Source organism: Gigantopelta aegis, chromosome 14 (assembly GCF_016097555.1).
Source record: "Gigantopelta aegis isolate Gae_Host chromosome 14, Gae_host_genome, whole genome shotgun sequence".
NCBI classification, from domain to species: Eukaryota; Metazoa; Mollusca; class Gastropoda; order Neomphalida; family Peltospiridae; genus Gigantopelta; species Gigantopelta aegis.
The window spans coordinates 15,463,685-15,525,119 of record NC_054712.1 but is presented as its reverse complement, the minus strand read 5'-3'; the positions used below and the strand labels follow the sequence as shown (position 1 = coordinate 15,525,119).

Genomic DNA, 61,435 nt, shown 5'->3' with positions numbered 1-61,435 from the left:
CAAACAAGCAGACTAATTACAATGACGCCTACATCAAACATAAGCACCATAAATAAACGAGACGGGGTGGGGTTGACGGGAGGTATCTCTGCATTCTTATGACTTATGCATAAGCAGGGATTGAATCTAAACCTGCTGGACCGAACATGGTCATAGAGTATAAACGCAAAATAATGGACAGTCCCGACCCGTGGTGATGTTAACCGGCAAAAACTGGTCGGGACGGCAGTAAAAAAGCAAAGAAAGAAATGTTTTATTTAACGACGCACTCAACACATTTTATTTACGGTTATATGGCGTCAGACATATGGTTAAGGACCACACAGATTTTTAAGAGGAAACCCGCTGTCGCCACTAAATGGGCTACTCTTTCCGATTAGCAGCAAGGGATCTTTTATTTGCGCTTCCCACAGGCAGGATAGCACAAACCATGGCCTTTGTTGAACCAGTTATGGATCACTGGTCGGTGCAAGTGGTTTACACCTACCCATTGAGCCTTGCGGAGCACTCTCATGGTTTGGGATCCGAACCCAGTACCTGCCAGCCTGTAGACTGATGGCCTAACCACTACGCCACCGAGGCCGGTGGGACGGCAGTACTACTGACGTGTATATGTGTATATACAGAATTCGCCAACACTGCAAAATAGCATTTTTATAGAAAAGGGTTGGTATTCAAAACCACTGTCAGAATTGTGTTTAAATGTAAATGGAAGGAAGGAAGGAAATATTTTATTTAAAGACGCACTCAACACATTTTAATTACGGTTATATGGCGTCGGACCACACAGATATTGAGAGAAAGAAAGAAAGAAATATTTTATTTAACGACGCACTCAACACATTTTATTTACGGTTATATGGCGTCGGACATATGATTACGGGCACACAGATACTGAGAGAGGAAACCCGCTATTTTCAGTTAGCAGCAAGGGATATTTTATATGCACCATCCCACAGACAGGATAGTACATACCACGGCCTTTGTTACACCAGTTGTAGAGCACTGGCTGGAACGAGAAATAGCACAATTGGTCCACCGACGAGGGTCGATCCCAGACCGAATGCGCATCAAAATGTAAAAGGAAAACAACACGCTTTTCTTTTTTCAAACGTATATAACGCAACTAGACATAAAATAGTCTATGTTTATGTTTTCCATCACATCAAGCCCAATATTATGTGCATTCTTATACCTGGCCGTTGTGACAACCATAAGTGTACGGGACGGAGTGGGTGGGGTGGGTGGGGGCACGATGGAGAACGATGACTGGTCTGAAACTTTTTTTATTATGTATTTCGATCATTCTACTCGCAATATTGTTTGAAACCCATATAAAAATGCGTAGTGATTTGTTTGGAACCCTGTATAGCTTTTTGGTAGTAATGTAAAAATAAATAAAAATTGTTATCCAGATTCGGACATTTTCGTCTAATTCGGGAAAAAAATATCAGCCTCCCCACCCCCATCGACAAAAACGGGAGCCTATTGTGATAAAAACTGCGATGTGTAAGAATGACATGTAATATAGTCCCGCTTCCAATGACCTGTGTGTGCATATTATTGTCAGTATGGTCATTTGTCAGAGGTCGGTGTAGTGGCCTTAACGTGCTTGAACCTCTCTTGGATATAGGCACGTTAATAAAGTAAGAGTAACAGTGGCCTAATGAGCTGTTAATATCCACTCTTTGTCACTGACATTTCATTTCATTGATAAACTTTAATGAAAACCTTTCAGCATAATATTTATCATATGGACATAGTGTTATTCGATCGATGATATGGTGGGTTCAGACTAAGATATCATAGTCTGACATGTCATATGTTAGACTAAATTAGTTAGGGTTTTTTTTAAATGGGTAACATGGACAACAGAGGCAAGTATTCAAAAAAAATATACAGGGGGTGTCCAAACTGGAAATTGAAAATTTGCTGGGGGTGGGGTGGGGGGGGGGGGGGGGTGGCTTTCGACCATATACCCTTCTTCAAACGTGCCTGCAACGTTATTGGCAAAATAGTACTAACGCCAGAGAAATATGAAATCTTAAAAATACTTAATACTTTATATAACACAAATATCACATTAGTTGAGTTTTTTATTATTTTCAAATACTAATGCATTATATCTAACGGATAATTTTGTTAGTATATGATATGAACAAGTTATAATTATTTGTGAGTACTGATACATGTAACATGCTTCAAAATAATGGGAAATGTTATCAAAGGTTTAAGGTTCAAAGGTTTAAGCTTTTATGAACTGGAACAACAGGCAATGAATAAACACATTAGTTAAGTTCATGTAACACGCTCAACAAAATATAATACATGTAAATGGAAAACAAATGGAATGGAAAATATTTAAATAAAGTGAGGCGCTACTGGTAAAAATACTCGAAGTTAATTAAATAACGACTTGTATTGCTAGATATGCTAAACCTAGGACTTATATATTCCTAGGAGATAGAGTCCGGGGTACCATCAACCATGAATTGGTCAAACACTGCGAAATAGGTCATCGACGGTTCAAGGTTCTCACTATTTCCTGTTCCGTGTTGAAAAGAGCAATGCACTCGAGTTAGTGGGGGTGACGCAACTCCAATTGTTACGACAGTCCACCACTAATTATTCCACTAGGAACTGCGCTGAGCCGTCGATGCCGCACAGTTGGTCTGACGAGAAGGTCGCATCGATTTCACGTCGTCCATGACGTCTCGGGTTGAGCACGAACACAAATTCGACCGTCTCGTCCGGATGAATGGGCTTCCTGGGGCGAAAAGAAAATGACTCAAATAAAAGAAATCATCATCAGACTCATAAAATCAGAGATAGTTTCATGACAACTGCTACAAACAGCTGGAAACAAATGAAATCTTATCAATTATTTTCTTAAGTATTGTGATTCATTTCAGAGCTGCGTATTTTTAGGATGTATCCAGAGTGGCCCCTGTGGTGAATTATTTAAAATTAGTCGTGTCATTTTAAGAAGCAATACGTCTTTACGTGTAGTTAGTACTTGCTTTAGGCATGTTTATGGTACATACCGGCCTCGGTGGCGTCGTGGTTAAGTTATCGGACATAAGGCTGGTAGGTACAGGGTTCGTAGCCCGGTACCAGCTCTCACCCAGATCAAGTTTTAACGACTCATTGGGTAGGTGTAAGACCACTACACCCTCTTCTCTCTGACTAACCACAAACAATTAACAACTAACCCACTATGCTAGATAGCTGAGGTGTGTGCCCAGGAAAGTGTGCTTGAACCTTAATTGGATATAAGCACGAAAATAAGTTGAAATGAAATATGGTAGACACTGATGGAAAATTAGTCTATAGTCCGTCCTACAGAGAACGCCTTTTTTATACTATGAAATTTACCACAAGTTATTTATCTGCATGTGCAAAAATAGTTTGTTTTCTTTCTTTTTTTCAAAAACGCCTTTACTTTTCTCCTTAGGTCAAATCATACTGGAATTATTTACAAAATAAAACAGTTTTGTAGGATGGAACGGACTATAGATATTCAGCTAGTTTGATGTATGAACGTACCATTCACATTAGAACGACCATCAAAATTGCGCCAAATTTCCTTTAATAAAATGCGCACCAATTCTCTTTGGCTTCATCCTACGGGACAATCCAAATTATATAGCACCATATCACCTCCCGCCTGTTACCAACTACGTTTGGACTGATGGTGCTCCCTTGCACCTGCCAGTGTAGGCGGTCCCTCCTTCACCCCACCCCCCACCCCCCATCCTTCCCTGTGCTGGACAGAGGAACCGGCCGAGGCCAGTTCTTGTGCCCAAGACAGGCGTGCGCTACAACAGCTTGCTCTGAATGTGCACGTTAACTCCGTTGGTATTGGTATTGTATGAACGTCATACAAAGGAACTAATACTAGGCAATGGGAAAGTGAATATAAGAGATCCGTTGCTGCTAATGAATGTAACAGATTTCCTCTAACACAGCATGTCAAAAACTACCAAATGTATGACGTCCAATAGCCGATGATTCATGAACCAACGAGCTCTAGTGGTGTCGTTAAACAAAGAAAACGTTAACTTTATACTAGACAGGCCTGGCCTGGCGCTTATAAAACCTTTAGAGTCTTAACTCAAAGACTCTATTCTGAGACTTGACCATCATGGCAACGCCATACACATTGAATGCGTATGACATCATTTGAGATTGAGTCTAGACTCTAAAAGTTCTATAAGCACGGGTCGTAGTAGTTAACGCATCAGATTTAAAGGTGCAGTCTCAATGGCTGCTTCCTGACAAATTATTTATTTTATGTTGCTTTAAAATGCTTTGAAATCGAATCATTACATCATCATAGACCTGGATTGCGTCTTCAAATAATTTCGTACGTACGAAAAAAATACATTTTAGGAAATAAAACGAAATTTAACACAGTACAAATATTAGAACGATCAGAAACATGTTTAATATACAGCCACTAATATTTTATGCAGAAAAATATATTTCATATTTAATTACAATCGTTTAAAAGTCTCTGTTAGTTGATAACATCGTAAACATTGCAGCAAACTCAGGAAGGTCCCTTTAACTCGGACATGCATTTAAAGCTGAGTATACCAAAAATACCGCTCGATATCGGTATTGGTATTGTATCGATACCGAATACCATACCGATACCGAGGTAAATCACCTCTAAAATACTGATACCGATACCGAACCTTAAATTTCAATACCGCCCAGCTCTATATCTACAACTTGAATAAAAATCATAACTTTAAAAAAAAACATCACCGATACCGAACCTTAAATTTCAATACCGCCCAGCTCTATATCTACAACTTGAATAAAAATCATAACTTTAAAAAAAAACATCTTTAGAGGACAACCATTGGAGTTGTGCTTGTTCATTTGAGGCAAACACTTCGTAACGTTATACCAGGTGGATATTGCCGACAAGTTTGCTGTCTTTGTGTAACTCATCCGTCTCCAGCTGCCAATAGTCAACGTGCCAGAATCTGTGGGTTCGCCAATTTCACAAGATTTGCCGAGACGTGATAAAACGGTAATGAACGTCACTCTGTTTACACGGGGTGTAAGCACATTACAATTTCGATATCCCCGAGAAAATAACACAGATTATGTAAAACGATTATGTGTGTGGTCAATTACTATGTAGTTATGTCTCACGGATAAATGTACAAAAAATAACGCAATACCTATGACCTGTAACAATGACAAGGTACCTTTAATCCTTCGCGGACTGGGTTCGCGTCCCGGTACCGGATCCAACCTAAAAAGCTTTCATTGCTCATTGGGTCAACCATAAGGTGTAAACCCATTATATTGATTTCTGTCTCATCAACCACTAACAGCTAACCATTAAACCCTGTGCTGTACAGACATACCATATAAGCGAGATGTGTGCCTTCAGCAGTGAACGTGGCCGGCCTCGGTGGCGTCGTGGTTAGGCCATCGGTCTACAGGCTGGTAGGTACTGGGTTCGGATCCCAGTCGAGGCATGGGATTTTTAATCCAGATACCGACTCCAAACCCTGAGTGAGTTCCCCGCAAGGCTTAGTGGGTAGGTGTAAACCACTTGCACCGACCAGTGATCCATAACTGGTTCAACAAAGGCCATGGTTTGTGCTATCCTGCCTGTGGGAAGCGCAAATAAAAGATCCCTTGCTGCTAATCGGAAGACTAGCCCATGTAGTGGCGACAGCGGGTTTCCTCAAAATCTGTGTGGTCCTTAACCATATGTCTGACGCCATATAACCGTAAAATAATGTGTTGAGTGCGTCGTTAAATAAAACATTTCTTTCTTCAGCAGTGAACGTGTTTCAACATTAAGTTAAATTTTGTTTTGTATAACTGCACCTCTAGAGCACATTGACTTATTAATAAATGTTTTTTGGATGTCAAACATTTGGTTATTTAGACATATAGTCTTAGAGGAAACCCGCTACATTTTTCCATTACTAGCAAGGGATCTTTTATATGGATCATACCACAGACAGGATAGCACATACCACAGCCTTTGATATACCAGTCGTGGTTCACTGGCTGGGACGAGAAATAGCAAAATGGGTCGATCCCAGACCGACTGCACATCAAGCGAGCGCTTTACCATTGGGCTACGTCCCGCTCCGTTTTGAATAAAATTTAAACATTAAGTGAATTGAATGTAAGCAAAAAAATAAATTAAATAATTTCACACTCCTTTCTTGTACAAGCAAATGGGGTTTTGCTATATGGTTACATCCGTAATAAATAAGTACTGGTTGTGAATTAGGGGATAACCCTACTGTGTTTTCCGTTTTGCGGACGTATATCGGTGGTTTTACTGTCGCAAATTTAGTTTTATTGGCGACGCGTTAGCGGAGGCAGCCCATTAACAGACGATGGGTGGTCGGACAGTTAGCGGCTCGAACATAGATGTGTAATTTGACATATTTAATCTGCTCTCATGATTAGATAACGACTAATAAAGAATAATATGTTCATTTCTGACATAAAAACCTCTCAGTATTTAACGACTTCTGTACGTAATATGAACCTACAGAAATTGTCTTTATGACGTCATTACAAAACAACCCTGTTCTTCGCTTAACTTATGACGTATTTCTGCCAGAAAATTTGCGACCGGTATATCGGTGAGTTTACTACCTGAAATTTTTAGCAGAGATCCAATTAGATTCGTTCTTACAAATGTGTTGAATTAGAATGTCTATTTGATGCCCGCAAATGTTTCATTTGCGGGATAAAATAAACAATAACACCCGCAAATCTAAAACCTCCATATGATTATCTCCTAATTGGTATTTCATGACGTCATTAGCTTTCCGGGAGTTATTGTCTATTTGATCCCGGAAAAAGAATGTAATTAACCAATCACAATACAGAACATACTCCAGTCAGTTTACAATAACCAATCACAATACAGAACATACTCGCAGTCAGTTTACAATACTTACTTGTGCTCATAGATATCAGATCCTACAATAGTGGACCCTTCGATGTGTATGACCCCATTTGTCAGGTCCACTTGTAATGGGTTCTTAAAAATAACTTTAGCTTCTGTTTCCTCTTTGACAGGCACCTTTTCCGGAATCTGAAATCACAAAGTTGCATTTCAACGTTTAATATCGAGATATCTCAGATGGTTAAAGTTTGTAAAAGTTGGTTTTGTTTAACGACACCACTAGAGCACATTGATTTATATCACTTACTCTAGTAACAAGTGAGAAATGAAAAAGGAAGAAAATAACTCCATACCAATTACTAATCATGAGTAGTGATTTAAAAACACCGTTGTAAAAAAGAAACAGAAGAAAGAAATGTTTTATTTAACGACGCACTCAACACATTTATTTATGGATATATGGCATCAGACATATGGTTAAAGACCACACATATATTAAGAGAAGAAACCCGCTGTCGCCACGTCATGGTCTACTCTTTTCGATTAGCAGCAAGGGTTCTTTTATATGCACCATCCCACAGACAGGGTAGTACATACGACGGCCTTTGATATACCAGTCGTGGTGCACAGGCTGGAACGAAAAATAGCCCAATGGAAAAAGAAACAGTTGTAAGGCTAAAAAAAATATACGTGTGTTTCAGGTTTCATCCTTGAAAAAAAATAGGATAGGTAGGTAGGAACTTTTCTTTTTAAACATTTTAAAATCAAATCAAACCGAGAAACCACAATTGGCTGAGGTGTTCCGAATCTAGTTTGCTGATTGCAAAAAATAGGTTTCATGTGGGGGGGGGGGGGGGGTTTGCTTCAAAAAATTTAAGGGTCACCACATAAAATTAGGCTAGGTCGGAAAACCGGAAACACATTTTATTTAGGCCTAACTACAAATGATAACCGTAGAACACAAAAGCGTATGGAACGTCTCACAAAAACAAGAAGTAGTTTTATAAGCGATAATTATTGGAAAACAATTATATGCCACTTACAATGATAACCAGGGGCGGCCTAACGAGCGAGAATGCTTCCTGTTTGGCAAAATGCTGCCCTGTCTCCTTGACCTTGTAACAGGCATATGTCTGGAACGCTGCCTCTGGATTCAGTTTACTCTGGAATTCCTGGGTAGTCAATGTCAGCACGACTTTCTTTTCTGTAAACGAAGTTTCAAATTAACCCTATAGAACATAGACATACATTTGAGTACATTCAAAATACAAGGTTTTCAAAACCGCTTACTTCGATTACAATTAGCAAACATTAACTATTAACTGTCAAATTATAGTATGTGACAAATATATCACATTGAACTGTCGAGGATAAACAAAATGGCGAAAGAAAACTGAAATCATTGAATAAATGCAAAAGTTCACAGCATGGGCGTCGATCGGTGGGGGACAGGGGGGACGCGTCCCCCTCACTTTTCAACGCCGGGGGACAATCTATATAAATGTCTCCCCCCCCCCCCCCCCACTCCCAACACACACACACCACTTTTTTGTTTAGCAAAAGCAACACCACCACCACCACCAACAGCAGCAACAACTAAACTTTGTTTAAAGTTTAACCACTAATGTACACACACACACACACACACACACACACACACACATACAGACACCCAGACACATACACACACAAACACTAACACGCCTCCCCACCCCCACCCCCACCCCCCACTTTTAAAGCCGGATTGACGCCCATGGTTAACAGTATAAATGCAAAACATCATTGGATAAATGCATCAGTTCATTGAAGAAAACACAAACAGTTCACATAATTCATATAATTCATTGGATAAGGAAAGAAGGAAATGTTTTATTTAACGACGCACTCGACACATTTTATTTACGGTTATATGACGTCAGATATATGGTTGAGGACCACACAGATATTGAGAGAGGAAACCCGCTGTCGCCACTTCATGAGCTACTCTTTTCGATTACCAGCAAGGGATCTTTTATATGCACCATTCCACAGACAGGATAGCATATACCACGGACTTTGACTATACCAGTCGTGGTGCACTGGCTGGAAATTCATTAGTTCAATGCAACAGTTCACTGACTAAATTTAACAGTAGATTTTCGACGCCCCAATACTGTGCATGATTGATCTTGAAATGTTTTAATCTGTTGTAAAGCACAGTCGTACATCGCATTTCTCGCACCTTGATTGTGTCTGTGCAACTCGCAGAGCAACATTCTTGTTCTTAATTTTTTCAAGATTCGATATTTATTTTGTGGTGTGGGAAGCAATCTTTGCTTTTTAAATTTTAATTTTGAAGCAAACGTTATATGGAGAAGCTAGAGTAATTACAGAATTAGCATCCTTTCCAAGAAAGGTACCGCCAGGCGCTGCATTCTACAATTCAGCAACCAGGAACGTCAGAACCATGGTCACTTGAGTGGCGGCATTGCAGAAGCTATTGTTATCCTGTGTCCAGATGAACTTTTCATTCAACTAATTGAAACTTCGGATGCATAAATCTGCTGGCAGTTTAACGCACGCACTAGTTCGCCATATCACTGCATCCGCACAGGCACGCACGGTTCCCAGACATAAGACATTGGGATATATGACGAGATACAAATTGTGTTCGCTTCTGCGGACCGTGAAATTCGTGTTCAGAAGAAAAACAGAACAAAACACATTCATTTATTTCACTTCCGTAAACCATGCGTGTCTCTGTGTATGCAGTTGTGACCTTAAGCTAGTGTAGATTCACACTTCACCGCCGACCTTTTGTTGGCAAGTAGCTGACTCGTCCAGTCCTGCTTTTGTTCAAACTAATCCTCATTTTTCAGTGAAGTCAGTGTGGTTTTAACACAGTTCATATTAAATTTTGGTGCGCGTTCGTTCTACGATTTTTAGTTTACCTAACCAAAATATTCTTTAAAATCAGTTTCAAATGAGATCGATAATCAAAGTATAAATTGACCTTTAGAGATAACTGATGGCGATGAAAGATCACCTACGTATGGCATGGAGATGGATTGGATCATATTTAATAACGAAGCCCTCAAATGGTGGAGATACCAGTAAAATAGATCTGTGCACGTGCTTATAACAAAGAATATACTAAAATCTCTAATGACGTCACATGCCTGAAATTTGTATGGTACTGCCATGGCGTTAAATTCTCACAATTAGACTGTAAAGGTTTTATTAGCACGGGTCTGCTTTCAGTCTATCTATTTTAGTATATATATATATATATATATATATATATATATATATATATATATATATATATATATATATATATATATATATATATATATATCCAATTAAGGTTCAAGCATATCGTCATGGGCAAATACCTCAGCTATCTGTGTTGTCTGTCCAGGACAGGGGTTAACAGCTATAAGTTGTTAGTAAGTCAGTGTAGTGACTTTAAGCCTACCCATTGAGTCGTTAACACACACTGAGTGGTTAAAGTTAAAGTTAAAGTTTGTTATGTTTAACGACACCACTAGAGCACGTTGGTTTTATCAATCATCGGCAATTGGATATCAAACATATGATCATTTTGGTAGTATCATGGAAACTTTTATATGTACTATTCCACAGACAGGATAGCACACACCACGGCCTTTGATATAACCGTCGTGGTGCACTGGCTGGAGTGAGAAATAGCCCAATGGGACCACCGCTGGGGGTCGATTCCACATCGACCCCGCATCAGTCGGACGCTTTACCACTGGGCTACGTCTCGCCCCTCACTGGGTGGTAATCTTTCGGTGATACCGTTCGTCATACGTACGTTGTTTAGACTGTATTTCAAACTCATCCAGTTCTCCTTTCAGTCTCTTGGCGGGAATCCCCGTGTAGAAGCTGCTCAGCACGGACACCCTCCCGCGCACGTGGCGGGTGTCATCGGCGGTGTTTCTCATCGTCACGGTGATGACGAGGTCGTCGGTGACACTGGCGGAGTCGGGCACGTCCAGGACGAACGTGACGTCTTCACTGACCCTCCGTCTGTAGATGTCTTCATCCGCGCGTGAACTGAACCGGTTCACAAACGCGGCCACTCGTCGTTCCTCGTGACAACCTGTGTAAGTAGGAAACAGCTGTCTTAAAGCGACAGACCCTAGTTTTTAAACACCACGGCGAATTTTTCACCATTAATTTTTTCACTATTAATAATCTATAATTTTTATGCAATCGGATCTACGAATATCTATCATTTTTATGCACTAGGGCCTATGAATATCTATCATTTTTATGCACTCGGGCCTACGAATATCTATCATTTTTATGTATTTAGGCCTACGAATTTCTGTTATAAAATATGCAGTAGGAAATATGAATATCTATCATATTAGTGCGGTAAGAAGTATGAATATCTATAATTTTTATGCACTCGGGTCTACGAATATCTATAATTTGTATGCACTCGGGCCTACGAATATCTATAATGGTTATGCAATCGGGCCTACGGATATCTATGTTTATGCACTCGGGCCTACGAATATCTATGTTTATGCACTCGGGCCTACGAATATCTCTGTTTATGCACTCGGGCCTACGAATATCTATGTTTATGCACTCGGGCCTACGAATATCTATGTTTATGCACTCGGGCCTACGAATATTTATGTTCATGCACTCGGGCCTACGAATATCTATGTTTATGCACTCGGGCCTACGAATATCTATAATTTTTATGTACTTGTGCCTATGAATATCTATCATTTTAGTGCAGTAGGAATTATGACTATCTATCAGTTTACTGCAATAGAGACTAAACGAATGCAAAATAACACATACTGATGGAAAGAAATAAAGGAACACGCGAGTAAGTAACATCAAATGTTGACTACAACCAAAATCCTCGTCCACAAGTATCAAGAAATTAACCGTGTTACTGGACGTCAACCTCACAGTACTGACATGCAGTGCCACAATACATCTCTGTATTTTACACTCTAGTAGTTAATTAACTTTTTGGTCTCAAATACCATCCGTTCCCTTATTTCTTTCCATCAGTTAAGTGCATTAGGGAATTTATCGATTAATTTAGTTAATTTAATTAATTAAGAATATCTACCATTTTGATGCACCATGGCCCTATGAATTTTAGGGTACTAAGACTAAAACTAATCCGGCATTGTCCGCCAGGCAGTTTACTGCAAAACGGCATTTTAATGGAAATGCAGTATATCTGGAAATTTCACAAGTCCATTGATCAACAAATTTATGAAATGATATCCCAAATTTTATTTCGGGGTATTGAATTGAGCCCAAAGATCATGTTAGAGTAGGTTGGAATTGGAAATAAAAAATAAAAAATGCTTTATTGCAACGCAGCCATTCTCGTTCGTTAACGTAACAAAATGAGCAGAATCGGCCGAATATACTACTTACTTAAAGTTAGGAGACCCATGGATATGTCTTACATTTAAGTATCAATTTATGTGTGATGCATTAGGTTAAGTCGTATTTAAGGAAACTGTCCTGAATTGCTGCTAATGCAACATGTACCTGACTAATACATCATGTTTAAGTTACAATTAAAATTACATATTAAAGACACTTTCTTAGTTTCTTGTTTAGAATACGAGTGCCAATACAATGAATGTTTCTACCGAGTCATATTGCTTCAAGTGGCTTAAACTTCACTTTACAAACTAATGGTGTTTCTTTTAGGATTTTTTGGTGGGTGATTATTTTTTTGGGGGGTTGGGGTTGTTTGTTTTTGTGGAGGCTTTTTGTGGGGGGATTTTTTTTTTGGGGGGGGGGGCGGGTAGTGTGTTTTGGTTGTTGTTTCATTGGGGTTTTGGTGGTGTTGGGTTTGTTTGGGGTTTTTTTGTTGGGTTTTTTTTTGGGGGGAGGGGGGTGTTTTTATGTGGGGATGTTGTTTCCATACGTACCAAATTATTATGAGGTAAAATCTAGTTTGGGCAACAAACTAACAAAAATACACATAATATATTGAGTCTGATACTGATATTCTAAACAACAAAATGTGTTTGCTGTGAACGTTTGCTCGTTATCTAGGTTATTTTCTTATGTATAACATGATAACAACGGCACCACACTTGGGGTACTTACTTGACGTGCGTCATCAAACGACCATTTCAATGTCTGGTCCAACGAACCGCAGTAACATTAGTTATGTAAGATAATAATGATCTGAGTTTTAAGATATCATCTTCTTTTATCTAACTGGTAAAAATCGTAAACTAATGTCAGCTAGACATGCATCTGACATTAAAAGTGCAGCGAAGATCATTCATTTACGAAGTGAAATACCATCGTAAAAAAAACCAGCGGTCGCGTGGCTGGTTATTAAGTTAACATCATTTAGAAAAATAGGCTTCCTGGTTGGATGGTGATTTGTTTTGTTAAACGACACCACTAGAGCGCATTGATCAATTAATCATCGGCTATTGGATGTCAAACATTTGGTCATTCTGACATGCGGTTTTCAGCAAAAGTTAAAAGTTTGTCTTGTTTAACGAGACCATTAGAGTATATTGTTTTATTAATAATTGGCTATTGGATGTCAAACATTTGATAAATTTCGACATATTATAGTCTTTAGCGAGGAAACCCGCTACATTTTTCCATTAGTAGCAAGGCATCTTTTATATACACCATCCCACAGACAGGATATCACATACCACGGCCTTTGATATACCAATCGTGGTGCATTGCCTGGAACGAGAAATAACCCAATGGGCCTACCGATGGGGATTGATCCCAGACCGACTGCGCAGACAGGACAGCACATACCACGGTCTTTGATATACCAGTTGGGATGGCAAAACACCCAGTGGGCCCGCCGAGGAGACTCGATCCTACCACCCAAGCACTTCAGACGATTACTCTACCTGTTTGGAAGGATGCCGGGGCTGCTCCTGACGCGATGGCACGCGGGGGATGGGGGGGGGGGGGGGTTAGCTTAGGTGCCATGTTAGGAAAACAAATGGAAGGGATATTTGCTTAATGACACCTCGTCCCAGTTTAAATAACGGTTATTTGGTGATTAACAGATGGTTAGTTTGATACTTGGTTTAGGTACAGGGGTCGAAATTACATTTGTTTACCACCATAGTGCATTTCAAAAAGTACTGTACCGACAGCTGAAGACCCTACATTACTATGCTTTCATTATTTTTACTGCAACCCCCACACCCCCACACACACACCCACACACACACCCCTCCACACACACACAAACAGTTGTCTAAGATAAGGTACAAGCGCTAAACCTACCGTCAGGGTACTTGTAGTGGTTAGTGACGTTGTCTCGTGCACAACTCCCCCTGGACTTGGTGCTGATACACCTCCCCACGTGACGGGTGTCAATACCGATCACCTCCATCGTCCCGTCCTCCGCCACCTGCAACATCAACACCACAGTCACTGTCTATTGTCTGTCATCAACGCCACAGACTGTCTTGTCTGTCATCAACGCAGCAGTGACTGTATTGTCTGTCATATTCACCATAGTGACTGTATATTGTCAGTCATCAACACCACAGTGACTGTATATTGTCTGTCATCAACACCACAGTGACTGTATATTGTCTGTCATCAACACCACAGTGACTGTCTATTGTCTTGTCATTTTCACCACAGTGGTTGTCTATTGTATGACAACAACACCACAGTGATTGTCTATTGCCTGCCATCAACAGCATAGTGACTATTGTCTATCATCTTCACCACAGTGACTGTCTATTGTCTGTCATCGATACCACAGTGAATGTCTATTGTCTGTATATTGTCTGTCATCAACACCAAACACCACAGTTACTGTCTATTGTCTGACATCAACACCACAGTGACTGTCTATTGTCTGTCATCTTCACCACAGTGACTGTCTATTGTCTGTCATCAACACCACAGTAACTATCTATTGTCTGTCATCAAAACTACAGTAACTATCTATTGTCTGTCATCTTCACCACAGTAACTATCTATTGTCTGTCATAAACACCACAGTGACTGTCTATTGTCTGTCATCAACACCACAGTGGCTATCTATTGTCTGCATATGCGTCACAGAGCAATCAGTTCCAAATTAACTTAACAATTCATTTCGATTGTGCTTCTTTCATTGGATTGCATGGTTGTGGCAACCAAGTCATCACCTAGGAGTAGCCAATCGTATACATGTCTTTAATTCGACATAACACATATTATACGTTTTATGGTGTATTATCATAAATAACAAATGACATTCTTACCTCCGGTTGTGTTAAAAATTAAAATAATGGATATAAGTACCAAACTGAAATGAACTAGGAGTTCAATGTGTAACCGTTTTTAAGGTCAAGGTCAGGTTATATCTGAATGTACGTCTGTGTGTTGGTGATGGATTTACCTCCCACGTGACCTTGTCGCCGTTGACCTCGCCGAAGATGAAGCCGGTATCGTACTTAAGATACACGTGACCTTCCTTGATCGCTTTCACAGATGCAGGGCCACACTGCATCACTCCTGGAACAAACAAAAAACGTTTGTTTTGTTTAACGACACCACTAGAGCACATTGATTTGTTAATCATCGGCTATTGGATGTCAAACAGATGGTCATTTTGACAGTCATAGAGAGGAAACCTGCTACATTTATCCATTAGTAGCAATGGGTCTTTTATATGCACCATTCCACAGACAGGATAGCACATACCACGGCCTTTGATATACCAGTCGTGGTGCATTGGCTGGAACGAGAAATAACCAATGGGCCCACCAACGTGGATCGATTCCAAACCGACCGCGCACCAAGCGAGCACTTTACGACTGGACTACGTCCTGCCCCAACACCTGGAACAGGTAATACAACTTCTCATAATTAATAAATTCAACATGCAAACACAGATATCGAAAATATAATTTCTTTTTGCTTATTTAAATTTTTTTAGATTAAAAGGTCAAATCTCCCTGTTAAAAACTTCGCCCTCTCTAATGTTTCAGAGAGAAATGACTTCGCTCTATGATTTTAACCTCGCGTGAGGCCTGACAAGGTAGCTGAGCATGCACAAAATGGGGTAGTGAGAGAGGTAAGTATGGTTTGTACATACATGTTTTATAAAAAGTAGTTGAGACAGGTAGTATATTTAACGTATATTGTATTACAGGGGTTTCAGGGAGAGGTTGATATATTTCATATACACACTATAATGAAGGGGTTCATAAAACCAATAAAACCAGGGTTGAGAGTGAGGTTAGTAAATATTTATATATACAATGTATAATGCAGGTCATATTATTGTATATAACAGAGAGAGAGAGAGAGAGAGAGAGAGAGAGAGAGAGAGAGAGAGAGAGAGAGAGAGAGAGAGAGAGGGGGTGGTGGGGGGGGGGGGGGGGCGGGACGTAGCCCAGTGGTACAGCGCTCGCTCGATGCGCGGTCGTTCTGGGATCAATCCCCATCGGTGGGCCCATTGGTCTATTTATCGTTCCAGCCAGTGCACCACGACTGGTATATCAAAGGCCGTGGTATATGTACTACCCTGTCTGTGGGATGGTGCATATAAAAGATCCCTTGCTGCTAATGGAAAAGAGTAGCCCATGAAGTGGCGACAGCTGGTTTCCTCTCTCCTTATCTGTGTGGACCTTTACCATATGTCCGACGCCATATAACCGTAAATGAAATGTGTTGAGTGCGTCGTTAAGTGTTACACTTGCCTTCACTGACTTCCTGTGGTGTTGCATCAACAGCTTGCCAACCGCCGTAACCTTCCGGTAGATCGGGTCGCTTAAACCAACACTCGTTCCAAACGTGGAAATTCCTTTGAAAAAAAAAACAATAATAAAAGTTATTATTATTATTATAACAAATGAAAATAATAATAAAATAAAATAATAATGAATAAAGTCGTGTCTTGTCAGTGTTATAATGAGAGTGACTTGCATTTTACGTCTCGCATACTGTAAAAAAGAAGGGGATGTGGGGGTGGGAAGGGTGCGTGCGTATAAATGTCGCGTCGTTAGAATGTGCTTGAGACACCACAGCATCGTAGAGGTCTAAAATTAACGAGCTACTCTCGATTCACTAATATCAAAACCTATATTAGCTCGGCCATTTACCTTTCGACCGACCGTTCAAAATTGCGCCAATTCCCTCAATCAAAATTGCGCACCCTTTTCTCTTTGGCATTTAACTGCTCCATTCAAATTCCATAGCACCACCACCCCCCCCCCCCCCCCCCCCCCCCCACCCGCCTGCTACCGATTTGATCGGGCTGCTGGTGCTCCCTTGCACCTGCCAGTGCAGGCGGTCCCTCCTCTCCCCTCCCCCACCTTTCCTGTCATGGACGGAGGAGCCGGCCAAGACCGGCTCTTGTGCCCATGACAGGCGTGCGCTACAACAGCTTGTTCTGAATGTGCACGTAAAACCCTATGACATGACATGACATAATGTGCTTAGGTGATATCGGTCGATCGCGAAATTTACACGTCGCGAATATGCGTAAAGCTATTTAAAGTGCATATTCACGAGAAAAAAACAACAAAAAAACAAAACAACAACAACAACAACATCCATGTCGCAATATTAATCCAGTTTACAGTATTGAATTAAAAACTCCGACGCCTATGTGTATGTGTATTTATAAACGCGCGAACAATTTTTAAAAAACAACTTTATAACAGATTTAAGCTAGCTTACTATTGCATTTCTAAATAATATTTAATTGCACGTGATTGTCAAGGTATGATGAAGCGTTGTCATTAAAATATACCTTTCAGTATTTTCATGTTACCATTTAATTATGTTTTAATTAATGAAATAAATAGATGTTGTGGTCTGCATGTGTAATACCTAAAGTATTATAAGCTGTATATCAACAAATCAAATTACATAAGCATAAGCATAAACGTACAAGACGGGGTGGAGGAGGGGCGGGAAAGGGGAACTGCCCCCTAGTGTTGGAGCAAATATTCAAATCAAGCAAAAACGATAGATCTATTCGGGCAAAATAAACTGGCCTGAATACTTGTTCGTCTTGTATTTCCACCCTTCTACCCCCCCCCCCCCCCCCCCCAATATTAAAATTGAGTAGCGTTTCGAAATAAATTGGGTAGCGATTTGTTTGCAATTGTTTGATAGTAATGCTAATATGAATAAATGTTGTTATTCCAGATTCGGAAATTTTTGTTTAATTAGAGCTCTCCAGCCCCACCTGCTCCGCTATACCTGTTAGTTGTTCCAAATCATATTCTCAAGACCTTCAACATACGGACTAAACGTTTGTTTGGATGTAGACTTTTGGTATATGGCCTATCAGCTAATTATCATTAATCAATGAAGTTCTGTCCTTGGGAAAGTGCATATAAAAGATCCCTTGCTGCATTGGGAAAAATGTAGCGAGTATCCTCTGATGACTACGAGTCAGAATTACCACATGTTTGACATCCAATAGCCGATGATTAAGCTATATCCTAACCGGCCGCGAGCGACGCGAGCGATTATTTTAGAAACATTGATTTCAATTGCCGTATCCTAACCGCACGCGTGCGACGCGATATATATGTCCGGCGCGTGCAGTTAGGATGCGGCAATGGAAATCAATGATTTCTAAAATCAATGTGGTGTCGTTAAACAAAACAAACAAATAATCAATGAAGCGAATCATTGGCTCATCAAATAAGACAATATAATTACTTTTATGATTGTGTTAAAATCATCTCAAGGAATGTCCCAGTACTTGTAAAAACATCGATCCACTATTGTGAATTAGTTGTGAGGATGTGGTGAAGGGCAGACTCGCACATGTACTAAAATAAATAGATGTGTTTGAACATATCAAGGCATTTCAGGACTATGTTTTAAAACAATCATAGGGGCGGGACCCAGTGGTAAAGCTTGATGCGCGGTCGGTCTAGGGTCGATCCCCGTCGGTGGGCCCATTTGGGCTGTTTCTCTTCCCAGCTAGTGCACCACGTCTGGTATATCAAAGGCCGTGGTATGTGCTATCCTGTCTGTCGGATGGTGCATATAAAAGATTCCTTGCTACTAATGAGAAATATGTAGCGGGTTTACTCTCTAAGCCTATATATCAAAATTACCAAATGTTTGACATCCAATAGTCGATGATTAATAAAAATCAATGTGCTCTAGAGGTGTCGTTAAGCAAAACAAACTTCTAATACAATCATAAATCAAATCATACTGTGCCTTGATGGGTTTTTTATTTTATTTTAATAACAACGAAATAGATAAATATTCAGTACAAAGATATATGTTGGTGTAAACCTTTATTCCGTATATTAGACTAACCTCTATAACGTATGTTGAAGGACTTGAACTTGTAACTATTCTGAAAAATCCAGCTTTGTACTGTTTACTTCTGGGTTTGAAACTTAATGCTCCTGGATTACTTGGTTGACATTTTTCTTATTAAAAGCACCCCTTGACAAATCCTCACTCTCACACACACACACACACACACACACACACACACACACACACACACACACACATGCACGCGCGCACTCATGAGGAATCCTTTATATGCAAGAGGCGGTTACTCCCCCTCCCCAAAAAAAACAAAATCCGATAAAAATAATAGAAACTTAAATAAAATCTTTAAAAGGGTTTTTAGTATGTAACCTTCGTGAAATGGCTGCAAAATGGTATTTCAGAACCCGTAGATTTCAATACTGCCCGGGGGCATGACCCCGGACCCCCTAGCTACATAGAGAGATGTGTAATAACCAGTCAGCACTGGTGTTCATAGGTTTAAGGAGACTACATATCTTAATCATTCTCGGGTTTCCTCTGATGACTACCAGTCAGAATTACCAAATGTTGGACATCCGATAGCCGATGATTAATTAATCAATGTCCTCTAGTGGTGTCGTTAAACAAAACAAACTTTCAAGAGAGGCGAGCACGATAAGAGTGCCACCATCTCTATCTGCTTGTTTTACAGACAGACAACTTCTTTATTTACGTCTCACCTTATGTACAAATTAAAATAAAAACAACAGTTCAACAGTAATAATACAGTAAAAAATAGTAAAATGACATAAGCCACTCCTATTAAAATACTATCAAACACATTTACAAGTATGGCATTTACAAGACAATGCAATGAATGAATGTTTAACGACACACCAGCACGAAAAATACATCGGCTATTGGGTGTCAAACCATGGTAATGCAAATAAATAAAGTTATGATCAACATCAATATAAAAATTCAAGGTTTAAACAAAAACAGTGTAAAGAACTGTACAAATATCACAGAATTTTACGGACACCGAATTTTACTCTAAACTTCAGTTTGTGCTGTATTGGCCATTCTCAAAGAGAATGTTACACCCCTGCACCACGGTGAGGTTACAGCACGCGCAGGGGGCATTTACAAGAAGTAAAACTAAAAAACCTAAAATATGTATAGGTCTGTATGTATATATATATATGTATACAGGGCTTCTAGAATTTTCATAAAAGCCACTAGCCATGGGATCAATGATTTTAAAACTTTACTAGCCACCATTAAAAATTCACTGGCCCTACTTTATTTTTAAGTTAAAACAATTTTACTAAATAATAGTAATAATCAGATATGTCACCTAAAGAGGGAGATAGAGCTTATAAACACTAACATTGGGGGTTGGGGTGGGGTCAGGATATTTATATATACAAAATACACTTAACTGCATCATTTGACACACACAAAAAATCACTAGCCATCGGGCATAGCAATTGTAGTTATTTACTAGCCCAACATTGACTATCACTAGCCATGGGAGTGGGGCTACCATAATCTAGAAGCCCTGATATATATATAATATATATATATATATATATATATATATATATATATATATATATATAATATATATATATATATATATATATATATATATATATATATATTTGACAACGTAATAAAATAAGATGGCAACTGTTGGCAGTAATTTTAACAATATCCTGATGGCTTAAAAGTAATTACATTGTTTCTTTATCTAAAAGGTTATTAAAGTTTACTACAGCAGCTACTGCCTTTTCAAAAAGATCTACTCTAATTTCATCATAAAGAGGACAGTGAACAAGAACATGTTCTTCAAATTCTACATAATTAAGACAGTTAAAACAGATTTTATTTTTTTTGTGAATCTCAAATTTTCATATCTACCCGTTTCTAACCTTAAAGGGACATTCCTGAGTTTGCTGCATTGTTTTAAGATGTTTCCGACTAATAAAATATTTCTACGATTAAACTTACATATTAAATATATTTTCTTGTTTAGAATATTAGTGTCTGTATATTCAATGTGTTTCTGGTCGTCTTAATATTTGTAAGAAGCCCAAACTGGATTTTGTTTTCAGGAATATTTTTTAGGAAATATAATGCAAATTAACCTAGTATAAATATTAGAACGATCAGAAACACGTTTAATATACAGCCACTAATATTCTAAACAAGAAAATATATTTAATATGTAAGTTTAATCGTAGAAGTATTTTATTAGTCAGAAACATTTTACAATGCAGCAAACTCGGGAATTTCCCTTTAAAGGCGCGGTACCACTACGAAACATTGATTACGCACATCGATATGACTTAGGCATAGGCGTAGTAACATAACTTTCAGTGGTAAGACCATGTTTAAAAGTTCTATAAATAAGGAGTTTATTTCCTCCATCTTTTTTTGTGTAGACGTGTCACGTTCTAAAACATTTGTCCATTTAATTTTGAAACCATCTAATTCTTTTCGTTATCGTTTCTGTTATTGGAAAGAAACAAAGAAACAAATGTTTTATTTAACGACGCACTCAACACATTTTATTTTCGGTTATGTGGCGTCAGAACTATGGTTAAGGACCACACAGATATTGAGAAGAAACCCGCTGTCGCCACTTCATGGACTACTCTTTTCGATTAGCAGCAAGGGATCTTTTATATGCACCATCCCACAGGGTAGTACATACCACGGCCTTTGATAAACCAGTCGTGGTGCACTGGCTTTTTCTGTTATTGGAATCGGATTATTAAAAAGATTCATTGTATTTTTAAAAACCGTAGAGCACTAAATTTTCTGTGAAATCTAAAATGCCAGTTTTTACGATGTGAACCTTTTCGACCATTGAAAAACTGTACAACTTCAGCTTATTAAAATTAAGTTTGAGTGTTCTGCACCAATGCCTTGCTATATAGGAAGGAAGGAAATGTTTTATTTAACGACGCATTCAAAATTTTATTTACGGTTATATAGCGTAAGACATATGATTAAGGACCATACAGATATGGAGAGAGGAAACCTGTTGTCGCCACTTCATGGGCTACTCTTTTCGATTAGCAGCAAGGGGTCTTTTATATGCACCATCCCACAGACAGGAGAGTACCCAATGGGTCCACGGACGGGGATCGATCCCAGACAAACCGCACATCAAGCGAACACTTTACCACTGGGCTACGTCCCGCACTTCCTTGCTATAGCTACTGATTGTCTTACACTCACTGGTGTCTATCCCATAACTCTAGCTACTGATTGTCTTACACTCACTGGTGTCTATCCCGTAACTCTAGCCACTGATTGTCTTACACTCACTGGTGTCTATCCCATAACTCTAGCAACTGATTGTCTTACACTCACTGGTGTCTATCCCGTAACTCTAGCAACTGATTGTCTTACACTCACTGGTGTCTATCCCGTAACTCTAGCTATTGATTGTCTTACACTCACTGGTGTCTATCCCGTAACTCTAGCTACTGATTGTCTTACACTCACTGGTGTCTATCCCGTAACTCTAGCCACTGATTGTCTTACACTCACTGGTGTCTATCCCATAACTCTAGCTACTGATTGTCTTACACTCACTGGTGTCTATCCCATAACTCTAGCAACTGATTGTCTTACACTCACTGGTGTCTATCCCATAACTCTAGCTATCCCATAACTCTAGCTACTGATTGTCTTACACTCACTGGTGTCTATCCCACAACTCTAGCAACTGATTGTCTTACACTCACTGGTGTCTATCCCATAACTCTAGCTACTGATTGTCTTACACTCACTGGTGTCTATCCCATAACTCTAGCTACTGATTGTCTTACACTCACTGGTGTCTATCCCATAACTCTAGCAACTGCAGCGTTTGGAGCACATTTTCGTAGACCCAGATAAAAGCGCATGGATTTGTTTTGCACAGCATTTACACATGAAAATTCATTTAGTTCCCATATTGCAGCAGAATAGTCTATAACAGGCCACACAAGTGAGTCATACAGTTTGGTAAAAGTTTGGAATCCGACGTTGCCCATAGCTTTACACTTGGAGGTGACAAGACTGAAGCTCGTGAGGCTGAAGCTGCAACATGCTATAATACCATAATACTAAAATCTCTAACAGAAAAAGCTAAATACTGCCCCGGATGCCTGTTACATAATGGTACCTAATAATTGTATTACAATATTTTAAAACTACTTAGCATAATACTAAAATCCAAATGTTCCATTCCGTTTACAAGAAGAAGTTTGTTTTTTTGTTTGACGACACCACTAGAGCACATTGATTCATTAATCATCGGCTACTGGGTGTTAAACATTTGTTATTCTGACATATTGTCTTAAAAAGGTAACCGGCTACATTGGTTTTCATTTTAGTAGCAAGAGGTCTTTTATATGCATTATCCCACAGACAGGATAGAACATAGTTACCACGGCCTTTGATATACCAGGTGTGATGCACTGGCTGGAACGAGTGTTTTACCAGAATTCCACAGACCTGTGTGTCTTTTGGTTGTTGTTGTTTTTTTGTTTTTTTTTGGGGGGGGGGGGGGGGGGGGGGGGTTGTTTTTTTGCTTAACGACACAACTAGAGCCTATTGACTTATTAATAATCGGCTATTGGATGTCAATCATTTGGTAATTCTGATATATAGTCTTAGAGAGGAAACCCGCAACATTTTTCCATTAGTAGCAAGGGATCGTTTATATTCACCATCCCACAGATAGGATAACACATACTGTGGCCTTTGATATACCATTCGTGGTGCACTGGCTGGAACGAGAAATAGCTCAATGGACCCTCCAACGGGGATCGATCCCAGACCGACCGCGCATTACGTTAGCGCTTTACCACTAGGCTACGTCCGCGATCACAATAAGAGCATCACCATCTCTATGTGCTTGTACTAGAATTCCACAGACCTGGGTCTTTTGTGTGTCGAAATATACTCACCAGATTGAGTCATCTAGCCACGTGCACGGCTCGTCGTCGTCGTCGAAGTGGAAGTCGATCGTCATGCTGCAGTCGGTGTCATGCGCAGACTCGAAGTTGGTCACAGACCGCGTAGGAATCCCAAGAGATCGGAGTACTGAAACAAAATTAAATAAACCATTAGTACATGTGCTTAAATAAACAAAACAAAAATTATATATATATATTTTTTTTTTAAATAACATTTTAATGAAACAGTGAAAATATTAATCAGGGCTTAAATTGGACCCCAAATATTATTAGCAATTAGACGAATTTGATAAAACAAAATAATAATAAAATCTGTAGCTAAATTAAAATTTAAATTCATAGCAAAATGGCCGCCAAGTGGTGACAGGCAGATTGAAGCTCTTTGAAACATGACAGAATACTGTTGTATATTATGTTGCGATGACTGCAAAACATAACATTTAGTGGGCAAGAGTGCGCTAATAATGGTTATTATATAACATGCTGTGAAATATCTGAAAATATCAGTGTTATCAGTCATTCAGTGACGATAACACATTTTAGAGTGAAAATTTCATTATTTCACTATAAAATGTGTTATCGTCACGGTAGAAAGTGTTATCTTCACTGTAAGAAAGCCGGAACTATTTTGCTGCTAGCATTTTAAAAATAAAGGCAAATTGCCAAAAGTTAAAGTTAAATAAAAAAAAAAATTCATGATTTTGGTCAAATATGATTTATATCTCATCTCGTGAAGTTTGCAATCATATCACACTCGTCGCGCGACTCATGAGATATGATTGCAAACTTCACTCGATGAGATATAAATCATATTTGACAAAAAAAACCATGAAATATCCTCTATAAAGTACATTTAGATGACATGTGAGTCCTTTTTTGTCGAGTATTATTGACACTATCATTAGTTGGAACATTGTATTATGAATGTTGTATATTGATACTATATTATTCTGTTATATTTCTGCGAATCATTTATAAATCTTCATTTTATGGAGGAAATAAAGAATATTTATTTATCTATCTATGGTTAAAAATATCTTGGTACATACCAACGTGATACGTCCCACAAGAACGCCAAGTGGGACAGAACACTTCGTGACGTCATCGTTTGGCGCACTACAACCTTACAGGAACGTCAGCCAAACGAGTTGAGTGATATAAATTAAGATCAGTTATGGGTAATAAATAGGATATTAAACTCTCTACCATTCCGTGTCATGTTTATGTCCCTCGTGAAATAATCTATTTCCCTCGGAAAATTATTTCACTCGAGACATAAACATAAGAAATGGAAGCTCGTTTAATATCCTATAAATTTATATCTGTCAATATTATTTCAATTTTAATTCGCGATTTCGCGAACGACATCTTAAACCCTGATTAATACTGAATTGAAAAGCGAAAACTATTAATTAATATTTCAATTAAAAAACTAATTCATAAAAAGATCGTTTACTTTTGCAAACAGTTAAAGAGACATTCCTGAGTCTCCTGCCATTTTTAAGATGTTATCGACTAACAAAGACTTTTTATCGATTGTAGTTATATACCAAATATATTTTTCTGCATAAAATATTAGTGGCTGTATATTAAACGTGTTTCTGATCGTTCTAATATTTGTACTAGAATATGTTTTTTCGTACTTACGAAATTATTTGAAGACAAACTCCAGTTTGGGCTTCTTACAAATATTAAGACGACCAGAAACACATTGAATATACAGACACTGATATTCTAAACAAGAAAATATATTTAATATGTAAGTTTAATCGTAGAAATATTTTATTAGTCGAAAACATCTTACAATGCCGGAATGTCCCTTTACGTTTGATTATTTGAACTAACATCAGCTACACTATACTTTGAGCACGTTATATCCACTGTTGTAAACTCACTCGTGGTAGTCAGTCCTGAAAACACCCAACATTGTCCGAACTTGACGGGTTTCCCGCTTTTCACGAATTGACGCAAAATGGCGACACTTCCGGTCCAGGCCCAGGGGACGGTGCAGTTCTTGGGGTAGGTATCTGTCCAGCGCCCTTGCAACACCCCGTTGTCATCCATGGAGTTAGTCTTAACACGTCACAAAAATCAGAACATTTTGACTGGTTACCATCACACATTCTAGCTCGAGTCACCTCTAGCCCTCTCCTTATTGATATGTTGTAATGAGGGGAAGGTTAGAGGTGATTCGAGCTACACACATACATTAGGTGCAGAAATTAGATTTTCTCGGTAATTTCGACCAAACAGCTATATAGGGTTGCATGTTTATATGGATTACAACTAATTTTGCGGGTAGAATGATGGCAATACAAGGTGAAAAGATCTCAGATATATTGGGATTGGGTACTCTATTTACGTGCCCATATCCACAGAGGTTCAGGCACGCCCACCCCGCACTTAGCCTCTGACATCGCCAGTGACCAATTCCGGGGCGGGGATCTCAGATATAGCACATTTTGACCGAATATCTTTTTCGTTTTTGCACCTGCTCAAGCAAATTTTCTGCTCCTTTTTCCTTTTTTTTTTTTTTTTTTTTTTTTGTCCAATATATTTTCCCAAGGAAGCCAATGAACGTTGCTCGCTATAGTCTAAACAACACGCACACACACGCACGCGCTCTTCTAAAATTCCTGCACAAGCGAATGTTATAATTACAATCAATACAAACAACATTTCCACTTTTATTCTGATCCATCTTACATCTTGACGGTTTTTACAGATGGATGAAAAGAAGTTGGGTAAATAAGAGTAGGAATCATTCTTTGCCAAAACCGAAAATAAGTTTACTGCATTACTGGGTTTTTTTTATTCTATTATTATCTTTAAATAAACGAATCAAATTTGAAATATTCCATTACACAAATCTTGGACAGGGTGGGGTTCCCCTAACAATAGCATGGTTTTTGGTTGTTGGTTTTTTGGGGGGGTGGGGTGGTGGACTAAGGAAACTGTTATTATCCAAACCTAACCAATTGCCCACCCACCCCTATCCAACCACTAAAATATAATCGTTATTCAACTGACTCAGTAGAATCATATTATACGTCCAAGTGTACCAGTCAAAACATGTTACCTCTTCTTTCTATCTCACTACTATAGAGGGGAGCGACATATCCCAGTGGTAAAGCGTTCGCTTGATGCACAGTCGGTCTGGAGTCGATCTCTGTCGCTGGGCCCATCGGGCTATTTCTCGTTCCAGCCAGTGTATCACGACTGGTATATCAACGGCTGTGGTATGTGCTATCCTGTCTGTGGGATGGTGCATATAAAAGATTCCTTGCTACTAATGAAAAAAAAATGTAGCGGGTTTCCTCTCTAAGGCTATATGTCAGAATGACCAAATGTTTGACATCCATTTGCTGATGATTAATGAATCAATGTGCTCTAGTGGTGTCGTTAAACAAAAGAAACAAACAAAGTCGGTGCTATATAAATATAACACCTTCTGGATGTGCCAAAATTAATTATGTACTGACCAGAACGTATTTTTAAAAAAACAAAATGTATAAGATAATATAAGTAAGTTTAGATAATTTAATTTAATACTGAACAGAGAACCTACGGGAAACTTTAGTGTACTTAACTGCTTTTGAGAAAAATAAAGGTCGATAATCCTTGGTGAGAATTATAAGGTTCCACATAATATTAGATATATCAGGTAGGCTAACTGACTAACTCGGTGACTGCACAGTAAGTAATCATTAGCGGAATGTAAAATTAAAGTTTGTTTTCTTTAATGACACTATTAAAGCACATTGATTTATTAATCATCGGCTATTGAATGTTAAACTTTTGGTGATTTTAACATATAGTCTTAGAGAGGATACCCGCTACATTTTTATTTTTTTTATTTTTTTTTATTAGCAGCAAGGGATCTTTTATATGCACCATCCCACAGACAGGACAGCACATATCACGGCCTTTAGTATACCAGTCGTGGTGTGCTGGCTGAAACGAGACATAGTCCGATGGGCCCACCGAAGGGGATCGATCCCAGACCGACCACGCATGAAGCAAGCGCTTTACCACTGGGCTACGTCGCGCCCCTATATAGCACTGAGATAGAAAGACGAGGTAACATGTTTTGACTAGTCGCTGGAACGAGAAATACCTCAATGGGCCCACCGACGGGGATCGATCCCAATTACGGTCCTTATTTACCTGTGCTGTCAAAGTTCTGGTAATGGCCACGGGACTGCGTCGAGCTGAGTCGCCGAGTTCCGCTCTGTCCAGCAGAATCAGCGCGGCATCCAGGCATGGGTCGTCAAACTGAAATAGTGTAGATTTCCTCTTATATAAAAACATACAGTCACCATGGAGACGTTGATCTAGACATGAGTGGTCAAACTGAAACAGTGTAGATTTCCTCTTATATAAAAACATACAGTTACCATGGAGACGTTGATCTAGACATGGGTCGTCAAACTGAAATAGTGTAGATTTCCTCTTATATAAAAACATACAGTCACCATGGAGACGTTGATCTAGACATGAGTGGTCAAACTGAAACAGTGTAGATTTCCTCTTATATAAAAACATAGTTACCATGGAGACGTTGATCTAGACATGGGTCGTCAAACTGAAATAGTGTAGATTTCCTCTTATATAAAAACATACAGTCACCATGGAGACGTTGATCTAGACATGAGTCGTCAAATGATATATTGAAGATTTTCAGTTTTATCTAAAATACTCTCTCTCTCTCACACACACACACACACACACACACACACAATAAAACACAAAAACCCAATAACAAATGATTTTTAAAACACGAGACGTTGATCTAGACATGAGTCGTTGATCTAGACATGAGTCGTCAAACTGAAATAGTGTAGATTTCCTCTCATATCAAAACATACAGTCACCATGGAGACGTTGATCTAGACATGAGTCGTCAAACTGAAATAGTGTAGATTTCCTCTTATATCAAAACATACAGTCACCATGGAGACGTTGATCTAGACATGGGTCGTCAGACTAAAATAGTGTAGATTTCCTCTTATATCAAAACATACAGTCACCATGGAAACGTTGATCTAGACATGAGTCGTCAAATGATATATTGAAGATTTTCAGTTTTATCTAAAATACTCACACACACACACACACACACACACACACACACACACACACACACACACACACTAAAACACAAAAACCCAATAACAAATAATTTTTAAAACATGAGACGTTGATCTAGACATGAGTCGTTGATCTAGACATGAGTCGTCAAACTGAAATAGTGTAGATTTCCTCTCATATCAAAACATACAGTCACCATGGAGACGTTGATCTAGACATGAGTCGTCAAACTGAAATAGTGTAGAATTCCTCTTATATCAAAACATACAGTCACCATGGAGACGTTGATCTAGACATGGGTCGTCAAACTGAAATAGTGTAGATTTCCTCTTATATCAAAACATAGTCACCATGGAGACGTTGATCTAGACATGAGTCGTCAAATGATATATTGAAGATTTTCAGTTTTATCGAACGTGCTCCTTTTATTTATTTTAAAATATGTGTAAAATATTCAGGCAACACTGTTCGTACATCAGTCATATCTCTGTACAGGACAGAGTCCACACAAACCGCAGGTGTCCCTACAAAGTACTGCAAACATGCACACGTCATACCTGTCCACACTACAAACCGCAGGTGTCCCTACAAAGTACTGCAAACATGCCCACGTCATACTTGTCCAAAATACAAACCGTAGGTGTCCTTACAAAGTACTGCAAACATACACACGTCATAACTGTCCAAAATACAAACCGTAGGTGTCCCTACAAAGTACTGTAAACATACACACGTCATACCTGTCCGCACTACAAACCGTGGGTGTCCCTACAAAGTACTGTAAACATACACACATGTCATACCTGTCCACAATACAAACCGTAGGTGTCCTTACAAAGTACTGCAAACATGCACACACGTCATACCTGTCCACAATACAAACCGTGGGTGTCCCTACAAAGTACTGTAAACATACACACATGTCATACCTGTCCACAATACAAACCGTGGGTGTCCCTACAAAGTACTGTAAACATGCACACATGTCAAAGCTGTCCACAATACAAACCGTGGGTGTCCCTACAAAGTACTGTAAACATGCACACATGTCAAAGCTGTCCACAATACAAACCGTGGGTGTCCCTACAAAGTACTGTAAACATACACACATGTCAAAGCTGTCCACAATACAAACCGTGGGTGTCCCTACAAAGTACTGTAAACATGCACACATGTCAAAGCTGTCCACAATACAAACCGTGGGTGTCCCTACAAAGTACTGTAAACATGCACACATGTCAAAGCTGTCCACAATACAAACCGTGGGTGTCCCTACAAAGTACTGTAAACATGCACACATGTCAAAGCTATCCACAATACAAACCGTGGGTGTCCCTACAAAGTACTGTAAACATTCACATGTCAAAGCTGTCCACAATACAAACCGTGGGTGTCCCTACAAAGTACTGTAAACATGCCCACATGTCAAAGCTGTCCACAATACAAACCGTGGGTGTCCCTACAAAGTACTGCAAACATACACACATCATACCTGTCCAAAACAGAAACCGTAGGTGCCCCTACAATGAATAAATGAATGAATGAATGTTTAACGACACCCCAGCACAAAAATACACATCGACTATTGGGTGTCACAAATGGTAAGTATATGAAACTATTATTTATATATATTTATGTAAAACCACAGTGTAAGGAGCTGTGGGGATACAAAGAACTACAAACATGCACACGTCATACCTGTCCAAAATTCCACGGTCTCGGCGCGTTGTTCCTGGCTGACCCGATCCAAATGGCGCCGTGATCGTTGAGGACGTACTCCTCGCGGCTCTCGACGTCGGCGAGGTAGACGTCGTCGTCCCGGCACCATGGGTTGAAGATCACGTAGATGTCTTCGTCCGGCAGCTCAAACCGCGTCAGCAGCTTCGACTCGCTTCCCGAACACTTGGTCACCACGTGAACTCGGTACTGACCTACTATGGCGTTGGCGGCAGGAACGACCTTGACCTTCACCGTTTTGCCGTCTGCCGAGAAGGACGCGGCCGTCCATCTTCGAGGTCCGTCTGGCTTGGACTTGACAGGAACTTGTATAAGTGTTCCCTTGCTTTCCTGAGGACGCGGGCCTGCGACAGAGTGAAATAGTTTCTAATCAACTGAATCCTTGTTGTATTATTGTTCATCGTGAATACCCATGCACTTACGCTGATTCCGTGTCATCATCAGCTAATGAAGCTCGTCTGTTACACGGCACTAAGGGGGGGGGGGGGGGGGGGGGGGGTGGAGGGACACGGTATGTGGTTCAAGTGTTTCTAATATCAACAGTAACTAGCATACATGCCTCAGATGGGGCAGGACGTAGCTCGGTGGTACAACGCTCGCTTGATGCACGATCGATCCAGGATCGATTCCCGTCGGTGGGCCCATTTGGGCTATTTCTCGTTCCAACCAGTGCTCCACAACTGGTGTAACAAAGGCCGTGGTATGTACTATCCTGTCTGTGGGATGGTGCATATAAAATATCCCTTGCTGCTAGTCGAAAAGAGTAGCCCATGAAGTGGCGACAGCGGGTTTCCTCTCTCAATATCTGTGTATTCCTTAACCATATGTTTGACGCAATATATCCGTAAATAAAATGCGTTGAGTGCGTCGTTAAATAAAACATTTTTTTTCTTTCCACAGACCTCTAAAAATTGCGAGAGCGATAGTTGAAGAAATTAGCTTGAATTCCAGTGAGAAAAGAGGGAATAGGGTATTAATATAAAGCAAATTAAAGTAATGATACCACTACTAATAATATTTAAGCCTATATGCTGATACCTGTTGAAAACTGAAGAATGATGACGTCAGTGTCTGTGTTTGGTCTGTCAAAGGTGATTGACACATCGAAGCCCTGCCCTCTCCTAATCACGAGGTCCTCTATTTCATATTCACTCGTGTGGTGAGCTTCTTGATTGTCGTCCTTATGAAGGTCTACACTTGATACTTTTAAGGTTTTAGCTAAAATAAAAGCATAATTGTTTGTAGAGGATTTGCTAAACGAACTGAAGCGCCAGGTTTAGTTGGAAGTCATCACATAACACTCGCTCTACTTTATTGCAGAACAAAATGGTAAGGGTCCTTTAAATGGCCACGTTAGATTTGCACACATTGTGGATATTGAAAAGAGCTACCGGGTATTTAAAAAAACAAAAGATCATATCTTAAGATTTTAAATACAAGTAACGTGAAAAATCTGCGCTTTGAAAAAACAATAACAAAAACTATTTTGACGCGGAGTACACACACCTACTGACAAAACCGTAGTGATGACGTCATCGTGCACACTGCACTCAGTAGTTGGTAGATGTGTATGCTGGGCGAACACTTCAACAGTCTCAACCTGGTCGCAGACGGTCATCGCTGGACATATCCGCCGCCGATCCAACGTGGATCTATCCAACGCAGACCGTCTGTCCAGGGTGAGACAAATCCACTAGCTCTTTGTCCTGGTTAGTTGATTTGTGGTCTGGGTTAGCAGAAATGATCAACTGTATTACTAGAATACATAGGACTTCTATGAGGGCTTCCCATCAGTGGGCCCATTGCGCTACTTCTCCAACCAAGAGAGGGAGCGGGATTTAGATCAGTCGGTTGAGTGTTAGCTTGAGGTGTGTGCGTCGCAGAATCGAACCACCCCGGTGGATCCATTCAGCTGATTGGGTTGGGATTTTTTTCGTTGCAACTAGTGCACCACAACTGGACAAAGGCCGTTGGTGGGCCCATTGGGCTATTTCTCGTTCCAGCCAGTGCACCACAATTGGTATCTCAAAGGCCGTGGTATGTGCTATCCTGTATGTGGGATGGTGCATATAAAAGATCCCTTGCTACTAATGGAAAAATTTAGCGGGTTTCCTCTCAAAGACTATATGTCAAAATTACCAAATGTTTGACATCCAATAGCCGATGATTCATTAATCATTGTGCTCTAGTGGTGTCGTTAAAACAAAACAAACAAACTTCCATCCAAGACTGAATTGCATGTATCATTGGAGAGGTGCATAAACTTCATAAAGACTTCTCTTTCACAAACAGGACAGAACGCTTTAACCTTGCACTGGATATAGCCAAAACATAATCATTTTCAATTGTGTTCATGGGGAATCGACTCCAAACAAATGTGTAAATGCAGTGCTTCTGTGTACTTACGTTGTTCAACGACTATAAGAGATTTTATTTTCTTTCTGAACTCCTCGTCTGATATAGTCGGTCTTCTGCCCTCCTGGTCACCCCCCAGCAGCTTCAAACGTCTTGACCGTCTGAAAGAGATGGGAGAAAAACAAGATGTTAAAAGTAAAAGTTTCATTTGTTTAACGACACCTCTAGAGCACATTGATGTATTAATCATCGGCTATTGGATGTCAAACATTTGATATTTTTGACAAATTGTCTTAGAGAGGAAACCCGTTACATTTTTTCCATTAGTTGCAAAAGATATTTTATTTGCACCAGCCAACAGACAGGATAGCACATACCACGGCCTTTGATACACCAGTAGTGGTGCACTGACTGAAACGAGAAATAGCCCTATGGGCCCACCGACAGGGATCGATCCCAGATCTTTATATATGTACTTTCCCACACAGACAGGAAAGCACATACCACAGCCTTTGATCAGTTGTGGTGCACTGGTTGGAACGAGAGAAAAACATAATCAGTTAAATAGATCCACCGAGGTGGTTTCATCCTGCGACACAAACACCTTAGGCGAGCGCTCAACCGACTGAGATAAATCCCGTCCCATGAATGAATGAATGAATGAATGAATGAATGAATGAATGAATGAATGAATGAATGAATAAATAAATAAATAAATAAATGTTGAACGACACACTAACACTAAAAAAATACATTGGATGTCAAACCAATGATGTGAAGATCAACATCAATATAAAAATTCGACTTCAAATAAAATAGTGTAAAGACCTGCGTAAAAAAAAAAAATCTAAATATCACAGACAAGTTTAAAATTTGGGATAAACTTTAATATCTCTTTAAAATTTCGTCACAAGTTCGGGATGGAATCAAAATGATTTTACCACATTTCTTCTACCAAATATATATTTTATAGTTTGCTTCAGATGATTGCTTTCCACTAAAAATGTGGTGTACCGCCAGAGTACACTGACAGTGCTCACACAGGTGGAGCATCTTTCTTCAAGATAAATGAATGTGTTAAGTATGTATGACGAATGCGAGCACGACACAAGACTATTTCGGTCATGTATGTATACTTGACACAGTCATTTATCTTGCAGACGGACCCTCCACCTCAGTGTGAGCACTGTCAGTGTACTCTGGTGATATAGTGGGAAATAATAAGCAGGTCACAGTAATATGAGGTCTTCTCCGGCTGGATAAAAACAGAAGACGTTTGTTTGGGGGGTTTTTAACGACACCACTAGAGTGCATTAATTTATTAATCATCGGCTAGTGGATGTTAAACATTTGGTAATTTTGACAAATAGTCTTAGAGAGGACACCCGCTAGGGACCTTTTATATACACCGTCCACAGATAGGAGAGCACATACCACGGCCTTTGATATGCCAGTCGTGTTGGGGAATAGAAGGCAAAGTGGGTTGGAGGCAGCATGTAGCTCATAGGTAGAGCGCTAATGACACGGGCATAACTGAATATAAACTCTCTCTCTCTCTCTCTCTCTCTCTCTCTCTCTCTCTCTCTCTCTCTCTCTCTCTCAGTACAATGTGATCTCAAACGGAATGTTTTTGTTTAACGACACCACTAGAGCACATTGATTTATTAATCATCGGCTATTGGGTGTCAAACATTTGGTAATTTTTACATATAGTCTTAGAGAAAAAACCCGCTACAGTTTTCCATTAGTAGCAAGGGGTCTTTTATATATGGGTAGGTGTAAGACCACTACACCGACTTCTCTCAACTAACAAATAAATTACTAACAGACAGCCCAGATAGCTGAGGTTTGTGTGTCCAGGACAGCGTGCTTGAACCTTAATTGGATCTAAGCACGAAAATAAGTATAAACGAAAACAAAATTACATCATGGTATGGGTATAGTACTTCGTCATAAATTTTCATAGTGAACCACAATTCAATCTGCTTCAGATTTGTTTCTAAGTAATTTTTAAGTTACATGTATTAATGCTGTAAGCTTTTTGAAATAGCTTATAGTCTCTCACCCCCCCCCCCCACACACACACACACACACCACCACCAACACTTTCATATTCGTTCCGGTCTCTTTCCTCACTATAGAGGTTCTCGACTGGTAGTCCGTAAAACTCCGTGATCAGTGGATTGTAGTGTGCGCGGCGCGAAAAAAAAAAAAAAAAAAAAAAAAAAAAAAAAAAAAAAAAAAAAAAAAAAAAAAAAAAAAAACACCCCTCCTATACTACCGACTTCTGTACTGACTCTCGAACAATGAAGTTGTGTTCCGAGAACGTGGTGATTTCTCTCTCCCCCCCCCCCCCCCACCCCCCACCCTAGGGGCTGTGCTGCGTACGCTTGGGCCATTGTCCAAGTATCGCATTGAGCACAATGGCGACTCGGCTACTATCGCGCTACTCTACGGCGCTGATAGGAAGCGACGTTCACCGAGCAGAAGACGGAGGAGGCGACCTAAGACTACGCGGGGGGGGGGGGCTAACTTGGCGGCTCAACCGCCAGGGGCGGCCCCACCTGTTCCGAAGAGGAGGACGAGACCGACAGGGGCGGTGCAGGGTGATCCAAATCCGGTGGCTACACCACCGGGGGCGGTTCATTCTGCGCGGCCGCCCCCACCCATTCGACCGAAGTACTCGCCAGGAGCGGCCCAGGGGGGACCAAAGCTGTCAGCTCCACTGACAGTGGCGGCCCCTCCTGTAGACGTACCAGCTCAGATGGAGACGGGACACGTGGTCCATATTGACCCCCCGGCAAGCCCATCAGCACCTCCGGCAGTTGTTGCTGTTCCAGCGGCGGTCCAGCGAGAGCCCAAGAGGAGAAAGATGTCGGCGGCCACCATACCGAAGACATCCGACCAACCCGACTGGATTCTCGTCTGCGACAAGCTTCCATCAAGGTACCGAGGAGCGGTCATCGGAGACTTCACCGACTGCAAGCACCTCAAGGGACCTTGGGCAGACGAGCATTGGCGCCAACTTCCAACAGGACAGGGGAAGTACCATCTACAGACAGCCCTCCACTCAAATCAACTCTACGTGACAGCACAACAGGACGGACTGTACAGGCAGGGACTCCTGATGCCATCGATGTCCAACGCGACCATTCATCGCATCCTAAAGATGGTACTGCGGGACATCTATCCAGGAGCCATCGACAGAAACATCAAGCTGTTGACTGAAGGACTCCCCAACTTCAGGCCTGAACAATCCATCACTTCGCCATGAGTCATGCTGCGCCAACCTTAACTAGGACAGGTAACCTCCTTTTCTGGGCTTAGTTGGACTTTAACATTTTTCGGCAGAGCTTCAAAATTCTTATGTTTAGTTTTTTATAAATAGTCCCTGCACTTCATTTTGGCGCCCATTCAATTACTCAAATCACCTTAAAACCTTTTAGACCGAGCAGTCAAACCTATCTTTGGATTTAAATTCTTAGTCCGGACATGATTGGGATGCAGTTATTCTCCGTAGACTTAGGTTTTTTACAGGTAGACCCAAGGAATCGAACTTCAGCCAATTACATCGCGGCTATTACTTGGTGTCTACTTGTCGGTCCACGCACTCGCTGGACCTTTACTAAATGGGTCCCGAGTCAGACCCCCGATCCTATCGGAGGCCGGAATCGGGATAGGCGTGTTCGAAACACTAGTGGTATATGGACACGTTGAACCAGTTACTAAGCTAAGTTACTAAATGGCTTTATTCCAAATTCCGTCCACCTCAAACTTACCCCCCCCCTTTCCTGTCCTGGACTCAGTCACTGGCGAAGTCAGAGAGTAAGCCCATGATAGGCGTGCGTGAAACCTTCGTGGTATATGTGCACGTAAATCCTTATTACCTACCTATCCTATACTACATTCGTCGTTCCGTTCCGGGTATTATGAACGCCCGATATTGTTCTCAGATATCATCATGAACTTAGTTAAAGACATTAGCGCCCAAGGAGTGTATTTGAAAGGGTGGTGCACTGTCAGGGCAATGGCCCAGGTGATGGAAATGTTTTAGTGTTCGAAGGGATCGAGCGAGTTAAAGAGGTTATGGGGGAGGGGCGTGCTTATTTGTGAATTGTTTTTCCAGGTTTTCAAAACGGCATTTCCACCTTTTTGGGCACATTAACAGGGAAAATTGGAGGTCATGATCACCGCTCCCCCCACTCCACGTTCTCCGGTCCCTGAATATCGCATACACGTTTGTACAAGAGCTGTTGAAATTCTAAAAAGACTTTCATCCGACACCAGCGCGGTAGGTCTAGGATCGATCCCCGTCGGTGGGCCCACTGGGCTATTTTTTGTTCCAGTCAGTGCACCACGACTGGTATATGAAAGTCCGTGGTATGTGCTATCCTGTCTGTGAGATGGTGCATATATAAAGATATCCTTTGCTAAAAATGATTTTTTTTAGCGGGTTTCCTCTCTTAGACTATATGTCAGGATTACTAAACATTTGACATGCAATAGCCGATGATTAATAAATCGATGTGCTCTAGAGGTGTCGTTAAACAAAACAAACTTTAACATTCTCTCGACACTAATTCTATCGTACGGTAGACCCTACCCTGACAAATAAGAATCAGCATTATCATATCAGCTGTTTAATCAGATTTTATCGTACGACGGAATCGCAGAGATGCGAGATCGGTTTTGTTTAACCAAGTATTAATTTAAGTGTACATATTAAATAAATAAAAATACAATTTGTTATGTATTCACCATCAGTGTCAACCCTCTCAATCCGCCCTTACAATTTCTATTTTATCTATTTCTATTGATTTTTCATACTCGGCGTGTATTATTTACGACTCGCCTGTCAACAAAAGCGTTAGTAGTGATATACCACTACCTGGTCCATACAGGTATTAAAACAGGTTTTCAAGGTTATATCTCTCTAACCTTAACGGCTGAACTAGAAGAGGGGGGGGGGGGGCACACAAGACAAAGAACCGAAAATAAAAACACAGGTAATGGAAAAATGCTTTGACCTCTTTTATAAAGCACAATTTTGTTCTATATTAACATCGTTATCACAAAACACAGTAGAAAGAGTAACAATTGGACTAAAAAGGGGGCGTGACCACACCCTCTTCTGGATTCGCCGCTGTTCTTTGTTCTTTTGACTGTTGACCTCGTTGCTCGTTAAAGAGACTATAGTGTTTAACTGGAGATATAGAGAGTAGTGTTTTGTCTGTTTGCCTTAATATTAGTCTGTAGCAGCTCGAAATACAAGCCCCCCACTCCCCGCTATTTTATATTATTATATGTGTAATAAAACTGTCTTTGTAAACACCGAGCGGAGCCCGATCTCGGTGGTGCCGTGGTTTAGCCATCGGACATAAGGCTGGTAGATTCTGGGTTCACATTTCGGTACCGGCTCCCACCCAGAGAGAGTTTTAACGACTCAATGGGTAGGTGTACGACCACTACACCCTCTTCTATCACTAACCACTAATACCAAACCCACTCTCCTGGACAGAGAGCCCAGATAGCTGAGGTGTGTGTCCATGACAGCGTGCTTTAACCTTAATTGGATATAAGCACGAAAATAAGTTAAAATGAATGAATGAATGAACCGAGCGGAGAGGACGATGTAGCCCAGTTGTAGAATGCTCGCCTCGGGTGCGAAGGTTCGTAGGATCAATCACGGACTATGGACTATGCTTGACCCGTCCAATGATCCTCGTGGACCACAATACACGTCCATATCAAGCTAGGGTCGCTGATGATTCTCGTGGACCACATAATACACGTCCATATCATGCTAGGGTCGCTGATGATTCTCGTGGACCACATAATACACGTCCATATCATGCTAGGGTCGTTAATGATCCTCGTGGACCATTGTACACGTCCATATCATGCTAGGGTCGTTAATGATCCCCGTGGACTACGATACACGTTCAGACCGTGCTAGGGGCGTTGATGATCCCCGTGGACCACGATACACGTCCTGATCGTGCTAGGGTCGTTAATGATCCCCGTGGACCACGATACACGTCCTGATCGTGCTAGGGTCGTTAATGATCCCCGTGGACCACGATACACGTCCTGATCGTGCTAGGGTCGTTAATGATCCCCGTGGACCACGATACACGTCCAGACCGTGCTAGGGTCGTTGATGATCCTCCTGTACCACGATACACGTCCAGGTCGTGATAGGGTCGTTGATGATCCCCGTGGACCATATAATACACATCCATTCCATGCTAGGGTCGTTGATGATCCTCGTAGACCACTATACACGTCTAGATTGTGCTAGGGTTGTTGATGACAATCTTCAACATGAAACCATAGTTTTAATGTAGTAATCAGCTCGTTCTCCGAGCTACTTACTGTTAAGAGTAATTTTTAGCAGTCCTGTATTTAGTTATTTCTAAAATTTCCATTGGAAAATACAAATCCTTTTAATTCTTCGCCAAGTACCTGTTATATTTTGGTTAAGTAGAGACCTGAAGCAAGAGATATAATTCAGTTCTTCGCCTCCCCCTCGCCAGGAAGGTAGATCCGCTCCAGTGTTCCAGTTGTATTTTCGCCATGGTTCACCGATTTTATAGATATTGATCAGTGAGATACTACAAATAGTGACAAGGCCAGCTCTTTTCCCTGGGCAAACGAGATATTTACAGTCATATAATATGTAACATTAAATGTAATAGATAGTGCATGCAGGAACCTTGAGTGGATAGCCCTTGGGGAAACTTAAAATAGCTTCTCAAATAAGAATGTCCCTACCTGCGAGTGGGACACTTTTACTACCTAGGCGATAAACAAAACATGACACTGTCACTGTCAGTTATTACTAAATGGCTTTCGGCAAGTTCAATGAAGTTCCGTGACAAATCAGGCCAAGCTAAGGTGTCCTAGAGAACTGAAACACTGATCTTATAGATCAGGTTACAAAGCTGCAATAGGCGTCTATATAGGCGTACCAGACAAGTTTAAAAACACACCAACAAAAGAAAAACAAAACACAACAACAACAGTATAATACATTATTCGTAAATAAACGTGTACAAATGTCTATGAGAGCAATAGCAAGTGTGACTCACGATCTCAGGTTGTATCTGTGTCTCCTGGGCGGGGTGGGGCGCGATTCCTCACCAGACTCCCTTCGTCGGGTCCTCCTCGTACGAGCCATGTTTTCTGTTTGCCGCCTTCGTTTGTAAATGGAAGTAGTCCCAAGGATCTTCACTCACATTAACTGGTGGGACGCATTGGGTTTATGGTCCGTTTCAAAATTAGGTATGTGGGTGGAGAGGAGGGGGCGATAACATATTATGTCAAGGGGGCACACGCTGTAGTGCGGGGGGGGGGGGGGTAGGTGTAAGCACAGTTTTTGGTTTTATATATATATATATATATATATATACATACATAAATTCCCATTTTGTTTAGTTCAATAGCAGAAGTACGTGATGCAGAACATTGAATGAGTTTACTATACGGTATACTATACTATACTATTCAACTTAAAATGGCCTGCAATACTAAACGTAATCCTGTCTTGGACGGAGGAGCCGGCTTAGGCCGACATCTGCGCCCATGACAGCCGTGCGCAACAACAGCTTGCTCGGAATGTGCACGTTAAACCCTACGACTTGACCTGACCTGACCTGATCTGACCTGACTAAACGTAATGTCAAAAAAATGCTATACCGATGAGAACCTATTCAATATTTGCCGTACTTAGGCCTACTACAAACGACGGCGATTACCGTACTTGGCCTACTTTCTTTTCAGCCCACAATCCCATTTATTTTCTAGGATATAATTAATACTTCTTTATTCCTTCGAGTGTAATCCCCACCCCTCCGACCAACATACCCCAATAGAATTTTCAATTTGGGACGGTCACTCCGAGAATTTGGAAACAGATCCCGTGGACAGGGAAATATCGGCATGGGAACAAATATGACACACTAGAGAAGTGTATTTCATCTTGCAACAAAAGGCTACAGGATGTAAGAAAAGAACATAGTGGGCCAATCGACTATCGTGTTTAGTACTTTGGCCTATACTGGTTTTCTGCCAGAAAACAAGAGATCATACGTGCCCCTATTGGGTGGTTATAGGGTTGAAATCTTCTGAAATTGGACACTGGAAATTCCACAAATTTTCAACAGTAGTTCTTTTACTATAAACCTACGTATCAAAAAACATTTTTATAAGAGGATGGGACGGACTATAGACGGACATATGTAGCCTACCTAGCCCTACAAATGTTTGTTTGTAAATAATTTCAGTTTGGTTTGACATAAGAAAAAAAGTAAGTGTTTTTGAAATAACCTAAAAAACAAACAAAAAAAACCCGCTATATTTTGTGTGCTATTTAGAAAACAATCGGCCCAGAAATAACTAACTTGTAGTACATGTATCACAGTATGAAAAAAAGGCGTACCCTGTGGGAAGCACTGTATTCGCCGCAGTGGCGTAGGAAGGTGCCAGAATATGTTGGAGGCACACTATTATAAAGCAAATATAAAGCAAAATATCTGAAACGGTGGGGGGGGGGGGTGGGCACATCCCCCCTTGCCCCCTTCCCCCGCTTCCTACGCCAGTGTTCAGGCTTGAGAGCCCTCTGCCACAAATGACATGTAGAAGCATACGTGTAATACATTCGTTAACTATTTGTATTTTCAGAATAAAAACAATCTCAAACGTTTTTATTTTGAAGATACATTGCAAAAATTACATGGTTATATGATATATTTTACTTTTACTTTTAGCGAAAGCGTTAGAAGCGTTATTCACATAGAGTGGTCTCCCCTTCTGTCATCCTGGCTAAATTCCCCCACGTTAAATGTATATCACCGGTCTCGGGGGTGTCGTGGTTAGGCCATCGGACATATTATTAAGGCTGGTAGATACAGGGTTCGCAGCCCGGTACCGGCTCTCACCCAAAGCGAATTTTAACGACTCAGTGGATAGGTGTTAAGATTACTACACCCTCTTCGCTCTCACTAACAACTAACCCACTGTCCTGGACAGACTGCCCAGATAGCTGAGGTATGTACCCAGGACAGCGTGCTTGAACCTTAATTGGATATAAGCGCGAAAATAAGTTGAAATGAAAATAAATGTGTATCGGTCACAATATTTCTTTTAATAGTTTGACCTTTTTTCTTTTGTCTTTAGCGGTAGTATAGTACTAGTAGTAAAGAATAACAAAAATGTTGTATTAAGTCTGTCAAAAAAATAATAAGACGCCTTCATTAATGGGGGGGGGGTGTGTGTCACAGGCCTGCTGTAAGCACAGCAGTTACATACACTGCGTTAAAATGAATACTGTACATCTTTCTAGACAGCTGAAAAATCTAAATTAGGAATCAATTATTGCTTATTTTTTCTTTTCTTTCTTTCTTTCATATTTCGCAACAAACCATACGCTCTCGACGATGTAGACAAAACCATGATTCGTTAAATACATTTTGCTACAGTACATACCACGGCCTTTGGTGGACCAGTGGTGGGGCAGTGGCTGAGACGGGGGCGTGTCCATCGAGGACCATCGATCCTGCGACCTGTCACAAATCATCTAATGAATCACCATTCGTCCAATCGTATGTCGTGTTACACATCGAGTCTTCGAGCGTGGCATTTGTTTATTACTATATTCCATGGTCGAAGTAATCTGTATTTATAATTATATGACAGCCTGGCAACCCGGACTGCAGGCACTTGTAAATAATATTTACGCTCTGTTTATTAAAAGTAACTGAGAATAGCTAGTTCAGCTGTATTCCATACATTAAAAAAAAAGACCGAAGAATTTATACCGTACCCATATAAAAAGCGTGGTTTAAGGGGTGCCTTGCTTAGTTTTTGCTCCCCTTCAAAAACCAGTGAAAAACAAAATACGAACAAGAGAAACAAATACTTAGTGTTGTTTATGTTATAAAACGTATTAGTGCATAGTATTGTTAAATCAGTGACTATTAGCTTGGTTAATGGGTATTTGTCTCGGTAGTGCCTCGACAAAATTTATATCGATTAGCATAGAATCGATTGATATATATATGTATATATATATATGGTAGTTAAAATTAGACTGATTAATTTAATGTTTTTGTTGGTGGTGGTTTTGGGGGCGTTGTGGGGTGGGAGAAGTGGGGTGGGGGGTTGGGGGTTGTTTTGGTGGGGGTTGTAGGGTTTTTTGGGGGGGAGTATTTGATTTTAAAAATATAGATTTGCAAAATAACACCATTCTTACCTGTTTAGACACATCATAATCAATATGCTCAATTCTGACACCTTTACTGGGTTTACTGAGAGAGAGAGAGAGAGAGAGAGAGAGAGAGAGAGAGAGAGAGAGAGAGAGAGAGAGAGAGAGAGAGAGAGAGAGAGAGAGAGAGAGAGAGAGAGAGAGAGAGAGAATGAACGAATGAACATGTTGCTTGTGTATGGATATTTAACCCAAAGTTATGGATGTTTGACTAAAAACAAAAACGTAGTACGCTACTATTCGACTATTCAAATGTTCGAGACAACGGATGTTGTTCTTTTTATATGGACAATGAATGAGTTTATGAACAAATGAACCATTAGTCCGAGTACTCTGCCGTCCAAGCGCTGGACGAGCATGTGCACGGTTATGATTTAACGAAAACACGGAATCACTGCCGACCAGCGGGTGAGCAAATATGACCGCTCTAATACACCAATACACCTTTGTTTGACTTTAAATAACAGTACCTTGTTTATTTTCGAGTTTGTCAATGACCATTATGTCACGTATTAACCACTAATACACACACTACAGGAAGAAACCCAACAGCACCCCATTTCAACAACGTTCCTGTTAATAACGTGTAGGTGCTGGCGGGTTTCTTCCTGTTGTGTGTGTATTACTGATTAATGTGTAAAATATTTATTATCAGCGAACTAGAAAATGATCGTTGTAAAAGTATTTAACTCCAGCATTTACGTAGGCCTATTTACCCTGAATATTATTAAAAGGGGGTGCTGTCGGGTTTCTTCCTCTAGTGTGTGTATTAGTGGTTACAATGTGATATATTTGTTATGGGCGAACTCGAAAATGATCACTGTAGTGGTATTTAGCGTCAAACATAGGGATATTGTTGAATTATAGCGGGGATCTTTGCCTACCCGGTGGTAGGCAGAGATTCCGTGTTTTCGTTATATATAATATAGTGTTATCTCTGACTGAGAGAGCGATTATAACCGTACGCATGTCCGTCTAGCTCTCAGACGGCACAGTACTCGGGCTAACGAATCATGAACTGATGAATTGTTTAATCACACACCGGCACGGATGAAAAGAAACCTGTTTAAAATAAATAATTGAATAAACAAACAAACAATGTAAATTTCATATGTAATTTTCGGCAAATATGTGGGGCTATAACAAATTGGAGGAAAATATTACACAGCAAAATACATGGGTCCGTTGTTTTGATCCGACCTTAAAGACCAGGGGATATAACTCTAGTAAATAAGCAATTTTGATGGAGACATTTGTTCTTTCTTTTTTCTCACTGCTAGCTTCTTTGTTCGTTGTTATTGTTTTTATTATTTTGGGCAAGTATCTTACATTTTACTCTAGTCATTGTGTCATGCCCCAGTAACTAAAAATCGTATAATATGTGTTTTTTATTAAGTGATAGACTGGTTAAAATTTAAATCATTTAAAGCTGCAATGTCGCCTGTAGGCTGTAATTTAAACTTTGATTCAGTTTGAAATACAAACGTATATTAAGACTAATAACAGGCGTGCAGAAAGTACTCACCCGCTCGCCAAATGCGAGTGAAAATTTTGACGGACGAGTTAAAAAATGTATCTCCCAATCCAACAGGCGACCTGGGGTGTTTTTTTCGTTTGTTTATTTGTTGGGGGGGGGGGGGGGGGGGGGGGGGGGGGGTTGACTGCCTACGTAAGTAAAATAGTTTTTTTTATGGCAAGTCCAGAACTTAGCATCAGCTATACCACAGTTTTAAATTGTCTTCAACAGTTTACGAAATATAGAATCAAAATAATATATTCACGATGAACCGCATTGTTACAGGTCAATTATCAATATAGTTTACATAATCAAGACATTGTTTATTGGTGAACTAGCTTTATGATAAGTTTGTTCATTTTATTTATAAGTTTCTGCTCTGTTATCAGTATTAAACGTATAATATAAATTAATGTCAAAATGTTCTGGCTTTTGTGTGTGTTCATAGCATGAAGTGAAGTTTACATAGCAAGTGAAGTGTATATTATAGTATTATTAAAAATTATTATAGTGTCCTACAGGCTGGTGGACTAGTAGAAATTCTAGTGGGCTAGTAGATTTTAATTGTTACTGGTCCGGCGGGCTAGTGAAATATTTTCCATTTCTGCACCCCTGAATAAGAATATTTGGTATATGGAGTGGGCAAGGGTTTTACACCACCCCTCTAAAATTTAGTCTGCCTGTGCAGTAATATGACTCGTAATATTTATAATTATTACATTAATTTATAATGTCTATTTTAATAGTCATGAAATATATACATAGCTTTACAGCATTAACAAAAGTGATATTTGGTGAAGTCATATTTTCACTTTAAAAGTAATTTTTTCACTGAATTTGAGCTATAGTTAAAATATACCGTAGTAATGATATTTACATTTTAGATGGAACAAGGTCATGTTTCATTTACTTCCTTTGTAAATTATTTATTAAATGGTCTAAATTTGATGATTGCCACCATAACCACGGCATCTGATCATATTTAAAAAAAAAAATTGTAATTTAAACAATTGAAATTAATCACAAATGGATATGAAGAGCAATGGCAGTGAAATATCTATAACTACAGGGCTACATGTACAATGTTCAAAATGTAGTTCTGGCACTACTCAAAATTCACCAACTACAGATTTTAAGAACAAATGGCAAATTTTATTTTAATTTGGCGAAATAAATTGATGTACTGGTAATTATAATTAGTTTTTTGTTAGAAAATAGTTAGGATTCTGCAATTTTGCAGAATTTTCTTCTCACCTGGAACTGTGCCAATTCATGTTTTGAATGATCGCTTTCAGGGTTTTTGCCAGAAAGAAAATTTTGGGAATAGGCACTACAGAATTGAGAGAGGTCTGAAAGAAAATGGAATTTAGAATCCCTAAGACGCATTTTTCGAGCCATCTATGATATAAATTCCTTGATCCCCATTACTATCATTTGTGCAGAATTAAGTCAATATAAAAAATATAATTATTGGACATATGACGAAAATATTCAGGAAAATGGTGTCTGAGCGTTGTAAATAAAATTAAATATTCCAATACAATATATCCTGCAAAGTACCGTTAGGCTGTGGATTTTTCTCCATTGAATCAACAGAGTTATAAAAAAAATAAAAAGTAAATCTGCAAAAAAGGAATTGGGTATTGCACCATATCCAAATAATAATATTTTATTTTAACATTTTACCTGTTTTATCCTCTGGCAGAAATCCTGACTTTTTCACAGCAGTATTATTAAATAATTTTTAATTTGACTGCCATTCAATAAAGGCTAATTTGACTGAAGTTTCTTTTAAGTCCATGGTCAGTTAAATTTTCAGCAACAGTTCCCTCATTCCACCAATACATTATGCAACATAAATATATCATGGTGTCACATGTTTTTGATCTGGAGTTTTTAGTTGTAACTGACAAAATTATGAAGGATACATGTATATAATAAATAGACAATTTCATGGAACTTTTTTTAATACCAGTTTTATGTCAACTGGTGATGTGTTAAAAACATACTTTCAGTCATTGCTTTCCAATTCGTGAAGATATGGTTTTCACACATGAGTTGACATAAAAAATGTTAATAAAGAAACCGTGTGTTGAGACAACCATTATAGCAGACAAATAGTTGTGATTAAAAATGTGCTGAGGTCTGGTGTGTCAAATAAATTCCTCTGTGGCCACATGGCCACCATTAAATTTCAGCCCTGCTCCTTTGTTCATTAGTTGACTGGAGCTTCACAGTATTTGAATATTAAAAGGCAAATACAGAGAAACCCCTCAAAACCGGACTCTCAGTAAACCGCAATTCCCTCAAAACCAGACGTTTTACACAGTCCCGTGATTTGCGTATCTTTTAACACTAAAATTTACCCCTCTTACACTGCACCGGCCGAAATTATCCAGTCCCATTGTGTTCCTTTAATGCAAAGTTTACTTCAGAAATCTGGATGATCACACCAACGTCAATCATTACTGCATTACTTATACTTTGAATACCCACTCGGCCGATAACGTGATTGTGTACGCAGAGCTAATTACATGGGCGCATGCTCCAGTGTCACTGTTGTGCAGGTGACAAATACCAATTAAGGGATTAATTAACAGCTTTGATGTTTAAATAACTGGAGGAAACACATGTACTCCCTTTATTCTGAGCTCGACCGGCCTCGGTGGCGTCGTGGTTAGGCCATCGATCTACAGGCTGGTAGGTACTGGGTTCGGATCGGATCCCAGTCGAGGCATGGGATTTTTAAATCAGATACCGACTCCAAACCCTGAGTGAGTGCTCCGCAAGGCTCAATGGGTAGGTGTTAACCACTTGCACCGACCAGTGATCCATAACTGGTTCAACAAAGGCCATGGTTTGTGCTATCCTGCCTGTGGGAAGCGCAAATAAAAGATCCCTTGCTGCCTGTCGTAAAAAGAGTAGCCTATGTGGCGACAGCGGGTTTCCTCTAAAAAACCAGTGTCAGAATGACCATATGTTTGACGTCCAATAGCCGATGATAAGATAAAAAATCAATGTGCTCTAGTGGCGTCGTTAAATAAAACAAACTTTACTTTTTTATTCTGAGCTCGATTGTTACAAAGTTAGATTAACTTACGAATTTGACTGAGCTCCTTTTCATAGCCTACATGTACGTCTCATGATTACTGCAACTAATGCCAAACAAACTAGGAATTTAATTCATTTTTTTCCAATTGTTTGAACCCTTTTTTTTTTTTTTTTTTTTTTTTTTTTTAAAGTTTATTTAACAAAATAAAAGAGTAACCAAGAGTAAAATTGTTTGGCATGGTTTGGTGGAAAATTTGTCAACAGTGTTTCATTTAGTATTTACTTTGGACATGTCAGAATGTCCAGCGAAAACATGTCATGTTGAATTATCACTTGATGATAACTTAAAATAATTCAAAAGTGTACCTGTTTTTTTTTGCAGTTTTATTAGTTACTATATCAGTAGAGAACACCAACCAACAAACGGTTTACCTCAATACTGAAACCTCTGTAAACCGGATACTCCTCAAAACCGGACTTTTTCCTTGGTCCTATGGCTGTCCGGTTTTGAGGGGTTTCACTGTATTTCTTTTTGCTCCTTTTTGGGGCAGGACGTAGCCCAGTGGTAAACCATTTGCTTGATGCGTGGTCTATCTAGGATCGATTGCCATCTGTGGACCCATTGGGCTATTTCCCGTTCCAGCCAGTGCTCCACAACTGGTGTAACAAAGGCTGTGGTATGTACTATCCTGTCTGTGGGATGGTGCATATAAAAGATCCTTGCTGCTAATCGAAAAGAGTAGCCCATGAAGTGGCGACAGTGGGTTTCCTCTCTCAATATCTGTGTGGTCATTAACCATATGTATGATGCCATATAACCGTAAATAAAATATGTTGAGTGCGTCGTTAAATAAAACATTTCCTTCCTTCCTTCCTTCCTTTTTGCTCCTTAAAAATGTTTTCTTTTTCTTTTTTTTCACAGGTTGGTACATTGTATGGAAACTCTTCCTCAGTAGATTCAAATTTGTCCGTGAACTTCTTGGAAAGAATGATTCGGAACCTCCTAAAAACCGACCTCTTTCAACACGAACTCGGTTAAGACGAACAGATTGATGAAGAAATATCAGAGGATTGATACCTTTGTCACTTATGTGCCATAGTTAGGAGACATACATTCACATACATATATCATAAATCACACTTCATGTAATATCATATGTGTTCAAATGTTGTATATATGGGAAAGTAATGGCCATTATCTACATGTATAGAGTACCATAGCCAGATCATTGCTGAAATAATCTGTTTGAAAATAAGGAGAAATGAAGAAAAGAAAAATTGATGGATGTAAGACAAAAGAGGGGACAGCGTTTATGTGATAGAGAGAGTAACAAAAGAAAAATGAAGCAATACTTACATTCTGAAAGAATGCAAATGTATCAAGAAGGCCAATATGGAATATTTTCATATATGTATGTAATGAGTTAAATTTCCGATTGTGTTGTAGGCGTTTTTATATATATTTTTTTTTTTTAAACATTATAGTAATTGACATGCAGTTTGAGTGAGAAACGTGAACATACACCAATGACTGCAGGTGGATAGTAAGATTTTAAAGAATTCCTTTGTGCTGTGTAGGAAGGGTTTATATATGTGTATGATCTAGTAATATGATTTCATCATACAAAGAGAAACTTTCATGTAAACTTTGATCACGGGAAACATCTGAACCTGAATCATTGGATGGATGGACAGACAATAAATTACCTCATTGGGATCAAGCATGTCATTGTTATTTTTATTTTTACTCAAAAACTACAAGAGCAAAAGCCTATTCAGAATGAGCCATTGAAGATTGTCGAAACACTGGGCATTTAATTCTTCATTCATACATAATTTATTTGTGGTAAAAAATTTGAAATCGTTTCAGTAAAACTAATTTAACTCATGTTCTAAGTATGCATATATAGTTTTCATTTTTGTTAGACATCTGTATTAAATGTTCCTATGTGCATGTAGATCACCTGTACAGTTATATGGGTTTTGATGGGGATACTGGCACATGAAAGGTGTAGTTGCTGCATGTTGTAGTCGCTGTCACAATCGTCAGTGTTCACGTTTCAGTGAAGTGTGCTTGTGAGTGACGACATTTGCAACGAATTCTACGATACCCTCATCGTGACACCACTTCCACTGAGGAGACAATTGCCTGAAGATGTCTTATTTTTGTTTTCTGTAATTATATATAAATTAATTCTTAATTTTAAATTCTTTGTGCTGATTTTCTTTTTTATTATTTTAATTTCTTATGCCAAATTTTTGTTTGTGAAATACATTGTGTATTAGCACTGCAAATATGTTTGTGAAGTTTTGTAACTGTCAATAAAATGTGTATTTTATGTATTAGTTTGTTTTATATATCATACATTTAAGTAAAGTCTCTGTTTAAAACCACAAGTTTAAAATATCAACGTTACGTCAACTATATGTTGACATAGGAGAAAACTTATTTTTTTTATATATCACATCTCTCGGGGTTATTTGTTTGTTTTTGTCCCCCAATCTTTGTTGCTCTCTCTCTCTCTCTCTCTCTCTCTCTCTCTCTCTCTCTCTCTCTCTACGGAAATGGACAATCTATACAATAAAATCTAATTAGGCCTAATGTGTTTGATTTCATTTACTAAAAAACTGCTCTAATAGTGAAAAATACGCCGTAGTGTTTAAAAACTTGGTTCTGTCACTGTTCATTGGAAGACTAAACTGGCCTCGGTGGCGTCGTGGTTAGGCCATCGGTCTACAGGCTGGAAGATACTGGGTTCGGATCCCAGTCGAGGCATGCGATTTTTAATGTGAGTGAGTTCTCCGCAAGGCTCAGTGGGTAGGTGTAAACCACCGACCAGTGATCCATAACTGGTTCAACAAAGGCCGTGGTTTGTGCTATCCTGCCTGTAAGAAGCGCAAATAAAAGAGTAGCCTATGTGGCGACAGCGGGTTTCCTCTAAAAAAAAAAACCCTGTTAGAATGACCATATGTTTGACGTCCAATAGCCTATGATAAGATAAAAAAAAATCAATGTGCTCTAGTGGCATCGTTAAATATAACAAACTTTTTATGGGGGAACACTAAATTCAAGTAGTCTAGTGGTAGAATGCTCACCTGTGGAGCAGCGAGTTCGTACAACTCGTGGCTGGACCAATGGTTAAACACTAAATGAGAACAATCTGTTCCTCCGTTATTTAAACCAATACAAACATGTAAGATCAACCTCTTTTTATCTTCTTTTTTTATTTTCTTCTTTTTATCTGCTGGATTATTTCAGTTCAAGTCTCGCTTTCCGTGTACCCAATACCTCTCCTGAAATGTGCATTTCAATCACTGGCTAGGCGGGACGTAACCCATGCAGTGGTAAAGTGTTCGCTTGATGCACGGTCGGTCTGGGATCGAAGCCCCGTCGGTGGTCCCATTGGACTATTTCTCGTTCCAGCCAGTGCTCCACAACTGGTGTAACAAAGGCAGTGGTATGTACTATCCTGTCTGTGGGATGGTGCATATAAAAGATCCACTGCTGCTAATCGAAAACAGTAGCCCATGAAGTGGCGACAGCGGGTTTCCTCTCAATATCTGTGTGGTCCTTAACCATATGTCTGACGCCATATAACCGTAAATAAAATGTGTTTAGTGCGTCGTTAAATAAAACATTTTCTTCGTTCCTTCAGTCACTGGTGAAGCCATGAATTTAATTGGAGGGGGCAGGGCCGGATTTAGACGGGGGGGGGGGCAGGGCACTTTAGGTTCGGGGGCCCCTCAACATAGAATTAAATTACATGACAAATATAAAAAAAAACTAATTTTATAATTATTACATTTGCCCCCTTATCCGACACTAGGGGAGGGGGAACCCACTGTGTGTGTATACACGTATGTATGTATGATTTTATATTTAAAAAATATATATATAATATAGTTATAAAAACAAACGTTGATTCAGGGGAGCAGCCCCCCCCCCCCCCCCCTACGCCACTGATTTCAATGACACTGCTTGTTATATTCCAAACTAGCAACACGACCTCCCATTCCGTGGTATACGCCCATAACTGATGCGTCATACAATTCCCCATGCATGATGTCATGTATGCGCAGACGTTTCTTACAGTTGTGACAAGCCACATTGTGTCTCTAATAATAAACAGCCTTGGTAGCAGACATTAATCTTAAACATCCATTAGATTTTTCTTTCTCTTAATCATTGTAAATGGCATAATTACGACAAGTAGCAAGTCGTGTTATATCCAACCTATTTTCAACGACGACCCGTGCAGGGGCGGGACCTAGCCGAGTGGTAAAGCGGTCGGTCCGGGATCGATCTCCGTCGATGGGCCCATTGGGCTATTTCTCGTTTCAGCCAGTGCACTACGACTGGTATATCAAAGGCTGGGTTATGTGCTATCCTGTCTGTGGGATGGTACATATAAAAACCTGTTTCTACTGATGGACAGATATGTACCTGGTTTTCTTCTCTAAGACTATATGTCAAAATTACCAAATGTTTGACATCCAATAGCCGATGATTGATAAATCAATGTGCTCTAGAGGTCTTGTTAAACAAAACAAACATTAACTGTCCGGTGCCCGCTAATCTTAACCCTGCCAAAGATGGAGCAAACCTGGTGAAATTAGTGGATCAATTTTGTTAGTTTCCGTTTGATCTCGACAGAACATCGTGGTAACAAGGAAGGAAGTATTTCATTTAACGACGCATTCAACATAATTTCTTTACGGTTTATATTTGGCGTCGGACATATGGTTAAGAACCACACAGATAATGAGAGAGGAAACCCGCTGTCGCCACTTCATGGGCTACTCTTTTCCATTAGTAGCAAGGGATCTTTTATATGCACCATCCCACAGACAGGGTAGTACATATACCACGGCCTTTGATATACCAGTCGTGGTGCACTGGCTGGAACGATAAATATACCAATGGGGATTGATCCCAGAACGACCGCGCATCGAGCGAGCGCTGTACCACTGGGCTACATCCCGCCCCATTGGTAACAATCGTTTCAGCGTCCTGTACGACGACTGGTTGAAGGTTTAACGACGCCCCACCAAGAAAAATACATCGACTATTGGGTCATGGACAGTATCAAATATCGTACTGTACGTTCAAATCGGTTCCATTTTGGTACATTTTATAGCAGGTGCAAAAAATATGTGTACGTTTGGAAAAAAGTATGAAATTTGGTATATACGTGTTTTAAGTTATGGCGAATCCATGTTTAAAGGGAAGCAAATGATACAGGCAATGTTACTAATTCAAAATTTCTGATTTTTTTGTAGAAGAGTGGGGTAAATATGCAAATTATCTCAGTTTCGACATTGCTGCGGTATTCTCTCCTAAAATATTATTTTTAATATACACTTTTGAATGTGTCTTTTATGAGATGCTATGTTCAAGAAATAAAAAAAAAATCCCTAAAAATCTTAATGTTTAGCGCACAGTATACTCCAATATAGGATATTAAACAAGCTTCCATTTCGTATCATGTTTATGTCCCCAGTGAAATAATTATCATTTGTCACGAGCTTTAGCAGGAAGAAGGCATCTCAGGCGGCTGAAATGGACGTGCACCGTACTTGAACATCAGCTGGCACGAAAATAAATTATATTATCATCAACAGCTAAAATTAAAGTAGATTTGTTAAGTAAGGAAGGACGACGCACTCAACACATTTTATTTACGGTTATATGGCGTCGAACATATGGTTAAGGACCACACAGATACTGAGAGAGGAAACCCGCTGTCGCCACTTCATGGATTTTCGATTAGTAGCAAGGGATCTTTTATATGCACCATCCCACAGACAGGATAACACATACCACGGCCTTTGATATACCAGTTGTGTTGTTAAGTAAAGCTACAATATTGTGATGATTGTTTTGAAGCTAGATACACCAAGCATGTATTCATGTAGCCCTACTTCATTCATTCATTCCAACAATTTGTGGGTATTATATAAAAGATGTTTGCAAAATTTAAACAGTAGGAAGTTTGTAACATAAACAACACTTATCAGGGGTCGAAAATGTCTGAAATTCCTGCCGGACATTCGGTCCAGAAAGCTATAAATTCTTCCGGTCTGAATCAAACCTGTTGGACCGAATCAAAACCTGTCATCGAAATCGGTGGTGTGGTTAGGCCTTAGGACATACGGCTGATAGGTACAGGGTTCGAAGCCCGGTACCGGCTTGCACCCAGAGCGAGTTTTAACGACTCAGTGGTTAAGTAAAAGACCACTACACCCTCAGGATGTCAGTCAGAGCTCCGAGAAAAAGTTCGATTTTTAAGTTGTTTATATTGTTTAAAAATATTCTAAGTGTTAAAATCATTTTAAAGATTTCTATGGTACTTGTGTTTTACTTGATATCTGTAAGTATTCGACCCGAGTGAGGATTTCGATGGATTTCAACTCGTCACAGAACTTTGTTGAGTCGGTAATGGCGGAATAAGTAATGGCGACACCTGTGGCGACAAGCGCTCAATTAACGGAGCAGGCGCCAAAATCGAATGATCGAAAAAAACTTTTAGGGGAAGATAATGTTGAAAATGAAGTTAAAGGGGAAAAAATAGAGAGGTGAGTCCGCCAATAATTCCCAAACTACAAACAATATGAAAGTGAACTTTGTACCTGATGTCGATATTGGCGCGAAAAAATTTGTCAGAAATTCGGGACGCCATCGCAAACATGACTAGCCATTTTAATAAACGTTTTGACACGTTAGAGGAATGAAAACATTGATATATTTTGAAATTCGGGAGGTGAGAACAGAATTTACCGAAAAGATTATCAATTTAGACGCACGCGTCAGAAACATCAGTTGTGAACAAGACGGCGTTAATAAACGTGTAGATGTGGACATTAAGAATTTGACAAGCGGTGTTCAAAGGAAAACTCTAAAACGTCTATACAACTCAATAGAGTACTAAGAAATGTACCAGAGTCGCCTAATGAACATGTTACGTCAAAAGTGAATGGAATTCTCAGAGATGGTATAAAGCTGAGAGACGTCGACGTAGAAAGTGCAGTCTGTAAGGTATCTACGAACACAAAATACCCAGACCTGTGTTATTGTTGCTACGTGTCGATCTGCAGAAGAGAAATACAAAATTTTGTCCGAGAAGAACAACCTCAAAAGTTCGAGAAACTTCGGAAACATTTATATCTTAGCGGATAAAAAGTTTGCAACAAAGAAATATGGAATATAATTTGAAAATGTTGGTGGATTCTATAGGTGATGAGAAGCTAACTTTCACCGGGGGCCGAGTACAGCGAGGTGGGCCTTATGATAGGCAACGTAGGTTCAACAGCGACGAGCAAATGACAACCGTGGTACACGTGGAAGGGAGATAATGATAACTAGTTTGGTCGAAGGTCGAACTGCTAAAACAACAATGGATATGGTTCAATGGTCTTACTGAGAAAGAAAGAAGTGTTTTATTTAACGACGCACTCAACACATTTTATTTACGGTTGTATGGCGTCAGACATATGGTTAAGGACCACACAGATTTTGAGAGGAAACCCGCTGTCGCCATTACTTGGGCTACTCTTCCGATTAGCAGCAAGGGATCTTTTATTTGCGCTTCCCACAGGCAGGATAGCACAAACCATGGCCTTTGTTGAACCAGTTATGGATCACTGGTCGGTGAAAGTGGTTTACACCTACCCATTGAGCCTTGCGGAGCACTCACTCAGGGTTTGGAGTCGGTATCTGGATTAAAAATTCCATGCCTCGACTGGGATCCGAACCCAGTACCAACCAGCCTGTAGACCGATGACCTGCCACGACGCCACCGAGGCCGGTGGTCTTACTGAGATGCATGTTGTTACCTCAGTCATTATAATGAACTGTTCCAGATTATTTGGAAACCGATTATTATTGTATAGATGGTATAGATATCGCTTAACGCATAAAGTATGCAAATATGACAAATATCGAAATAATCCATGTATTGAATGTAGTGAATGTCTGTAAATAATTTTTAAAAAAGGTCTCCATCTTAAAAAAAATATTTTCACAAAAAGCTAAAATTTTTCACCATTTTAAAATATTCATTCTTTCAAGTACGCATGCAAGTACAAATGTCCACTTAAGCAGCAGAAACTTTTTAAAAAACTGGAGAAAATATGATGTTCTTTCATTTTTTATTTTATTTTTTATTTTATTATTAACACAATATATACATAGGTACATAAACGAATACAAATGCATAAACAAATATAAATAATAAATGAATAAATAAGTATATAAAGATGCATATATACCAATAAAATACACACGCTAATGGGACGTACTCGCACACGCACACACACACATACACATACATAGTGTATAAATAAAATATATAGGATGTGTGAATGCTTTACACGCTGTGCAGGCTTGTGAGGCACAGTATTACCATGAGTTATAATATATAGACTCCTGGGGAAATAGTATAATATCATAAGTAACTGATATATTATGCAATGATTGAAAACTATGAACTCATGTTAGGGTTTCAAGAAGGGTATGGTACATGGACCATTTGGTTAAAAAAATATCAATATTGTTTTTACGAAAATAGATATGTTTTTCTACAATGTATCTATGCTTGATTCGTGTTGGAAAAGAGTTATGTCTAACGGTATCTTTTGAAGTTTGCATTTGTCTGACAATTTCACATTCCCGAAAGAGATGTACAATAGATTACTAGTATTTATGTTTATGACAAAAAGTACACGCTTCTCTATCAACAAGTTTTAATTTATTGGAGAAAATATGTTTATGTACGGCAGCCCGTTTATGTGCATTGGTAAATAAACCTTGTCCGTGTGTAATCAAAACTTGTATAAACATGAAGAGGCCATGTTCATTACATACACAGGTAATCAGGTAGTGGTTATATAACAGACGAGTACTTATTTTTCTACCAATTGGCATTTTGTCCAATTGGGAATTCAACCAAATGGGACGACACCGTTAACGTACCCATCAATCTAATTAAAATTAGCTCCACTATTACATGTGGATCTAAAGACAGCCAGTTGGAGCTCATGTCCACCAATCAAAACCTTACTTGCAGAATCCTGCCAGTGATTTAAAAATAATTTGAAAACATTCCGAATTATCCTGAGGGTATACGACATGTTTCGTGTGAATTACGAATGCCTTAAAACATGTTTTATTTTATAAAATAAATAATTTGTAATGTAAAACTGAAGACTGATTTAGGTTTTTTAAATTTTATAAATAAATAAATAATTTTTAATGTATTAGTATGGTTCGCTGTACTGTGGCCACTAAAATAGACTCACCCGATATTTTTAGAATTTGTATGCTCCCAAATAACGTTATAAAAGGCGAAGTGTGATTGGTCAATATTTAAATTATTATTCATTTTCAGTTGCGCATTCCAATTTTGTTTAAGATGAGGTCAGACGTGAGTCCGTGCTCTCTTGAGTTACCCCCCCCCACCTGGGGGGACTGATAGCAACTTATGGGATGTTGTTGGAGTACCGCGTCGCGTACACCGGGTCACGGGCAACCGTGACTTTGGTGTACGGCGACCCGGTCCCAACCAAGACTAGGAGGACGAGGAAGAAGAGGAGAAACCCGCCAGGAACGGTTCGGGGGGGGGGCCAACCCCGGTGGCTAAACCACCGGCAGCGGCTCCTTCCGCTTCGCCGCCGCCTGCTGTTTCCACCGGATTGAAGGAAGGGAAGCCAGTTTCGACCGGCCCAGCTCCCGCTCCGGAAGCGGTCCGAGACGAGGCTAGTACGACTAAGACTCCGGCTCGTTCCAGCACTTCACCTCTCCACACTATGGATAGCATTGATGTGTCGCCGATTTTACCGGTTTCACCAATGGCTACCCCGGACCGACAAGGAGCTGTTGGGAAGCGCAAGGCGGAGGTGGCGACCCCTATACTAACATTCCGAACACCACCGAAACAACCACCGCCACCACCAGAAGGTGCAGAGTCCGGCGAATCCAAGGACTCCTGGACTCTGCACGGAAAACTGGACCGCCGTTTCTCCAAGTGCGCTGTCGTCGACGTCCTGGACACCAAGCACCTCTTAGCAGCGCCCCGATGCCGGAACTTTGAGGATATACCCAACACAGACGGCGAATACGAGATGCACCCGGTGACCTTTAAGGATGGGAGATCGGCTGTGAGTATTACTCATCACCTGGACAACCGCTACAGCCAGGCTCTACTGTTTGCCGAGATGGACAACATATCGATTCATCGCCTGATGAAGAAGGTGTTCCGCAAACAGTATCCTGTGATCACTAGACTGCTAGCGAAGCCGGATATTCACCAGCTGATCCCCCATCTGGACACCAGGGTGTGGCTCTCCTCCCCCTAGTCAACCTTTACCTCCGTGAGTACCAACCTCTTTTTGGGCTAGTTAGACTTTAAATGTTTTGGAACGCAGTTCAAAATTCTTATGTTTATTTTTTATAAATAGTCTAACGCTTTTATTTTGGCGCCCGTTCAATTGCTCAAAATCACCTTAAAACTTTCGGCCGAGCAGTCTTAACCATTTTTGGCTAAAATTTTAGAGTCCAGACATGTATCGGTATGCAGTACTCTTTGTAGACTTAGGTAAAAAAACAGGCTTCACCGAGGAATCGAAATTCAGCCAATCAGAACACGGCTCCCACTCGGTGTTACTTCTTGTTTATGAAGTGTCTGCTAGTCGGTCCGCGCTTACTAAATGGCTTTTTTCCAAATTCCGCCCACTTCAAACTTACCCCCCCCCCCCCCCCCCCCCGGAGTCCACTGGCCCCCGTCGTGGGCGTTCAAACTTTGGATAGGGGCCCGTAAAAAGTACCATACCCAGAATTGGATTTTCATGTTACCTGGACCATTGGACTACGAAGTTTTTTTCAGAGGCTGAATTAGAAAATTAGTGAAAACTATGAACTCATGTTAGGGTTTCAAGAAGGGTATGGTACATGGACCATTTGGTTTAAAAAAATATCAATATTGTTTTTACGAAAATAGATATGTTTTTCTACAATGTATCTATGCTTGATTCGTGTTGGAAAAGAGTTATGTCTAACGGTATCTTTTGAAGTTTGCATTTGTCTGACAATTTCACATTCCCGAAAGAGATGTACAATAGATTACTATTATTTATGTTTATGACAAAAAGTACACGCTTCTCTATCAACAAGTTTTAATTTATTGGAGAAAATATGTTTATGTACGGCAGCCCGTTTATGTGCATTGGTAAATAAACCTTGTCCGTGTGTAATCAAAACTTGTATAAACATGAAGAGGCCATGTTCATTACATACACAGGTAATCAGGTAGTGGTTATATAACAGACGAGTACTTATTTTTCGACAATTGGCATTTTGTCCAATTGGGAATTCAACCAAATGGGACGACACCGTTAACGTACCCATCAATCTAATTAAAATTAGCTCCACTATTACATGTGGATCTAAAGACAGCCAGTTGGAGCTCATGTCCACCAATCAAAACCTTACTTGCAGAATCCTGCCAGTGATTTAAAAATAATTTGAAAACATTCCGAATTATCCTGAGGGTATACATGTTTCGTGTGAATTACGAATGCCTTAAAACATGTTTTATTTTATAAAATAAATAATTTGTAATGTAAAACTGAAGACTGATTTAGGTTTTTTAAATTTTATAAATAAATAAATAATTTTTAATGTATTGGTATGGTTCGCTGTACTGTGGCCACTAAAATAGACTCACCCGATATTTTTAGAATTTGTATGCTCCCAAATAACGTTATAAAAGGCGAAGTGTGATTGGTCAATATTTAAATTATTATTTACAGACGAAATGTTACCTGGACATTGGGGACTACGCAGTGTTGTTAGTTTTAAATCACTGGCAGAATTCTGCAAGTAAGGTTTTGATTGGTGGACATGAGCTCCAACTGGCTGTCTTTAGATCCACATGTAATAGTGGAGCTAATTTTAATTAGACTGCGTACCCATATACCACAGAGAGAATCATGATCAACAAATATCACGTGACGGGCAGCGAAGCACCAATCAACGAACGCACATAGATGACAGACCTCGCGACACGGGTCAGGGTAACACTGAATTCAATCGACGATGCAGCAACACGGGATCCAACCAGCATTGTTCAACATAGGTGAAAAGCGGGTTTTTGAATGTAAATGGATAGGCATGTGATACATATTCTGACACCTACTCGATACGCAATGCGTGTGTACAATTCTTTGACCTAGATATTATTGGTGTGGCGGAAACCCATCTAGTAGGTGTGAAAACGATCGATATTCAAGAAAACTCGTCGTTTGGTCATAACAGAGTGAACTTACATTGTAAAGAAAGAAACAAATGTTTTATTTAACGACGCACTCAACACATTTTATTTACGGTTATATGGCGTCAGACATATGGTTAAGGACCACACAGATTTTGAGAGGAAACCCGCTGTCGCCACTACATGGGCTACTCTTTCAGATTAGCAGCAAGGGATCTTTTATTTGCGCTTCCCACAGGCAGGATAGCACAAACCATGGCCTTTGTTGAACCAGTTGTGGATCACTGGTCGGTGCAAGTGGTTTACACCTACCCATTGAGCCTTGCGGAGCACTCACTCAGGGTTTGGAGTGCCTACCAGCATGTAGACCGATGGCCTAACCACGACGCCACCGATGCCGGTGGTCGTAACAGAGTGAACTTTAAAAATGCGGATCCGGTAGGGTGGGCTTTTTAGTCGGTGACCGGATCATGTCCGAATTTCATGTAACTGTATTTGACAACAATTATGAAGGTATTATGTGGTTACAATGGTCTGACAAATTAGATGTTCCGTGTAGTTTCTTAGTATGTGTATGTTACGTGCCACCAGAAAATTCAGCTAGAAATGTAGATTTATCTGAATTCTATGACACCCTTTTAGGGCAAATAGCTACCTATCAGGCGCACAATGTGGGGTTTATATGTGGCGATTTCAACAGCAGATGTGGCCACCTTTTCGATTACATTGAGGGTACAGACTTATTACCGGACAGAGAGGTGATGGATAAGGTTGTTAATAGTTATGGCCAAGTGATGTCTCAGTTTCTAATCAGTGCTAATTACTGTATAATTAATGGGAGAAATAACGAGAAAAATTATTATACGTGTCAGTCAAAGTGGCCTCGGTAGTAGATTACTGCTTATACCCGTATGAATCTATAAACACAATATCGGTCTTCAGGGTAGTACGTCCATCGTCACTTGTGGTAGAAACTCAAAGTGTTGGTACAATTAGCGCACAATGTATAGCTAAACTTGACCATTCCTTCCTAATGTGGAA

At 39.8% G+C, this 61,435-nt stretch overlaps 1 protein-coding gene across 4 annotated transcripts; it reads right to left on the bottom strand.

Annotated features, from left to right (window-relative positions):
- Window positions 1–2,078: 2,078 nt before the first annotated feature.
- Window positions 2,079–42,094, bottom strand: LOC121388102 (protein-glutamine gamma-glutamyltransferase K-like). 4 transcript variants are annotated; one of them, XM_041519317.1, is made up of 15 exons: window positions 42,060–42,094; window positions 40,389–40,540; window positions 33,349–33,458; window positions 31,981–32,160; window positions 30,904–31,286; window positions 28,282–28,389; window positions 26,010–26,187; window positions 24,106–24,241; window positions 16,600–16,703; window positions 15,294–15,409; window positions 14,180–14,306; window positions 10,722–11,009; window positions 7,948–8,108; window positions 6,957–7,093; window positions 2,079–2,767 (listed from the first exon to the last, which is right to left on the bottom strand). In XM_041519317.1, exons 2-15 carry the CDS (start codon window positions 40,475–40,477, stop codon window positions 2,626–2,628), a joined length of 2,259 nt encoding a protein of 752 aa, XP_041375251.1. In that variant the 5' UTR covers window positions 40,478–40,540; window positions 42,060–42,094; the 3' UTR covers window positions 2,079–2,625. The 4 variants fall into 4 exon arrangements, with proteins under 4 accessions (XP_041375251.1, XP_041375254.1, XP_041375255.1 ...); XM_041519320.1 differs by having other exon boundaries at window positions 40,389–40,493; window positions 42,060–42,087; XM_041519321.1 differs by having other exon boundaries at window positions 40,389–40,493; window positions 42,054–42,072.
- Between the last annotated feature and the right edge of the window lie 19,341 nt (window positions 42,095–61,435).

Bases quoted from the DNA above. Each gene is read 5' to 3' on its own strand.
- LOC121388102 (XM_041519317.1), bottom strand. From the start codon at position 40,477: ATGGCTCGTACGAGGAGGACCCGACGAAGGGAGTCTGGTGAGGAATCG. The intron at 32,161-33,348 runs GTAAGTACACAG...CTTTTATTTTAG, and splicing joins TCTTATAGTCGTTGAACAAC to CTAAAACCTTAAAAGTATCA. The intron at 24,242-26,009 runs GTGAGTTTACAA...ATTTTGTTTCAG, and splicing joins TTCAGGACTGACTACCACGA to TACTCCGATCTCTTGGGATT.